The 72,089-nt window shown below is 46.1% G+C and overlaps 1 long non-coding RNA gene across 1 annotated transcript; it reads left to right on the plus strand.

Annotated features, from left to right (window-relative positions):
* The first annotated feature begins 11,595 nt into the window (after window positions 1-11,595).
* LOC138268267 (uncharacterized) lies at window positions 11,596-33,856 on the plus strand. The gene is made up of 3 exons (XR_011199968.1): window positions 11,596-11,643; window positions 32,534-32,643; window positions 33,728-33,856. It is a non-coding gene; the product is annotated as an uncharacterized lncRNA (long non-coding RNA).
* Window positions 33,857-72,089: the final 38,233 nt, after the last annotated feature.

Genomic DNA, 72,089 nt, shown 5'->3' on the forward strand with positions numbered 1-72,089 from the left:
TCAGGTGGGATGCAAAGGGAATGACTGGCATCATGCTGCAGTCACACAGTACAACACTAAAATGCAGTATTGCTTAGTTCAACAGTCTTACCTGAGTGTCATTGGAAGTAATGCTGGATCAAATGTGACCTGTTGTCCTCATCCTCCTCCTCTTTCTCCTCCTCACTGTCCTCAGTGTCCACTGCTGCCACAGATGCATTGTCACCTCCCCTCCTCCTACAGATAGGGTACATGCTGTCTGAGTGCCAAATTGTGCAACATGCAGCACACAACACTCTGTGCCTCGCCTCTGTAGTTGTGCCATCAGCTGTGGGACACTGCTATTCCTCAGGACAAAGGCATCATACACCAACCCTGGATACTTGGCAGTGACATGGGAGATGTACTGGTCAGCCAGGCACACCATCTGGATATTGAGTGAGTGGCAACTTTCCGATTCCTGTACACGTTTTCATTGGCCCTTGGGGGGACTAGGCAATATGTGTCCCGTTGATGGCCCCAATAACATGAGGTATATGTCCCATTACATAGAATACAGTCTTCACAGTGGGTAATGCAACATAGCTGCAGATGTGTTTGAGCAAGGCAGACAAAACCCTTGCAAGCACAATAGAGAACAGTGACCATGACATCCCTGCAGCCAAGCCCACTGTCACCTGGAAAGAGCCTGTTGCCAGGAAATGGAGTACTGAGAGTACCTGCACAAGAGGAGGGATTGCTGTGGTGCTAAGAATAGCAGCCAGCAGACCAGGCTCCAATTGTGCACACAGCTCCTTGATTGTGGCCATGTCCAGACGATAGGTGAGTATGATGTGCCAGTCCTCCAGTGTAGCCAAGTCCACAGGTGCTTGCCTCCTCCTATTCCTCTGCAATTGTTGGTACCTAAGGGACCCAAATGTAAAAAAAGAGTGTCAACAGGAACCATGAACACACTACAGCAGCATGCACAGAGCATGTTTGTATGTTGGACACTGGAACTGTGTAGGTGAATACATTCGACTACAATGACGCACTTATTAATCTGTACATGTGTACCAGCATTAGAAAATGGCAACCGCCTGTCCTATATTCAGGGACCTCACACCGCTGGCGTTGGCGTCATGGCAGAAGGCGGTCCGCACCACCGTGCAATTCCTCATTGGCTAACATGGCCCTCTATGGAGTATGGGAACCAATGATGATCAACATCGGCGGTGATGGTGTTCACTGCCGCGGACGTGACCGCCATTTCCTTTATAACACTTCACTTGATTCCTGACTTTCCACAGAATGACACCTCCACTGTGTGTGCTGCTGTGAACTGTGTCTGGAACCTACCATAGCTCATGCTACAGGAGAAAAGGCCCCAGCCTTCAAGTCAGAGGAGTTGGAGTGCCTAGTGAACAGGGTCCTACCCCAGTATGGCCAGCTGTATGGGCCTCCAGACCAACAGGTGAGTACACCATGGGTACATTGCATGCAACATGACTGCATGGAGATGTGTGTGTGTGCTGGCAGTGTGTCAGGTGTAGGGGCATGGCTGGTGGCAGTGTCAATGCAGGTGTGTGGGTCATGTGTGTGCCTGATGAGGGGAAGTGCTTTTTGTGGGCCATATGTGTGACAGGCTGGATTGTCAAGTTCATGGTGTACCACCTTCTGTGTTTCCTCTGCAGGTCAGCGCCCATCAGAAGAAGGGATTGTGGCGTGCTGTTGCCAAGGACGTGCAGACCCTAGGGGTCTATTGCAGGCAGAGCACCCACTGCAGGAAATGGTGAGAGGACCTGAGACGCTGGGCCCTGTAGACTGCGGAGGCCCAGCTGGGAATGGTCACCTAATGAGGGAGGGGTGCCCATAGGAACCTGACCCCCGATGGCCTGCATACTGGCCGTGGCCTACCCAGAGCTGGATGGGGACTTGAGGGCATCACAGCAGCCACAAGGGGGTGAGTACAGTGTCTATGTAAATCATCTGTGCTGCCTGGCATGGGATTTGGGCGCAGGGTACTAGTCAGTGTATTCCCCAGTATGCCGGTTCAGTTATAACTGCACGGTCCAGTTCAGGATAATAGGGTGTAAAGCATGTATTAGATAGATAGGTAGGTGGCTTCCCATTTCAGACAGGGCTTAGCTCGTCCCAGTTGGTGTGTAGCTGGCAGTGTTTGGCTCCTACCAGCTGTGGTACCTATCCAAAGGTATGCCAGTGTGGTCCATACTGCCCTTTTGCAGTCTCAGTGTGTGACAGTGATGTGTCTTCCATCTGTGCTGTTGGTGCTGAGATTGACCCTGGCCTCACTTTCTCTCTCTCTCCTCTCTTCTTTTGGCATCCTGTCCATGTGTGCATTAGCATCATCTGGGGAAGAAGCAGGGGCACCAGCGAGTGAGGGAGCTGCAGCCCATGGGACCCAGGAGGCAGAGTCCACAGACGCCGAGGGGACCGGAGGATGAGGGGAGCACCACAGCTGGGACAGGAGGTGACACCGATGGGAGCTTCCTGGTGGTAGCGGACCCCTCTGGGACCATCCCAGCTACAGGCTCTACTGCCTCCCCCGTATCAGTACCGCCCTTCCATTAGTCCCCACCCAGTTGCCCGCGCCCACTCAAACAGAAGGGTGGCCATCTCCATCACCCCAGGCACATCAGGGCCTGCCCCAGTCAGCCCTGCTGCCTTCCGTGAGGAGACTATTGACCTCCTGAGATCCATCTCTGTAGGGCAGTCAACCATTCTGAATGCCATCCAGATGCTGGCATCCCAGATGCAGCAATGCACTGCCTTCCTGGAGGGCATCCACAGTGGGTTGGCGACCGTACAGAGATCATTTCAGGCTCTGACCTCTTCACTGATGGCAGCCAGTGTCCCTGTTTCATCCGTCCCCCCTCCAACTACCACTACCCCTCCCAGTCTCTTCACCCCAACCCATCCCACGCATACATTCAGAAAAGCATGCACCCAAAACAACACACAAAACTTGCACACACAAACACAAGCAGCACACTTCAGTCCACAAGCACTTACACAGCCAACAGACAGATGCACACACAACATCATCCACTGCTTTCACTGTCTCCCCCTCCTTCTGCTCCCTCACAGTCACATCCTCACTCACACCGGCATGCACTGCAGCAACAGTCCCAGATCCTGCCACATGCACAGACTTGCCCACAGTCACCACAACTGCAGTCCCGCAGACATGCACCTCATACACCACATGCACAGTCACCACCACCACATGCAGCACACCCACCTCACTTGCAGACACCACCACAACATACATTCACAAGTCATGTTTGTCCTCCCCACCCTGTCTGCTCCCCTCCAATAACACACACACGCTTGCACTTAGACCCACAACAGCCATCCACCTCACACATGCACACTGTCTATGTACCTGTACCCAAGTCCAGCACACCTACTCCTCCTACAACCATTCCCTCTACCTCCAATCTCATCCCTCCTCCCACATCCCGCCCCATTGGCCCTAAGAAGCTTTTCCTTGTCCGGCTTGACCTCTTCCCTCCCCCTCACTCTGCCCGTAAGAGGAAGGCCACACCACCGCAGACCAGTACCTCAAGCACCCAGTCTGTCACAGCTCCATTCCCAAAGTATCCAGCTGCCACTAAGGGGCATATGAGTGAAAAGCCGGACTCCTGCAACATGGACACTCCTCCCCCCCAAACGGACAGCCAAAATGCCGCCTCTCTCCTAAACAGACTGGCAAGACCATGGGACCAACTCCCAAACACAGGGCCAAGGAGGCCCCAACTAAGTCCCTGCCCAAGGAGGCCCCCAAATATCAAAGGCCAAGGAAGCCCCCCAGACATCCAAGGCCAAGAAGGCCTCCCAAAAAATCAAAGGCCAAGGAGGCCCTCAAAAATCAAAGTCCAAGGAGGCCCCCCAGACATCCAAGGCCAAGGAGGCCCCCAGAAATCCCTGTACCAGGAGGCCCCCCAGAAATCCCTGGACAAGGAGCCCCCCAGAAATGCTTGGACTAGGAGGTCCACAATATAGTGTCCAGGGAGCAGCATTCAGAACCTTTTGGCCAAGGGCACCATCAATAACCAGTGGGCAGCCAGCCCCATACTCAACCTGTGGGCAGCCAGCCCCCTCCTCATTGTGTGGGCAGGAAGCCCCCTCCAGAACCAGTGGACAGCCAGTATCATCCTCCACCTGTGGGCAGCTGGCCCCCTCCTCTTCCTGTGGGCAGGAAGCCCCCTCCAAAACCAGTGGGCAGCCAGCCCCATCCACCAGCTGTGGGCAGGAAGCCCCCTCCTCATCTTGTGGGCCAGAAGCCCCCTCCAGAACCAGTGGGCAGCCAGCCCCCCCGTCCTCATTCTGTGGGCAGGAAGGCCCCTCTAGAACCAGTGGGCCAGGTGTCCCCTCACAATGAGTTGCAACACCCACCCGCCCCCCCACCCTCTGAGGTGTCTGCCCATTTCCGACATGATGCCCCTGAACAGTGGAGTCCTGGTGTTGTCAGGAGTCAACTTGGGGCTTGGACTTTGCTCTATGGTCATTAGTGATTTTGGGCTGGCCTTTCGACCTGCATGTATTTATTTCTGCAGTTGTGTATGTTTTTGCATTTTACATATTCATACAAATGGAATACAGTGGTTGGAATTGTGTTTGTGCCCTGTCTTCATTTACTTCGGGGTGCTGTTACCCTTATTTTCTGGTGCATGTGTTTCTGGGTGTGTGCATTGTGTGTGTTGTGCGTGTATGTGTCACTCTCCCCCCTCTCTCCCACCCTTGTGTGCTAGGTGGCTGTACTCACTGTCATCGTCTTCATCTGCATTGGTGCTCCAGGATGACCATGGCGTGGTACAGCGTTGGGAATACTTGCAGTTCAGGTTCCATGGCGGCTTCGGACTCCTGTGTGTCTCTGGAGGTGAGTGGCTCCTTTTAAATTATGTGTCCGCCAGACTTTTGGTGTCATTGCTACCGCCCCGGAAATCGTGGCAGTGTGCTAAGTCATAATGTGTTGGGCGCATCCTTGTCTTCCACCTGCCTGTAGTTGGCTACCGCTGTGCTCAATGTTCATACTGCGCTGGTGGTTGGTGTGGTACATTGGCTGTCTAAGGGAGGGATCGCCACCATGGTCATAATTTGGTAGTCATTACTGCCAGCCTTTTGGCGGTGATACCGCCACGTTAACCCTGGCGGTCAGCTGACCGCCAATGTCATAATCTTTATTTTTAGAAAGTCCTGCACAATGAGGTTGATACAGTGTGTCAAACATTGTACTGTGAAATATCCAACATCTGCCATGGTCTTGACTATATTACTGCCATTATAAGCGGTAACACATTAAATTCTGAGACCTGTAAGTCAAAGCCATTCAAACACCTTGCTGTTAAAGTCTTCCAAGATGTTTGCAGCTGTATGGGATTCATCCATGGTGAACATTGCTACTGTTGCATGCTACCAAACACTGTTAAACCTTTCTTCAGTGCTGAGACATGCAGATAGCTGTTGCCTAACCCCACAAAAGAAATCCAGTATGCAGTGATATGCATGTAATCTGTGGCTTGACAACTGATCCACATGTCTGTCATCAGGTGGATAGTGTGAACAGCACTTTGCTGCAAAGCATAGCTAACCAATTGCAGTGCATCATGATGAAATGCTGCCTCTGGTAGCATATGGTGAACCTGGCTTACCTTGATGAACACTTGCGTGGCAATGGAAGCATATTGTAATGTTATCCTCCTACTTTCTAATTGTAAAGAAGTCAAAAACTGAGGAGAACAACTTTTTTAGTGTGCCACTGCCAATGCTTGAAGAACTGGAGGTAGGTGGGTGTACTGTTTGCATCTTTGCAATGCGTACTTCGTCTGAGGTAGTGATGGATGCAGTTCACGGTGGGTTCCTTACAAATATGGAAGCTGGCGATGGTGATGGTGGAACCATATCCACTCTGAGCAGATTCAATAGGAGGGGTCATCTTCGTGTCCTCTGAGCCTCCCTCTATACTGACAACAGTCACTGGGTCATCATCACTGTGACTTTACATAATTCTAAGGCTTTCAGGAACTTTCCTTTTCCTTTGTCACTAGTGGCGGGTTTCAGACTCAGCTGGTGTCTAATCCATGCCCAGATTATCTGAAGGGGGCCTTGGAGAAGATCGTGGAGTAACCTTTCTTTTGTTAGCGGAAAATCATAAAGTCAATGGTTCAAGAGTTACATCTTGCTCTGCAAGAAGCTCAACCTCCTATTCTACCCCTACTTCAGAAAGAACTGTTGCTTGCTGTGGCTCCTGTTGTCAACTTTGTTCAGTTTCCTGCAATGATTAGGTATTTTGTAGCTGAGACAAATTATTTTCAGATTCACTGCTTGTCACCATGGCTGCAGTGGCTGCCTCACTGAAAGAAATGTGCTTGGGCTTAGGTTGGAGTGGTGTCATTGATGCAGGAGTGTTGCTATCATCTTTTTGCTGCCCAAAGGAAGGTGCAGCAGGCACACCACATTTCTTTAAAAAAAAGTGGGGGGGCAGCACACCAGTGGTGGCAATTCCTTCTTCTTCTTCTTTTCCTCATTGGCCACTTGTCTGGGCAGGAACACCTCTCATTGGGGCCATCTTCAAGTCCTTAACTCTTGAAGCTGGCACTTAGCTGCACAAGCGGAGGCAGAGGAGGAGGACTCAGGTGATGTCACTCAATGTCAGCCTTATGTCTGGCAGTACTCTGTGTGATCTGTGTGATGTCTCTTGTGTACCCTACAGAAAATAAATGAGAAAAACATTCAATAAAAGGTGGCATTTGCAGTTTCAGTCTCCATTCAGACAATAACAATCCATGAGGGCATCATAAATAATTAACAGTCCAGTCAAAACCATTGCATAATATTTCTACATATAGATTTCAAAGTTTACTCTCTGTGTCTCGAATGCCCACAGGGCAGCTGTGGCAGGCAGTGGATGCAGGGAAAATAGAATAATCCATAAAAAAGTGAATGCTGGTGTGTGCCTATGGCAGGCAGGTAATGCAAAGGAAAAGTGAATAATCCTTAAAACAATTTATGTTGTTGTGCTACTATGGATTAGGAGACCTATGGCAGGCAGGGAGTGCAGGGAAAAAATATAAATAATTGTTCTTGTCTCACTAGGGACTACGAGAAGTCCTATCAGAGACAATGAGGTGCAGGGGGGAATTTCAAAAAGGCATATAATAATAAACAATGTGCAGACATACTACAATCATCCTCAAGCTCATTTAACTAATATCAGGAGAAAATAAAAAATTAACAAAAAACAAAAAAGCATAGCCCTCTTCTATTAATGTCTCTAGAAAATGGCTTTGAAAATTGGAAAAAAAGGATTTAATGAACTCACTGGCTACAAAAAATGGCTGCCGGCCAAGCAACAACAAGCACCCATTCACACATACATAGACACACACACACACGTCAGCACCTTTATATTAGGCTTGGGCAGTAGTTTGATTACACCAGAGTAATCAGAGTAATTTCAGCAGTGATTCTTTACTCTTTGGCACAATTACTCCTGCTCACATAAATCCTACAGCAAGAGCACATTTATTGAGCTATTTGTCTTCTGCTGCATTTAATGCTGTTTCTTAGTGCAAAATGCATCCTCACATTCATTTTGGACACAAGGCTACATTTTATGCAAGGACAATAAAGCTAACTGATGGTAGTAAATTGGGGGGAAATCCTAATCCATGAGCATGTTTAGAAAGCACGAGAGGCTGCTTGTACTCGTTATTCAGGTTCTGTTGCATTTAGTGCTATTTCTAAGTGCAAAATGCATCCTTGCATTTGGACCAGGCAAAGAATTACTCTACATGCACAATTCAAGCATAATCTCACTGAATTGTTAAGCAATTCCACTATATGGAGTTGTGTGAGGTATGTCCACCCCTACTTTATTTGAAGCAAACTGCAATACCACTGAAACTCTTCTCACCTCGAACATCTGCTTTTCTAGCACAATTTTTATGCATAAGATTAGTACAATTCCATCCACGCCAAGCTGGAAAAGTGACAAAGCCTTTTGACATTTTTGCAGCAAAGTCTTTAAGCATAGGATTGGCTAGTGCCATCCACACAGAGCTGAAAAATGACAACATAATTTTACCATTCCAGGCACGGTATTACAACCATTGGTGGTTTTATATAAAAAACCTTTTTTTGGTTTGCTTATAACTTCGGCGTAATTTGACAAATCTTTACAGAACTTCAAAAATGTACTCTTTTTTTCCTTAGTTTCCTCATGGTAAGTTTTTGGCTGATCCATTAATCCATCAAGCAGGGGCCAAGAAATAGAGGAAGCCATAAATTGCTAAAATCCCTATGCATTTTCCATAGACTTTTTTGGAATGCTATAATGAGAAAAGGGCTGCTCACAAATGCATCAAATTTGGCCAGAAGATAGATTTTGGTCCAGAAAGTGTGCTTGTTGTGATTTGCTGTAAATCCATTTAGTAGTTTTTGAGAAATTAAGGTTCAAAATTATTTGTATATCTGGAAGGTTGGGTTTGCAAGAGTCTTGCGAGAGTACTTCGGTTGGCAAAGTAATAAATATAGCCATCTAATTGGTTGAGAGATCTTTTTTTCCCATCGCTCATCTCTCTGAACGTGCACTCTGATTGTCTGACTGTTGGAGAAACAGAAATATAATGCCTGCCATTACTGAATATGGGGAAAAATTTCTGGTGTTGTGAAAATTATTATAAAAAGCAATACAAAGGGACAGGATAAAGGTATCCTGTCCTACTAATTCAGAGGAGGTCTATGAGGCATTTGTAGTGTGATGAAGGAAACTGTAAATTCTTTGTTTGTGTATGTATACTATATGGTTTTGAGATTAATCTATGTGATATTAGCTTTATTAATCTGGGGAAATAAACATTATAACTTTTATTAAATGGTCTGGTTATTCATGTCCAATTGGGTCATGGTCCATGAAGATTTCTGACTCCAAAGGTATTTGATGTTGATTATTGATGTCGTTCATGAAATTGCGTGCTATTTGTGATCTGTGGTGGGGAATGGCTCTAAGCGCAGTTTAAAGGTCCATCAACTTATAACGTGTCCCCTTATCTATCAACAAAAAGCATAAATAAGGACTGACGTGCTAACAAGGACACATTGTCATAAAAGTCCATCATTCACTGTGTGTAGAGGTGTAAGAATATAGCCAGTCTTTCATCAACCTCTACTGCAGAGAATTTGAATCCTGTTATATTGTGATATCATAGGGCCTAAAGTACTTTGAAATCCTTCTACAGAGATCATTTATTCTGTACAGAGGTATCAGTAGAGAGGGTCTTCTGAGTGAACCCAATCATACATCATGTTCACACAAAAAAAGGAGTTTCTAGAGGGCTGAGTTCCTCACTACAGCATTTCACACCCAGTCTTCACCCTTTAGAGAGGTCTCAGAAGAGAGGGCAAGTTGTCATAGAACACACACATGCACCCTGTATAGAGTTGTAAGAGGTGGAGCCAGTCTGGTTTCAAATTGTATCATATAGAACTTGCACCCTGTTAATATGTGATAAAACAAGGCCTAGTGTTTCTCTAAAGCCTTCTAATCAGTGCCTTTTCTCTGTATAGAAGTGGAAAATAGAGTGGCTGCCTTTAGCAAACCAGACTATACACCCTGTTCACCCAGAGAAAATATGCTTGCAGAGGGGTAAGTGTCTCCGTAAAGAAGTCCACACCCAACCTTCACTCTGTAGGGAAGTATCAACAGAGAGAGTATGATGTCATGAGACTCAAACATTCATCCTCGTCTAGTCCTTCATTTACAAAAAACTAAATAACATGTTATTAAGAGGTAGTCATTCTGATTTGAGCTCTATTATAGATGTAATTCAGATTCTATACTTTGGGACTGAAAGACCAAGTGAAAAAAAGAGGGGATTATGATGATTAACAATTATATTTCTAATAGTAACAATGTTTTAGAAAACATTTAGAAGGAACTTTTTGTATTGGCTATAAACATCTGCAGAAATTACTGATAAAGTCTGTGTTTATTGTAGGCAAACCCACTACAAAGCAGAACCATAAAATGTATACATTTGTGAGGAAACAGAAGATTTCAATCTAATGCAGTGGTTTAAACTGGCTCTTTAATAATAATCGGAAATTTTATTGACTTGTGAATAAGCCAGAATGTTTGTAAACATCATATAGACTAACCGGGTGACAACAAAATGCCTGCCAGTGGTGTCCATTATAAATTAGACGTTTTTCCCATTTCTTCTGAGCTATAATACGTTAATGTCTATGAGAGCATTCTCAACCAAGCAATTGTTAGAATGCGGACAAAAATATAAAATGACCACATTCTGAATTATTAAATATCTTGAAAGAAAAAGTTGCATATTTGCGTTTGAATATGAATGGGAATATTGAAACTCTAGTTAGTGATCAAGGTGAAGAAGATCCACTTGTGGCTCTAGTAAATGGAGTGTCTACTAAAGTCAGAAAAAATTACAAGAATTTGGAATCATCAACAGGGTTGTCATATGGTTCCTACTATGATATTAAGACTGCATGTTAAGGGTGGCAGCACCACTTAATGGGGTGGCTGAGTCAGTCCCTCTTCACTTCGGAAGTTGTTAGCCTACTTCCTGGCTTGCCCGAAGTGTCTCACCCAACCCTAGAAGGGAGGAGGTAATTTGTGGCAACCTAAACTTGACACTCTGACTCCTCAGGAAAGCAATGGAAACAGATGATACCCCTTTTGCTCAGTTACTCAGTTACTCACACATGCCAAGGCAGGACACAAGGTGCGAACTGGATTTCAATGCATTTATTGAAGCAATTGCACTACTAGTGTTTGTTAGCATTTTACGCACTCTGTATAATGAGTTTGCAAATACATTGAACAGAATTGACATTTGAGCCTACATGAAATTGTAAATAATCGTGTTTGAAAAGTGTATTTTGTTCTTGGGTTTCTGGTGATTATTATATATAATGGTAGGTGGTACACTCCACTCCACCAGCAGGATTCACAGAGTTTTGTCACTTCGCGCTCCACTTGAAGCGCAGTGTTTGGCAAAAACCCGCGTGGCAAAGTTTTCCAGCACCTGGACAACTGTAGTCCAGAGCTGCCTTGCCTGCTTCTTTGGTGCAGCTCAAAAGTGGCAGAAACTTGTCCTTCCTCTGTTTCAGGTGTCTGAAGTCTGCCCCTAGCAGAGGGTGTGCTCCAGTGCCCCTGCTGCACACGTACCACCATCGGTCGATCTGACGGTGTCAATCAGGAGGAAAGGAAAGCACAATTGGCAGCGCTCAATGGAGTAATATGGTACAGTAGCGGACCCCCGCACCCTGCTGCTACCCTACGGAGTGTGGAATATTGGCAGCTGGGCTTGAACGGAAGTAGCACCTCAGGGACAAGAAGGGAGCAGTGAACCGCACTTCCGCGGGTGCTGGGCACTAACAGCCCTGTAGTAGCCTTACCCACTGTCCATCCTTAACCTGTACCATGAAGAAGACGCACAACGACAACTCCTCTGACAGCGACCTGGACGAGAACGTCAAGGTGGAGAAGGAGAGTGTGGACAAGAATGGTTAAGAGGGCTATTGGTCAGTCTTCGTGGGGCATACCTGCAACATGGGGGTGCCTTCCAGCTGGGGGAGTCGCATTGGTGACATATGCCCGGCTGTCAACTCTTGCAGACTGCCGTGTTGTTCGTAAGTAAATTGTGACAAAACCTTGTGTGTTCCATTATTTGCCTGACTGGCTGAGGCTCGAAATACAAACCCTTCAGGGCGGCTGCTGGTTGTTGTGCTGCAAAACGGTGCAACAATAACAAGCATTTACAATGCATCGGGTCTCGCGTTTGCTCATGTTAGAGCTGATCGCTCTGTAAACTCCTAACCCGACTTTTCTCCTATCGGGCAAAAGTGCATTAATGTACATAACCCGAAAAAGTGAAATCAAGTAGGTAAAGCGCTCAACTTCTGCCAAGCGAGATCGGGCTCGTAAATTAGAGAAAAAAAAAGTCCACGAGCCCGATGGAAAACAGCGAGCCTCGCATGTTTTCTGTACTTGGTCGCTGCGCTGGAGGAGGGCTAGCCACCGGAAAAGGCATGCCATATGCTGCCTTCGACTAATGAAAGCAAGCAGATTTTATTAGGGAAGCCCACGAACCAATAAAAAACACTGATGTGAAGTTGACAGGGCTCCGAGCCCTTTTATAAATACACAAGAGTCTCCCTGTGAAACGCATGCGCGAGCGCATGCAACGCAGGCTCGACCCTAAAAACGGGTGTGGGAGGAAGCAACGTGACCCCAGCAGCACTCCCCCCTCTCTCACACGTCCAGGAGTGAGGGGGCGCGCTCTGCCAGCACCCGCAGGATTTGGGCTGCTTCCTACACAACCGAGCATGCCCTGGTGGTGCAACGCATTGTAAATGTATACATCCTTTGTCCAAGCAACATTTCAAAAGATGACAAAAAGTACCCTTGCACGATATAACGCACTACAGCCTCTGTGCCCCATTGAACTGAGCTGACTAGACTGCAGCCTGGTTTCTTTGGCAATTGAAAAGCCACAATGTGGACCCCGTCAGTACAGTTTTGCAGACACATTCCGGTCAAAATATTTACCAGTCTACAGCATTTTGCAGAGAGGATCTGAGCAACTGAGTCAAATTTATTTTTCGAGATATTTAAAGTGCATATCTCTTTTTGAAAAACATGTTTAAGACCTTCTTAAATCAGCCAAAATGCCTGTTACTGCACTGCTACTTCGTATTTGTAAAAGCTATGCATGGGTAGAACTCCACAGAATCTCGTTGAGTCTTTATGTAACTCCGTGGAATTGTATTTGTGGTATTCATTGAGTAATCATGGTCAATTCGGACTTATTAATTAGAAGTTATGTGGAAGACACACATTTGACTGTTATGTATACTTATTTTTGATTACACAAGTATCAAGGTGCTTGACCTTCCAAGGTAAGTGAGCTTGCAAATACATTGTACAGAATTGACATTTGGGTCTACAGTAAACTATAAATAATCATGTATGATAAGTGCATTTTGTTGCTGGTTTTGTAGTGATCATAAATTGTATTGCTTTTCCTTCGTTTCTCAGGACAGCACCCAATGAAGGGGTGTGAATGTTCCGAAACACATTGGGGAATTTAATTTGTACATATATGCATACGGGATGACAAATGCACGTATTTGCATAATTGAGTAACTAGACAATGAAATAAAAAGAACCAAATATTAATGAATGATAGCTTTATTTATTGAATCACCAGTGAACAAACAATATGTTTAAAGAATGTTTAAAGAATTTCGCCTTCAAGTATTAGATTTAGAAGCCCTTGGGGACATTAAACTAGTGCTAGTGGGGACAATCACAGGGTCAGTGCATTGCAGCAATCTAGGTGCACCCACCTGAATTGTCACTTTGACCTGTACATAATATACTTGGATGATCTTCATGACTTTCTCAGGGTAGCTAATGCAAACATTGTAGTCAATAATTTTAAAACTGCTGGAGAACGGTGTACAATTGATTTTGCAAATGTTTGTAGGAACGTTAAGCATTGATTTGATTTGAAGCCATACTCCACTTTATCATTAAGAATCCACCACTAGCTGAGGTTATGGACTTTTTCTATAGGAAAAGATATCTAGCTACAGGTGCACCACATATTCATATATTATTGTGGGTCAAAGATGCACAAAGTTTGGACAAGACATTGATGAATCAGTTTTGTCATTCATTAAGCAGTATGTAATGTGAGATTCCAGAAGAACTTTAAAACAGAACTCTTAGACAACAAGCCTCATGGTTCCAGTCCCATAAATGTGGAAGCATTGCCAACAGCGATACAGGGAAAAAGTGAAATACTATACTAAGAGCCTGATTTTATATTGGCAGAGGCGGTACTCCATCGCAATGACAACAGAGGTCCCTCCCTGCCAATATGGAGGTCCAAATGGCAAATTAAATTGCACATGAACTTTAAAATTGGCCGCGGTGGAGACTACATTGTCTCCTCCATGCCCAAAGTTCTCCAATGGCCCTCTTTGAATGAGGGCCAATAGAGAAGTGGGTACATTTCTACCTACCCTATTTATATGGGCAAACATGTAGTCAGTCTTTACTGTTCTTGGTGGTAAGGACAGTAAAACTAGGAGTCGGCGGTTAATTCAGATCCGCCAGCAGAGTTCATGGAGTTTTGCTACTCCATGCTCTGCTTGGAGCGCCAAGTTTAGCAAAACGTCCCCTCTGCTGGCAAAGCGGAGTTTTCTTCATGCTCTCGCCCTGCACAGTTTACAAATGTCAGATGAACAAATACAATAAATGAAATTGGGCTGTGCTGCCCAGGATTCCACCAATACATTACCTATATGTAGGTGCTCACAACACCCATAGGTCAACAGCCCCTCAAATGGCATTTTGAGAGTCAGAAAAAGGAAAGCCAATGGTGAACAACCATTTCTTAGCTCCAGGTTTACAGATAATCCAATCAGGTACAGCATGGTCCATGCAACAAGGTGTCACCCAATCCAACTGGTGATTGATTTGCGCGATTGTCTGACTGGACACACTACATGAGGCACCACAACCAGCACTGGCAGTACCAGCAGTTGGCAGGCTAAGTGGCCACTGGGTGGAGTGTGTCTCTGACTCCATAGAGTATCATGCTACCTGTTCCCAGAAAATCTTGTGGCTCAGACACCCAGGTGACGGAATGGGAACTGCCACACCCCAGGTGCAGCACACTGGACACCAAGCCCCCTCCAGAACCAGTGGAGAACAGCATCCACTCACCCTATCCTCTGCAGGGTGAAGCACACTGGGCACAAAGCCCCCTCCAGAACCAGTCGAGAACTGCATCAACTCACCCTATCCTTGGCAAGATGAAGCACACTGGGCACCAAGCCCCCTCCAGAACCAGTGGAGAACTGCATCCACTCAACCTATCCTTGGCAGGATGAAGCACACTGGGCACCACGCCCTCCCAGAACCAGTGGAGAACTGCATCCACTAACACAGTCCTTGGCAGGATGAAGCACACTGGGCACCAAGCCCCCTCCAGAACCAGTGGAGAACTGAATCCACTAGAGAGACTGTGACTTTGCACTCCCCAGGACCAATGCATGGGCAAACCACCCACTTGAGAGACTTGAGAGACTGTGGCTTTGCACTCCCCAGGAGCAGGCAGTGGGCAAACCACCCACTTGAAAGACTTGAGAGACTGTGGCTTTGCACTCCCCAGGACCAAGCAGTGGGCAAACCACCCGCTTGAGAGACTGTGGCTTTGCACTCATCAGGAGCAGGCAGTGGTCAAACCACCCACTTGAGAGACTGTGGCTTTGCACTCCCCAGGACCAAGCAATGGGCAAACCACCCATTTGAGGGACTTGAGAGACTGTGGCTTTGCACTCCCCAGGACCAAGCAGTGGGCATGGAGCCCCCTCGTGGAGCAGTGGCGTCATCCCATGATCCGGCTAAGGTGTCCACCCTCCCCTGCCCCATGAGGTGCCTGTTTTTTTTAGACCTGATGCCCCAGCAGTGTTCTCTCCATTTTGAGGCAGGTGTCATGTGTGGGCTTCGCCCATGCTTTTTGGGACCACTGGTCCATGGACATGTAATGGAACAGTATCCAGACTTGTGTACTTGCTGTAAATATTTGTATATATTGATCTTTTAAAGCTATGTTGGCCTATCTGGATTTTCGATGATTACACTTGTTACAATTATTTCATTTGGTCCTTGCGTTCTTCCAGGGGGTTATGGGGAGTAAATGTAATGTTGCTGCATGTGTTTATGTTTGTGTTGTTGGGGGTGGGGGTGTTGCGTGTATGTGTCACTCTCTTTTGCCTTCCCCCCTCCGCTGTGTGCTAGGTGCAGTACTCACCATGGTCGTCGGCGCCGTCTTTGATGTTCCTGGTAGAAGAGGAGGTACACCAACATTGGTAACACCTGTAACTCAGGTTCCATGGCGCCCTGGCTCCTCATTGGGTGTTGAGAGGTGAGTGGTTTCTGTTCCGAGTACTGTTTCCGCCGAGCTTTTGATGGCGTTGGTACCACCCCGGAAAATCTGGCGGATGGGCGGGTTGTAATGGGGTGGATAGTACATTGTCTTCCCTCTTTCTGTTGGCGGTGACCGCTGCGGTGTTTGTTGCTACCACCGTGGAGGACGGAATGTTAAAGTGGATGTCTGTGTTGGTGGTCTCGCCGTGGTTGTGATTCCATTTGTTTTACCGCCGGCCTGTTGCCGGTATTACTGCTGCTTTTGTACCGACCGCCAGGGTTGTAATGAGGGCCTTAGTGCCTTAACCTATTATAAAGCATAAAACAAGATGAGACATTCCTTTCTTGAAAACTGTTTGACCTATATTCATCAAAAGTGCATAATCCTTGAAATTTGTGAATGGTGACAGTATAGGGTAAATACAAAGGAAATATTTGACTTCTGACATGTACGTTTTTCTAACTGAAAGTCATTGCTTTATTGACTAAACACTCCTGAACATTGATTTGTGTCACAATTATTCTGCACTTTCTACAGAGATTTAGGGCCAGATGTACGAAAAGATTTTACCCATTCTGTGTCTATGGGAAACTGTGTTCGTACATATGGCCCTTAGGCCCCTATTAGGCCCCTATTTATACTTTTTTTTGTACCGCATTTGCGTCACTTTTTGGCACAAATGCGGCACAAACTTACAAAATATAACTGTATTTTGTAAGTTTGCACCTCTTTTGCATCAAAAGGTGACGTAAATGTAGTGCTAAAAAAGTATAAATTTGGGCCTTAGAGTCTTCTATATATTAGTGGTATATGAAACTGTTTTCTCAAGGAATTCCAGCTTCTGTACCACTGTTTGACATAGTGACAAGTTCCAAAACTGATGTTCCATTTTATATATACTACTAATCTCTTGTTTTGCCAAATGATACATTTCTGAGTTAAACTGTGCACATTCATGTAATGTAGGCATGAGGCACACAATCTGCATGCAACTTTTCAAGAGATGTCGCCTTACTCAAACAGGAGACTCATTGTGTGAGAAGAGAGTTCTTATCATGCTTCTATAAAGAACTGTCTTCACTTTTTTCTGATTATTCATAGTCTTCTGTCTTTTAATATATCACCATACTCTATATCTGCTATCCCTCTCAAATTTTTGGTTAACTCTACATACTGAAAATACAACCATATATTAACATTTCCAATGCTTCCTAAGGACCTTTTGTTTTGTCATGAAGCAGTTTGTAACAACTGGTTGGCCTTTCAAAGGTGCCAACTGTAGAAGGTCACCAAAAACTAAGGCTTGCTTACCACCAAAGGGAACATCATGGTCAGGTTTCAGATCTCTTGCATGCTCACAGGAATGAAAGCTAGCATTAAAATTGTGTTAGAAATGGGGTTTCTAGTTGGCAGATGTATAAACCTTTGTCCAACTAGGGACCACAATCCTAGTCAGGGTAAGTCACACACAATCCAAATTATCCTGTGCCCACCCTCTGGTAGCTTGGCACTGAGCAGTCAGGCTTAACTTAGAAGGCAATGTGTAAATTATTTGTGCAATAAATCATAGAGTAACACAGTGAAAACACCACAAAAATACACCACACAATTTTAGAAAAATATATCAGGTTTATCTGGTTGAATTACGGTCAAACGATAAAGATTCAATAAGCACAAATCGAAATATCACTCTTGGAAGTTTAAAAAGAGTCTTAAATCTTAGAATTCAACAGTTGTCGCTTGTTAGCAGAAAGTACCTGGTTTGCGTCAAAATTATCACACACGGAGACCGCAGAGGAGGAAATGCTTGGAAAAATAGGGGGTGCATCGGATTATCAACCGCAACACAGACAACGCGTCATTTCTTTCCACTCTGCAAGGGGCTTTGCATCGATTTATGGCACGCAGGCTTTGTTCCTCTCTACAATACGGGATTCTTTTGACGCCCACGGACAATGATGGGAAATCCTGGTTGTGCGGGACGAAGTCACAGGTGTGGTGTCGATCCAGTATGGCGATACATTGCAATTTCTGTTGCACTGCAGGCGCAGCATCGATTCTTCACTTGGAAGTCGGAATGTGTTGTTCCGGTTTGACTGTTTGGTGATTTTCTCATTGCAAGACGTCTCCTGCAGCCTCGGACAACTGCCCTTTGGGGATGATGCTGATGTCGGCTGTGGTGGCTCTGTGTGGTGATGTCGCGGGGCAGGTGGCGGTGGCTGCGGTGGTGTCTCTGGCGGAGATGCTGCCGGTGGTGCAGGTGTCAGCACCTGTGGAGGGAGACAGCAGGACGTCTCCTGCAGCCTCAGATGGCTGCCCACTGGGGATGATGCTGGGGACTGTAGCAGAGACAGCAGACATGCAGGTGGTGGAGCAGGTGGCAGTGGTTGTGACGGTGGCCACCGCCGTACAGGTTGCTGTTCTGTCTTGCCGAAGGGGTGACACCAGTCCCTCACCCGGAGGCTCCGTGCCCTGAGCTGACTTCCCTTTGGCCTTGTATCCATTCCCCAGCTTGGAAATTGCAGCTGGGACCTTGGCACTGTCCTCTTTTGTCTTGGAGGAGTCCTTGCTGGACGGTTGGTGTGGCTTTTCCCTACGGCATTCGGGCCCCTTCTTCACCTTGGCAGGTGGCAGAATAGGTTGATCCTTGGCCTCACTAGGTGGCACACTGGCAGCCCTGATGGGTGCCGCCCGTGATCTTACTGGACTTGCAGAGACCACAGTGCTTGAGGATTTTGTGGCTGAGGTGCTGGGCTGGGATCTGGACATCCTGGCCCTAGGGGAAGGACGGGGGGAGGTGTAGGGAAGAGGTCAATGGAAGCTAGGGAAAGTTTTTTAGACACACTGGGACAGGAAGATGGAGGGGGTTTGGGAGTGGAGGAAGAGGTAGTGGTTGTAGGAGGTGTATATCTGCTGAGTTTGGGTGGAAGTGCATGGGCTGGAGGCTGTTGTGAGGTGGATGGCTGTTGAGTGGGTGTGTGCCTGCGTTTGTGTACTTTGGGAGGAGGGCTCACAGAAACACTGGGAGAGGACACGGGACGTGTGCATGGTAGTGGGGGTGGTGATTGCACGCGAGCGGTGTGTGGTGATGGGCGTGCTGGTGATGGAGGTAGTGGCTGAGTATGTAGTGCATGCAGGTGTGAGTGGAGACGAAACTGGGAGGGAGGTGGATGGCGTGGAGGAGGGGGACACAGTGGAGGAAGTGGATGTTGTTGTGTCTGCATGGGTATGGTGCTTGTGTGAGTGCCTGAAGGATGTGTGGTGCTTATGTTTGCCTGAGCCATTTTTGTGTGTTGATGAGTGTGCATGCTGGTCTGATGGGGTGCTTGGGATAGGCTGAGGTAGAGGGGATTGGGTCTGGGTAGTGGAAGTCGGAGGGGGGAGGCTGGACACAGAGACAATGGCTGCCATCAGTGCTGAGGCCAGAGCCTGAAATGTTCTCTGGGCTGCCACACCAGAATGAATGCCCTCCAGGTATGCATTTGTTGGCTACAAATGCCTCTCGACAACCTGGATGGTATTCAGAATGGTTGACTGCCCAACAGTGAGGGATCTCAGGAAGTCAATAGCCTCCTCACTGACGGCAACAGGGCTGACTGGGGCACGCCCTGACGTACTTGGGGTGAAGGAGATGCCCACCCTCCTGGGTGAGTGGACACGGTAAACACGCTGAGGGGCTGCTGGGAGGGCGGTGCTGGTGGGGGGGGTGGCGGCTGTACCTGTTGTTGTGGAGGGCACCGCAAGGGAGCTCCCATCAGAGGAGGAGTCGCTGTCGCTGTCCCCGTCGTGGAGCTCTCCTCACCCTCCATCCCATTGGTGCCTTCAGACTCCGTACATTCACCCTCCTAGGACATGTGGGTTGCAGCTCCCTCCTGCTCCAGTGCCAATGCTCCTTTACCAGATGATGCTAATGCACACAAGGACAGGGTGACAAAACAAAAAGGGAGGGAAAGACAGAGGAGACACATGGTCAATGTCAGCAGCAACACCACCGTTGGCGGACACAACAAACAGGGAGCAGCCCTATGCACTAGGCCATGCACTAACTGTTCTTGGGAAAATCACCTGTCCATGGAGGACTGTGCCTAAGCCCATTTGATGCACAGATGGAACCCACAGGAGCCTGACTGGGTGTAGATGGCCACTACCACTTTTGGGGTTGGAGTGCCACAGAGCCTGCCTAATAATGGACCTATCCTAGCAAGTTTGCCCTGGCCTAGGGGTACCCACAGCCTACTTCCCCCACCCAGAACCTCATACAGTGCACAGAGTCAGCTGAATGAGACTGTACTCACCCCCTTGTGGCTGCTGTGATGCCCTCAAGCGCCCATCCAACTCAGCATATGCCACCGTCAGGATCCGTTACATCAGAGGGGTCATGGTCCGGCGGGCACCCCTTCCACGTTGGAAGGCCATCCCCAGCTGGGCCTCTGCCATCTTCTTGCTCCAGCGGCGCAGGTCGTCCCATCTTTTGCGGCAGTGGGTTCTCCGTGCATGGTAGATCCCCAGGGTCAGCACTTCCTTGGCGATGGCACGCCAAATACCCTTCTTCTGGTGGGCGCTGACCTAGAGGAAAAGTGAAGTAAGAATGGATTTTACTCACCCGTCCGGTTCTTCTTACTCATTGGCCACAACTTCCCACCCTGGCCCAGAAACACATACACTGATCATCCTCACATGGTAGCCTCAGCCCACCCCATATCTTCCATCCACTCCACGCCATACATTCATGTCCCACCCGTCATGCTCACAGTGTACTGACCTGTTTGTCTGGAGGACCGTAGTGTAGAGTGTACTGGGGGAGGACCCCAGCCACCAGGTTGTCCAACTCCTCCGCAGTGAAGGCAGGGGCCCTTTCCCCAGACACTGTAGCCATTGTCGGTTCCAGACTGAGTTAACAGCAGCACTTGCAGTTTAGGTCCTCTCCTGTTGAAGGTCAAGTATCAAGTGAGTGAACAGATATAAAATGGCAGTTACATCTGCGGTGGTGCGTACCGTCACCACCGGCGTACATTATCTCCTGGAACCCATAGGGCCCAATGATAACCAATGCTGAATTGCACCGCGGTCTTCATCTGCCTACCGCAACGCTGCACAACGACAGCGCATTTACCTCATTTCCCCTTGTCCCTCCTTAAAGGTCAGGCAGCTGCTATTTCAGGGGGCCACATGGCAGGGCAACTAACTGCGTCACAGCACTTTTGGGCAGGGGTACGGACAGACAGCACCACACACCGATTACATCACAATTGTTCCAAACACCCTTGTGCAAGCTATGTGGTGTATGACCCCCTCCTCACCCTTCTCCTCCATAGGGCACATCTGCTGGGGCAGATGATGAGAGGGCGTCATCCTCCGGTATACAGACCTCTGGTGGACCTGTCGACAATGGAAGACAGATACATTATTATCACTTACAGACTTGATCGTGCCACAATCCATGAACTGTGTGCCCAGTTGGAGCCAGACCTGATGTCAGCTATCCGCCATCCCACAGGAATCCCCCCTCTAGTGCAGGTCCTGTCAGTACTCTATTTCCTGGCCAGTGGTTCCTTTCAAACAACAGTGGCCATGGCATCAGGGATGTCACAGCCAGTGTTCTCTAACGTGTTGTCCAGAGTGTTGTCTGCCCTGCTGAAACACATGCACAGCTACATCGTTTTCCGTCAGCTGGAGGATTTGCCCACAGTGAAAGGTGACTTCTATGCCCTGGGATATATCCTCAACATAATTGATGCCATTGATGGTACACATGTGGCATTTGTCCCACCCCGCACAAATGAACAGGTGTACAGAAACCGCAAAAGCTACCATTCCATAAATGTGCAGATGGTGTGTTTGGCAGACTAGTACATTTCCCATGTGAATGCCAGGTACCCTGGCTCCGTTTATGACGCTTACATTTTGAGGAATAGCAGCATCCCTTCTGTGATGGGCCAACTCCAGAGAGACCATGTGTGGCTAATAGGTGAGCCCAAGGTCCCCACACAGTTTGAATAGGTGTCTGGGTATGGAAGAGTCCCTAAGGGTTGGTGTATGTCTAACAGATATCCCTCCATATTTGCAGGTGACTCTGGTTACCCCAAACTGTCACGGCTACTGACCCCAGTGAGGAATCCCAGGACAAGGGCAGAGGAATGCTACAATGAGGCCCATGGGCGAACTAGGAGGATAATAGAGCGGACTTTCGGCCTCCTGAAGGCCAGGCTCCAGTGCCTCCATCTGACAGGTGGCTCCCTATACTACTCACTGAAGAAGGTGTGCCAAACCATCGTGGCATGCTGTATGTTGCACAACCTGGCTTTGCATTGCTAGGTGCCTTTTCTGCAGGAGGATGGGCCTGATGTTGGTCTTGTGGCAGCTTTGGAGGCTGTGGACAGTGAGGAAGAGGAGGAAGAAGAAGAAGATATAGACAAACGAAACAACATCATCATGCAATATTTCTAGTGAGACACAGGTAAGAGACTGGCACTGCTCCTCTCATATCATACTACTGTAGGACATTGCATGATTCTGTCTTTTTACCTCTCTGTATGGACCCTGGCAGTTCACTTTGGCTTTCCATTTCACAGATCTGGGTACCACTTTCTGCCTTCCTCTATGTTTATTGCTGCTCCAACAACTGTCGAACATTGGTATGTGAAAATGAGTATTGACATTGCTATTTGTCAGAGAGGTTGTGATAACACACTTGTGAAAGTACAGACTGACTCCAGATCGTTTTGTGATTCAAGGGTGTTTATGTAAGTGCTATTCAGGGGAAGGGTATGTGCAATGTGCTGGGGTGATGGTGGAGGAATGTCCATGGTGGAGTCCAGTCTATTGGTATCACAGGTGCATTGTCCAAAGGGGCATAGGAGGTGGAGTAATGGCAGTTCAAGGTTGACAGGGTGACACAGTGGGACAGAAGGGTGACAATCAGGAGAGTCTTATTTCTTGGCGGGGGTCAAGGCAATGTTCTCTGTATTGTGCCTGGATCTCAGGGACCGTTTGTGGGGTGGTTCGTCTTCTGCAGGGAGTGGGGAGCTGGTGGCCTTTTGTTCCTGTGGTGGGACTGCCTGTCCACTAGCACTGGTGGATGTGGAGGGCTGTTCATCATTCAGGCTAGTGTCAGGGGCCCGTTGGTGTGCCACTGTGTCCCTCATGGTGTTGCCCATGTCTGCCAGCACCCCTGCAATGGTGACCAGGGTGGTGTTAATGGACTTCAGTTCCTCCCTGATCCTCAGGTACTGTTCCTCCTGCAGCCGCTGGGTCTCCTGAAACTTGGCCAGTACTGTGCCCATGGTGTCCTCGGAATGGTGGTATGCTCCCATGATGTTGGAGAATGCCTCATGGAGATTGGGTTCCCTGGGCCTGTCCTCCTCCTGTCACACAGCAGTCCTCCCAGCTTCCCTGTCATCCTGTGCCCCTGTCCCCTGAACCGTGTGCCCATTGTCACTGACCCCAGGACCCTGATTGTCTTGTGTTAGTGGGGTTGCCTGGGGTCCCTGTAGTGGTGGACACACTGCTGATTGACGTGTCCTGGGGAGAGTGGCATGGGCCAGCTAGGTGGGTGCTGTGGTGGTGTTTCCTGAGGAGGGAGGTTAAGTGGTGGTTTGTGTCTGTGTCAGGGGAACCGACTGTCCCGAGGTCCCAGATGTGCCGGGCTGGTCATCTTGATCCAGGCGTGCAGAGCTGCTGTCGTCACTGTGGGCCTCTTCTGTGGGCCTCTTCTGTGGGATATGGCAAGCCCTCCTGTCTGGTGACGTTGGGTAGGGGTCCTGTTGGGGTGTAAATGCATAGTTATTGTATCTGTGTGTGCAATCTTGTGCAATCGGTGAGTTACCCTCTACTCCTGTGCTTGCATTATTGGCTTGGCCCTTGTGTGATTGGTGGTTTTGTGGCCTGGGTGACTCTCTCTACTGGACATGCTTTGATGATGGGTGTCCATGCATTGGTGTTATCTGCAGGGCTTGGTTTTGGGATGTGTGGGTTGTGATAGTGGGATATATGTGGGGTGTTGGGGTGATGGTGTGAGGGTAGGGGTAGGAGTTTGTGATGGCATTCCGGTAGGGTGTGGGGGATAAAGTAGTAAAGGAATTGACTTACCAGAGTCCAGTCCTCCTGCTACTCCTGCGAGGCCCTCGGGATGCATTATTGCCAAGACTTGCTCCTCCCATGTTGTTAGTTGTGGGGGAGGAGGAGGGGGTCCACCGCCAGTCCTCTGTACGGCTATCTGGATACCACGGAACGTACCTTCCCCTGTAGGTCATTCCACCTCTTCCTGATGTCATCCTGTGTTCTTGGATGCTGTCTCACTGCGTTGACCCTGTTGACAATTCTCTGCCATAGCTCCATCTTCCTTGCAATGGAGGTCTGCTGCACCTGTGATCCAAATAGCTGTGGCTCTACCCGGATGATTTCCTCCACCATAGCCCTGAGCTCCTCCTCAGAAAACCTGGGGTGTCTTTGAGGTGCCATTATGTGGTGTGGGTGATCTGTGAGGTGATGTTTGTTGTGCTGTGTGATGTGTTGTGTTGGTGTGTGCGTGGATGTTGTACGAGTGATGGTGTTGTGTGCCTGTGGATGCTGGTGTTGTGTTTGCTATTCTCTCTCTCTCTGCTTCTTCCAAAAAAGTCATTGTAAGAGGTTGTGGGTGTGTGTTTTATATTGGTGTGAATGTATGGGTGTGGTGTGTGTATGTGTATCAAGTGTGTGGATTTTGAATTGTCCAATGTGGTTGTGTTTTGTAAATATGTGTGCATTTTGAGTGCGGCGGTGTGTACCGCCAATGGATTACCCCGGTTGAATGACCACCATGTTGATTCGTGGGTCATGATAGTGTGAGCGTATTCTTGATGGTGTGACGGTGTGGGTTTTGCTATCGCCAGTTTATCACTGACCTTTGGTGTGGCGAACTTGTGTGGGTGTCTGTATTGTGGCGGATTACGAGATGTGGGTAGTAATACCTGTAGTGGATTTCTGCCGTGGCCACGGTATCTTGACGGTCGTCAGCACGCCGATAGGCAGGATTTACCACCAGGGTTGTAATGAGGGCCTATATCTTCTTCAATTTGATGAAAGCAAAGTGAAGACTGACACATCACGTGTAAACGAATACTGTCTTTTAAGAGGGTTGCATGCACATTAACCAAATTTGCATCCCATTGATGAAAAACACGGAAGTTGTGGGAAGCATAAAATTGCTGAAGACCTAAATAATAGAAAAATTCCAAAAGTCTGTAAAGAATCTAAAGAGGTTCCCATAAAGATGAAAAATGGTCAAATGTAGGATGCTGTGGGTTTTCTGTTTTCTAACAGTTCAGGTGTTATCTGCTACTGTAATGTAGTTGTCAATGTGCTATTCCACTTACCTCCAGCAGTTTAAAGCATTAAACAAAACAAGGGCTACAATTTGGTCAGAATACTGACAACTCTATTCTGTCCAATTCAGGCTCAAAACAATGTGTGTTTTTCAACCACAGATATATGGGACATTGTTGCCTTTTAAACCAATGTTTCACAGTTCTGTGTAAATTAGCAACTGGATGCTTAAGTATTTGTAAAAATAGTGGTAAACTAGGTTAGCAAGGAGGACAGTATGATGCACAAATCAAACCTGTTGTTGTATTTCCTACAGAACCAGTAAAACAAGGTGGCACAGGGGTTTGCCAGTGTGAATGATGATACATATGAGTTGGTTTATTGATGATTACAAAGAACGTAGTCATCCAACATCAGGTGTGTAATCCACAAGCAGCACTAAATACATGTGTAATTCAGATTAACCCTGTTTTGTGGAGGTGCAACATTTCTATACCTCTGCTACCAAAGCTTTTGCATTTTCTCTTCATTGTGGATTTCTTGTACTTCTTTTTTTCCTTAAGGGTATTGAATTGTTTTGACTTGTGTCTAAAATGTATTATGACTGTATTCAATGATGACAGGGACACATTATTGGAAGAATTATTTCAGGATAAAAACTCCACTAACACTGATTCCTTTGGTATGAATAAAAAGGAAGGTTTGAAACAGAAATTCATTTGACTAGAGAAATTGCGAAAGCAAAAGTCATCACGCTGTTGGGATGCCACAATCCTTAAGAAATATATAGAGATGAAAACAAGTACAGAGAGGCCTAAGAAGTGTTATTTTACCATCCTTTGATGACCTTGGGAAGGATTTATTACTGGAGTGGGAACAATTGCTGCATAATTCCTCTTACAGTATGATGTCTATTCTCATTAGCCCTGCAGAGAGAAAAAGAAAGTCCATTTTGTTTAAAATAGCCAAGTTAGAGGAAGAAATTAAGGATTTGAGCTTAGTAGAGGTTACACAAAAAAACTCACAAGATTCTAGAGAAGGTTTTAAACAAATATCGATTATATGTTAAGGACAAGAAGTCACGTAAACTGAAGAGGGACGATAATGACTTTAAGAGTGTAAGAATATTTACTTCTGCATGTAAATTTGACAGTATTCAAGTTAATCGGTCCATGGACAAACCCAAAACTGTGGAGATCTCTAGTGTCACTTTCAATAGCAAATTAGATGGCTCCAGTGTAAGGATTGACCAAAATGATGACCCCAGCTCTAGCTCCAATGCCTTGGGATCACTCAATCAAATCTCTTCTTCAATGTTTTGATGGGAGGTTTAACAGTATCACAAAGGTACCATGGTACCCAGAAGAAAACCAGAAAGGGTAAAGATGGAAGAGGTCCACTAACAAAAGCAGGGGTGACCACGTGATCAGGTTCCAGGACCCAGAAGAACTGACTAGTTCCAATTGTATGATTTATGTCAAAATTACCAACATTGTGACTGCTGAGATGCACTATGATGATATTGGTATTGTTAATTTATCACACCATGATTTAAATTCTGCTCACATAAAATTGCTAAAGAACTGGGTTTCTGTCCTATTCTAAATCAGATTTGACATGCATGCACATTGATACATACAAATTTATACGCAGACAGAATCTTAGGGAAGTTCTGTGCAAACAAACCACAATTTATAACTACTGACCGAGACACACGAAAGGGGCTGTGTCACATAACGATCAAAGACATAGAAGATCTACAAATGCTTTTGTCACTAGACACTACTGACACATCTACACCATCTCCTAAAGAGATTTTAGCTGACATGGATATTTCTCCCAACCTGAGTCTGGAAAGTGAATTGCAACCCAAATCCACTTTTTATCCCACCTTACAAACTGACAACATTAATAGGTCTTACAAACTAGTTATTAATAACCTCTATGCATGGGAGGATCTGGATCAGTAAGAAGCTAGACATAGTTTAATTAATGTGACTATTGAAGAAAGAATGGCTTTAAAGTAGTTGTCATCATTATCTGATATCATGATGAAGTAAGGTGGAAACATATTCCTTATGAATAAGGGTGATTACACTGGGGAAATCGACAGAGAGATCTCAAATGTGACAGCTTACATCAGATTGGACAATAATACTCTTAAACACATTACCAACCTTTTGGAAATGAAACTGAAGGGATGAAGGGACATGTGTCTTATAACAGATTTGGAATACATGTATATGTTCAACCCACAGCCAAGAACATCATGTATCTATATTTTACATCAAAATTCATAAGCAGGGATACTTTCCACTAGGGAGATCTATTATCTCGGCAATAGGTTCTCCTATGAGGTGCATTTCTGAATACATTGGCATCTTTCTTCAACCCTTTGTATGCAATTGTCCCTCCATGGTATGATACACTAAGGATCTCTTAAACCAACTTACGGATTTCACTTGGACTAAAGAATGCTGTTTTTTAACTTTGGGTATTTGTTCCCTCTATACTTCCATTCCTAAGACACTGAACATACAAGTCACACGCCATTTTCTCTCCTTTGTAGATGCTACCATGTTAGAACAGACTAACATGTTAATTGAGATGGCCTCACTTGTATCGGACAACAATGTATTCACACATAATGGTGAATGGTTCCAACAGTATCAGAGTGTGGCAATAGGATCCAAATTTTCCTCTTCCTTTGCCAACCTGTATATGGAATAGGTGGAGACATTTTACATTTGGTCAAATTGCTCACCAGAAATCATAAACAGTGTGGTATACTGGGGGAGGTATATTGACAATATAATATTGACCTGGAGAGGTAGTATACAACTCCTGCTGGACTTCAATACTTTTCTAAATGGAAATTCCTACAATATTTCTTTTACATGCAAATACAGTCGAAAACAGATAGAATACTTGGACTTAATCCTTTATGCTAAGGACTCTAAAATTCTGTCTACCATGATCAGAAAACCCACTGCATGTAACTCCATCCTTCATGCCACCATTTCACACTCCAGGTCTCAGGTACAATCGATCTTAAGGTGAGATGACAAAATTGAAACGCAATTGTAGTGAGGATATAACTTTTATGGTTGAACAAGAAAAGCTTGAGCTTAAAAAGAGATTTCTTTCCAGGGGGCTACTCTGCCACTGTGATTTTTAAAGCCAAACATAGAATCCTACGAGCCAACCGACATTCTCTACTAAAAAACAAGTCCAATAAATCTAAGGGGAAACCCAGGATTTCACTTGTCACTCCATACAACATCTGCAGTCATCTCCTATTTGGAAGTCTCCAGAAACATTGCATGTGTTGAACCTGGATGCCACGCTGAAGAACATCATTCCTAGTACACTGAGTTTCACATATAGCAGGGGCAGGACATTACATAAAATAATATGTCCCAGCTGTTTGGATTGGAGTAGGAGCCAGACTGCACAATGCTGGCTACCCCCACAACCCAAAGGTTTCGTTCAATGTGGTTGTTGTTGTAAGATGTGTCCATTCATCCTTGATAAAATAAAGAGGTTTCATCACAATACTACAACTAAATATAGAATTTGTCAGCTCTAACATAAAATTTGTATTTAATTGTATTGTATGTATATGTCATCAAATTTATATAGGGAGTACGATAAGACCACTCAAGGAAATAATTAACAAACACATCAGTGCTATTAGAAACAAGAACAGCAATTATCCATTGAAACCAAACTTCAACAGGACACACAGAATTACAGATTTAACTCAGCTAATGTTCCACATTTTTTTAATTGTCCCGGAACATCCAAGAGAAGGTGACAGAATTAGGACATTGAGAAAACTAGAGATTCATTGGAATACCAAATTCATGGCTGTTAAACAAGGACTACCTTTGGATCGGGAGCTGTATGTCTTCTTGGATGATTAATAATTACTGTGTTTTCTATCCAGAGTTGTATACTACAACCATCCTTTGCCTCCTTGAATCTATACAAATGGTCACATATTTCCATTGAGTTGTACTATTTTGGACCTATACCCTGCAAGTATGTATAGATGTCATTTCCTCAACACCCATGTTATAAGATGTACAGTTTCAGTCTTGTATATACCTAACATAGTGATGCTGTGTATGGGTTTCTTGAATATATGTATGGTTGTATTACTTTTGCACCCTGTTACAACAATTTGAAACATATTGGGATGGGACTTCCAGGTATTCACTTTGCATGTTTGAGTTGTTCTAATCACTATAGATTTAAATGACTCAGCTGGGATTAACACGACTCCTTTTACTACTGGGTTTATTCTATTCTACTAGGTTCATGGCCCATTTTGGATATACTTCTTACATCATTACTTTATTGTCCCTGGTCACTTTTTTTGTGATGGAAGTTAGGTTGCTCCATCTGCCCTCTTGCTTCTACCACCACTTAGCTTCAGCTTCTTTATACCTTATAGAAATTTACAGCCTAGACTTTTTGACTCTGCTTCCTTTGGCACCTTGCTAATGTGTTTGCATCGCAAATGATTCTTGTTTTTCTAGCCCACATTGGCATCCCTATTTGGAGTATGTTAGTTTCAACAGCTCATATTTCATGACCTGGCCACTTACTGTATTGATAGGCTTTGGATTCCCAAATTGCATATCTGTTATGGTTATCCTTTGCTTTTAATTGACACATGCTCCACCTGCTTTGAATTTGCAGCATCATGTCCACCTTTTATTATTAATAATAGCCCTGTGACCTTGCATTTTCCCTTATGGCTAAGGTTTTTTCTTGACAAGCACTTTTGCCATTACTTTCTGAAACACACATGTATTGCTGATCAAGTCTCACTTCAATTGAAGATGGAGCACTTATTGCCCATTTCTAGCTTGCACTAGTATTGCAAAGTCATACATCTATTTCCTCTTGTACGAGCTATCTGAGTGCCCCAAAAATGGTGCCTGCCACATTACATTGAGGCAAGATGCGACCCGAGCTGATATCAACTGAATCCCAGAGGAAATACGCATCTCCTTTTATGTGATGTTTTTGTGCTTGTTGACGACCCCACCCCCACTTTGATTTTTACTTTTTCTTCCTCTTTTGCTTATTTGTAGTGTCACTTGGGTGTTATCATGGCTTCCATTTCACTTTTCATTTTTGGCCCGAATTTGATGTCTGGCACATTACATTCAGAGCCGTCTACAAATGCATGCATGGCCAGCAAATGCATTTCTGCAATCCTCACAGGATTGGGGTACAATATAGAGAACAGGTATGCATTGTCCAAAGATTTTTAACTTGGACATTATTACTTTTTTTCATCAAACTTTGTCTTCTGGGCACTTACTTATTCTTTTTTCTTGCCCTCTAATTGTGGACGTCACCATGCAGAGGTCCTTATATTTATAATCAGATCTTCCTATACACTGACTGCAAGGTAAATACATCTCAGACACTTTATGGGTACTGGACTTAATTGTCCTTACAGCTACATTTTCAAACGTGCCACCATTTCACTATTTGGTATAGGGTCTTGTCTTGATTATCAATCAACCAATCAAACATTTATAGAGCATGGCATGTCACCCGAGAAGGTCTTGAGGCACTGGAGCTGTATGCTGCTCCGTGGAGGAATGATTATTCGAACATCCAGGTCTTTAGTTCACTTCTGATTTGCTAGAGTGACAGTGCAGTCCTGAGTTGCAGGTAGCCTTCAATCTTCAGAGAGTGTGGTGCTATTGTCTCACAGCAGTCACTATCATCACCATTAACACCAGTAATACAAGCAACACTGACAATAGTAAAATCTGACCCATCTTCTGCAACGTCCTGGTTTCAAGTGGCAGGGCTTAAGTCAAGTGTAGAGATGAAGGCAAGAGATGACGACCAAGTGACAGCATGAATGACCATTCAGTGGATGGTTTATGACTATCTGAATTATCCAAAAGAGGTCTACCTGGGCCAAAACCTATTGGTTTATGATATGGGATGATGTGGCAATGCCATTGATCAGCAGGCTGTCAAAAAGTATCTGGCTTTTCCAATACCCAGCGAACCTTCTGAGTGTGTGTTCAGTGCAGCTCACACAGTTGTTAAAGTCAGAAGGACCAATCTCTCCCTCACCTCAAAACATGGAGAGATTGGTCATGATAATAATGGACCAACTTTGCATACCACATGACTACACTGTTCATGAAACAGCACAGGTGGAGGTTGCGGGTGATTAGTAGAATCAAGTGTGTTAGCTGATCAACGTCTGGGTTAACACCCTGAGTTTGAGGACCAACTCTACTTCCCTGAGTAAGTAGCCCACAGCAGAGTCTTCAAATATTATCATTGAACTGTTCTCCGAGCAAAAAAGGGATATAAAATACATTTTTGGTGTCTGGCTTAAACTCTCCACCATGTATTCACATGTATGAAGTAGAGTTTGATCATTGTGCACAGAAGCAGCTTCCCCATTCCCTTAAAGGACATGATGATAACGGCTCCCATCCCTATCCTTCTTTATTTATTCCATAGCTTCACGGCCAATTAATTTTAATAGTTATACAATTCTGCCATTGTTTGTTTTGTCCATGAGAAAAGAGAAGTTACAATTGACAAATGTGCACCACACTTGGAGAATGTAACTAGTATTGTACCAATGAGTGATATACTGAGTAAATGATGATTCAAGTGGTAGCTGGGAGAGTGTTGTTCAACTAATTTTCAAATTTGATTTGTAATACTTGGGGCCCAATGGATGATGCTGCCTAAATGATTGCCTTGCTTTCATACTTCAATATACTTTTACTTATGTGGTCCACTCCTTTCTTGTACTTCTTTTTTCAGGTTGTTTGGAGACTGGTCAGTTTAGTTAACAAAACTAAATAAAATGCTCAAGGTTTTTTTCTCTTTTTGTTCATCAACACTATAGGTCTATATCGTTCAATCCCATTTGGGTAGGGACTGAGACTCAGGTTTACAGGACTATCCCAACAGCCAGAAGAAGGAATCTGAGGCCTATGTTCTTCAATTTGATGCAACATGATTCAAAGAGGCCTACTCAGTACAGTGGATGGGAGAGAGGCAAATTGATTTGGGAAATCCCAAGTAGGGTGATGGCTCAAATGTCTGACTCTTCCACCTAAGTGGTTGTGTTCTGGGGGGACTGTCACTAGATATATATGTCACATGATGGATGCAATCAGCTATGCCCTGTCCTCTTGGCCCTCATCCACCATAAAACTTACATTCTCCTTGACTCTATAATATTGACATTTACTTTCTTCATTCCACAGACCTTCTCTTCTTCCACATAAATATCCTGCTTACCGGACCGGTTCAACCATGCTCCAAAGAAGAATATTTCAAGTAGAAGAATGCAGATGTTCCTTTCATTGTGGCATTGGTATAGTATCATTTTTCTCTAATTAACAATAACAATTTGTAGAACTGTATGCATCCTCCCTAGTTTGTATTTTTCTAACCTAGGTAACAGAACAATTAGTTAACTTGGGACACTGGAACTCAAAGACTATTTGCAATGCATTTAGTAACTTCACTGTGTCATTCTGTGATTTCCTCTCTCAACAGATGTGATGATAATGTTATGCTCATAGACATGATCAAGGTTGTGTTTGTCTTTGTCTCACTTTTCCCCAACTCCCCATTCCCATCCATTCACCAAACCCCTAACCATCCCCCCCCAGGTTGTAGGAGCTACTGAAGTATGACTTAAGAATTTATGCCGTAAATGGATCACACACTTGGCGGGTGGAAGTGGTGATGTGTTGAAACTAATACCAACCAATGCCAACTCACTGTTACGGGATCTTCTTAACTAAATAATAGCCCATGTCAACCCTCCTTACACGCCCCAGGCATTCAAGGGACATTATCATCACAGTGTAGAGTCTTAATTAGAGCAATGTGTACCCCGGAATAGGTAGAACAGTACTAGTTTGCACTATGTGGACTAATTCACAAAGGTAAATTTACACTTTAGTTGTAAGTTTACTCTTGCAGTGTAACTGTGCTACCACCAATAACTTTATGAATAGTAACTAACTAGTAATGGTTACTCTTTTTAAAGTGATAGGAGTTACTTAATACTCTCAAAGTTACTACTTGTAAAGTTAGTGATGGAAAAGTTACTACTCATAAACTCACACTGCAAGAGCAAACTAAAACCAAAAGTGTAACTTACTTTATATTTGTGAATCTTGCCTTGTGTTGTGTTAGTTACAAAACCCATGCAACACTGAGTAGCCTCACCTTTTCCTAAGTTCTGAATCCTGTTTCCAGTCCTGACTCGAGGTTTTTGTAACTTTAGTTTGCATTTTTTAATAAATATAATAAATATAATACTTAATATTAGCTTCCCAGATTGATCAGAAGTTACTACTGCTAGCTGTTGTTTGTAATATGACTTTTTTGCAATTGTGTTCTGGTCTCAGTCTGTGACAACACAATAACTCTGTGTTTTCTTTCAGTCTAGTTGCCTGTGATGGATAATCCCTATGAATGATCCTATGGTTGGAGTCCACCTCATTTGGAATATATGGGAGTGAAACCTCGCCTTGTGATGTCTCACCTGTCAGCGCTAGCCCGTTCCTACCACCAGCATTAAGAAGGCCCTTTGGAAAACCCTGAAATAAGGCTTGGGAAGACTGAGAGTGGTAACAGACATTACTTAATCTATTCAGCTAAGAAGAACTAGTTAATAACTTACTACTGAATTTGTTCTTTGGAAAGAGAGATAAATAAGATTGAGATCTTTGTGTATGTTGTTGGTAGACCGCATTAGAGGTCAATAGTTACAGCGCGTAGGGCAAGGGCAGTAACTAAACTGCCTAGTATTCTCACAGGATTGGGATACAATATAGAGAACAGGTATGCATGATCCAAAGTTTTTTCACTTCAAAACCTTACCAAGCAACAAAGGGAAACACAATTCAATTAACCAGTTTTCTGTTTCCAGTACCACTCTGGTTGTGAGGTATAATTACTGGACTGCTGGAAGAAGTAAATCACCTACTGAAGAATAAATACTTGGCAAGGGACTTTCGGTAAGGAAAACCTGGGGGGGGTTGATGTACAGTGTAATGTGGGACAATTTTAGAGAACAGCTTCTTGTCTTGGTCCTGTAACAAAATAAGCAACGCTAAGCTACACTAACTAGCACTGCAAAGACAGATAAAGAAAAAGTAGAGACCATTTATATTTTTTATATTCGAATCCCACCCTCTCCACCCACAACAGGACCATCACCTCCCCCCCAAAAAAACAAAAAAAATGTTCCATTTACCCTTTCCCCAACTTTCTTTCATAACTTCTCCTCCCACAACAGGCCCTCCCACCAAACAAAATGTTCAGTAAAAAAGGGCTTTGAGGACACCCAGGTAAAGCTTAAATGTCAGCCACATCCCTGGCCAAGTGCTGCTGCCTGCATCTGAGTAGCATCATCTTGCACCTGAGCAGCGCCAGCTCAACTAAGGTGTGGAGAAGGCAGACAAATGATGATGAGGGGAGTGAGGTGGTGGTGTTCCTGGGTGCAGTGGACCCCAGCTGCAGGTGGCCGAAGCCCACGGAATTGATGTGGCCATGTTAGAGGTAGGCCTTGTCGATTACCTGATGAACTGGGCACCCGTGACTCCTCCTCTTCCTCCTTCAAGGCCATCAGCCATTGAAATTCCATTGCCATTGCCTCCAACTTTTGTCACCACCTCTGGACGGCTATCTCCTGCTGGGATGGTGGTTGCTGGCCAGCTCCAGCAGCAGGACTAGCCATATAAAGAAAGTAAAAAATAAAAAATATGAATTGTGATGCTCTACACAATTATTTGTTCATAGTTGTCTATAGTGGCACAGAATGAGAACATTGCTGGTCCCCTATGGCCATTGGTTTTTCATTCGGAGGTGATAATTAGTTTCATCTTGGGCCAAGTTTTTCCCACCCATGCTTCACATAATGCAATAACACTGGCTGTAATTAATTATTTATGCCTGAACACCAACATAATCAAAAAGTGGTATTAGTTTAAAGTATTTCATAGTGAGACTGAACGGACACTTTACATGTGTTGATAATTGAATTAGCTGACATTAATGAGCAAAGCATATATATGCTGCACTATTAATAATATTTGTCTATGAAAAATAAGTGGAGCCATGCTGGCAGGTCTGCTTACCCTGAAGCCTGCTTTTGGGGGCAGCTGTAGCATGTTATGTTATGAACCTATAATTCTTCTTCGTCTCCCTCCCCAAATCTACTCCGAGTCCAAATTTAGTGGCTGATAGAATGTGGCAGATGAGATACTCTCTCACACATGTGGCAGATAACAAGTATCCCATCCATCGTTTTACAGCAGACAGTGCATAGGACATAAATGATGTACTGTAGTGCAGTAAACATGATATATTTGTCACATTTGTCACAAAGTATCCCATCAGCCAAACTCTAAATTAGGTCCTTAGTCCCACATTTCACCCTGGCCTCCACCACTAATTATTTTCAACAAATACTTTCACTTGACAGTGGGGAAAGGTAGTCTACAGTGAGATAAGCTATAGGGATTGGCCTATGGAGAGGTTTAGTTATGAAATGGATGGGTGTCACTGATCATGTACTACATTTTTGGTTAGTCGCATTGGTTGATAAAAGTTACAAATTGGAACTGCAGATCCATAACAGAAGCCATGAAATATAAGTCACTTGGGCAGAACAATGTGGCACATGCTGAGATAGAATTTTAATTTTTGAGTTGACTGCGACAAAAAGGAAGAATGATGAAGTGAAGTACTTATAGGTGAATGAATGGGCACTGGGAAACACTCCTTGTCTTTGGTTTCTGCATTGCAGGCTTCATCATGACACAGCAGATACACATTTCACTGCCTGTACTGCAGTGCCAAATTAAACTGTGCAGCAAATTTAGGTATGGAAATACATGAGCAGGGATTGGAGGTGATGGGGGATATCTGCCTTGCTTAATACAGTATTGTCAATAATAAAGCAAGGTGACTTACCACTTGTCCCTGCCACCACTGGCCCTTCTCCGCCTCTCAAGACCAGCTAGACCTCATCCGTTCCTGACAGGCTGACACTTGTTTTGGCAATATGGATAGACTGTGAACATAGAAAAAAGAAATGCACCCATTTTAAATACCAGAATAGCCACCAACGTATTTATTTTGCGCAAGGTGCAGCAGAAGCACCTCGGTACAGTTAGGTTAGCTATCAGTGTCTTCTATAGAAAGCATCACTTAGGGAGGTTTACTACATTGTTTATTGGTTGACAACATGTTGAAAAACAAGTAGTCATTGAGTCAACCAACACTGTTTTTCTCCGATAAAGGAAGGGCATAAGGCTATGAAAGGATAAGGGGTGGAAGAGAATGCAAAGGCCATATGATATTGGTTTTGGTAGCTCAGTCCTGTCATGCTGCATTGTCATGGAAACTGCAAGTATAAGACAACATTGAGGGCTCCATGACCAATTCATCTCTGTCCCTGGACTTTTGGACTGTTTGATCAATAAAGCCTTCTCAACCAACATGTTTGGTGAGTAGAATACTTGGGCCTGACTGTGATCCTCTTTAAGCTGGAAGAAAGTAAATAGTATGAACTCACAAGGCCAGAATTCTACTAGTGGGAATAGAAAGTAATAAGTAATAAGTATGACTTACTGGAGACAGAAGAACCATCTGCCACGTCTGCTGTGCTAGTGGTGGTCATCCAATCTACTGTGGTGCTGGTGGTGGTGGCAGGCCCAAGTGCCCTCTTGCTCTTGGTGGTTATGAAAAAAAGAAAGATAAACACAATGATCGGTGGTAATGTGTAAAAAAAAATATTTTGACAGGCATAACATTGTCTTTTTAATGCATTCCAATGAATGATCTTTGCTTTGCTGCCCTCTTTTCATGGGTTAATATGATCTCCCTTTGCATACTGCACATCAGGGAGATTGGAACTATGAGTTACTTAAGGCCACAGAGAAGACTTCTAACACTCTTGACATACTACTATTATAAGAGTGAGTAATATGAGTTGAGATCCCTTAAATCAGCCCAAGCAAATACCTGGTTAGATCACACTGAAACATAATCCTGGTAGTATAATTCCCTTGATGTCCACTCTACTCCTACTTTGCTACACCCTCCCTTTCCAGCTGCCACCATCTACCAGTCCTCTTTCAAGGGTTTGTGTTGCCTTTAAGGATCAAAGTGTACATTTATGTATGTGAGTGGCACACATTAAAACCTCTAACATGAACATTATTCCCCACGTAAATAAAGTGTCCTTTTTGCACTGGAGGGCACATGTGGCCACTGAGCACATCAAAGATATCTATCTATCTATCTATCTATCTATCTATCTATCTATCTATCTATCTCTATATATAGCTATATATAAACAATTAATTTAATACACACATGTAATTCATATCTTATAATAAATTAACACATTGACATAATATATAAATGTACTTCATTACTCACATTGTGAATATTTATAAGTATTATTAACCAGAGTAAAATATATTTATTTATGTATTTATTTTTATACATACAAAAATTAATGCATATAATATATATGCTTGACAAAAAAAAAAATATTCAAATTTTTAGAAAATAAACCTATTACTCCTTGAGGGCCACAACCTCTCAGCCTACTAGGCGGAGCAGGTCTTGTTCCCTCTCTAGGATGTTAGTCCATCAGTAATTCAGCTACTGCTGGGTGTGCTGGGTGCCTGTGCTGTGGCAAACACAGCACAACATGTCCCCAGAGCACTTGATGCTCCTGCATTGCATAACCCTTCCCAGGCCTGCCGCCTGCGGCCAGCTCACAGAGGAGGAGGCGCTGCTCCCAGGCAATGAATGTGTCTCCCTCTGCATTGCTGAATATGGGGCAGGGCTGCACTTCTATCTGCCTATATTGCCCAGAGGGGGTGTGGCGATGCTGGTGCTGCCTGCTTCTTCCATTGGGTCCTGGAAGGGAATTAGACTGGTTGCTGTAAAGAAAGAAACAGGAGAGCAGACAGAGAGACCAGGCCATCAAAGGAAAACAAAACACAAAGTACAAAAACATCACAAAAAGACACATAGAAATGTAAGTGCACACACGGAAAGTCAGACAGTATTAAAGAAAAGATGGTATTCCGAAGTGGGTGACTCAATGGGGTGGATTAGGTTGGAGTGGAGTGGGGTGGGGTGGAATTATAGTAGAGAGAAAGGCAGGCAGGAGCAGGCAAAACAAAATAGCTGTGCAGTTCCACACTGTGTGGTGCCATTTGCACTGATCTTTCATCATCTAATGTGCTACCAGTGCTATATCACAGTGCAAACAGCATGATGTATATTTTCTGCCCATTTACCGAACTTCACAGATTCTTGCCAAGTTTTTTGTAACTCCGCAGATTTCCGTACAGTAAACTTCCATGAGTTCACCCAGGCCTATTGTATATGTCCATCTTGCCTTTAGGGAAAAAAAGCATCAACAATGAAACTGGAAACAATTCTTAGCAACTCGATGATGCATCACAACACACTCTATATAATAATCTCAGGGGATTTCAATTCAAACTTGTTTTAGTTGCAAAATAATGACAAAAAAGTAAAAGCCCAAAAAGCAGTGTGGAACATTCTAGAACAGTCAGCTCTGGCCTCAAGTTGAAAAGACACACAAGGCATTCTACTTGCATCGCTAATAACAACACTAAAAAATTCACAGGGGACAAACCGCCACCCTGGGTCCACATTTCAAAAAAGAAAACCACCATAATAGATTACTCAGCTGCCATTATGCCCCTTTTGAAATATAATGGCAACTTCAGGATACAAGAGAGTGAAGAAAGTGATCACAAGCCACAGATAATATTACTGAACCTTAAGCCAAACCTGCATTCAAAAGCTAACATCTTACTCACAGTTTCAAATACAGAAATTCAGAAGAGGTTATGTGGCAAGCACGGCTTCATGATGCACTTTTACAAAAATGTAAGAACTTGCTGGATGACTATCAAATAATTGCAAATATTTGGGAGCAATATTGCAGGTGTTGTTTGAAAGAAACATGACAAAAAGAGGATCTCCTCATACCTTGTAGCTGTTAAAAGGAATAACTCACCAGGTATGACAAAACAACTCATCTCATTAAAGAAAGCACTAAGCAGAGAGAATCACCAATTAAAAACAAGAATTTCTCCAAGGCACAACAGGAAAGGGTGAGGAAACTACACCGAGAATATGAGGGCAGCCATGATAGCCAAAAAAAACATATGGATAAGTTATGGGTAAAGGTGCTCCTCAACTGAAAAACCAGAAACATCAACGCCTTGTGGAAAATAATAAACAAAGTTGATAAGGATCCCATTGATTTTTATAAAGAAAATATAGCTGAAGAGTCCTGGGTATAGCATCTGAGGAAACACTATTCTATCACACCAGAGTATTCTTCAGAAAATGTGACTCAAAGCTTACAAATCCTTCACTTGACACCAAAAAAACGTCACCAGCATCAATTAAGTCCTCATGGTCAAGTGGAAGTAAAGATGATTAGGTGAAGGTGAAAACTAGTAGAATACACATTCTCAGCAACATAATTCAACTGCTGGAGTCATCAAATTCACCCTCTCCAAAGAACCACAAAGAGCAACAAGTTTGGATAAATTATCGCAGAATGATATTGGCCCTCACCAAGAAAGGGCAGGTGATAAAAAGAGGACATCAGAGATCAGAAGATCAAAAAGATGTCCTATAGAAAGCATCTTAGGAAGAACAGAGCAAATAGGGCCTTTGGGCCAAATGGCTTATCGCCAGCTCTCTTTAAGTCGAACATAGAATTCTGGGCAAGAAAACTCAATATCCTGTATAGTGCAGTGAGCCTACAACAGGTTGTACATTATTCTTGATGTGGGTCCGTAATTCACTGAATCATCAAAGGAGCCATCTACTGACTGTTCACTTTGCTCAGTACTGAATCCAACTACTTTGCAAGTTTACTACTATAAGATCTTTTAGCATAAGTAAAGAGCCGGGAGCTTATGCCATGGAATCAAACAGGATTTTGTGCAAAGCAGGGACATTATCAAACCTAGCAGCCCTTGCAATTTGCGTGGAAAATGCCCTAAGCACCAAATCAACACAATATGTATAGTTCTTCTTCTTTGACGTCATTTGTTATGAAAATTGTTTTTGTTTTTATAGTTCTTCTTCTTTGACGTCATTTGTTATGAAAATTGTTTTTTGTTTTTTTTGTTTTTTGTAATATTACAAGGTGAATTGATGGCCGTATGAACTTTTTCAATTAAAAAAAAAATTACAACAAGATGTGTCACAAATTTAGAAAGGCCAAAGAAAACTCATGAGCTGCCTGCATCTGGCTATAAATGAACAAGCAGAAACAAGTTCTACATTTAGATACTCACTAGAAGACACATTACAGTTACTCCTTTAACTACAATTACATTACAGTTACTCCAAGTCATTAGTTTTTGGCACACAAAGGAATTATCCAGCAAATTAAGAAAACAACACAACGTCATGACTAAATCCCTCTCTTTGCAAGACGGCAAAGCAACCCTGGTAAAAAGGGCTCTTGCTTGGCAAGTCATCAACACGTATAGGTCCCTAATAACCCAGCCATACCTTGATCATGGACATGTATATCAGGCAACTCTTAAGTATTATGTGACTCTGGCTGGGTGTTCAACCAATGGCACGAACAGTAGACTTTTTGACTGGGAAAGGAAAACATGGTACATGTCATCTGTATCTGCCCATATACCTCAAGGAAGAAAGATACTGCTGGGGCTTTTAATCAGCCATGACACGAGCCCAGGGGAGTGGCTTTGGCGGGCGAGAGGCTGTTACACCCCCTAATAATTGCATTTTCTGATGAATAGTTGGGTATGGGTACTTTCAGTTGGGTATGATGAGGTGTCTGTCAGTTTTCACCTGGGATTTTTGCATGCACACATGACAAACACACACACATTCTCATCTCTGTTTTGAAAGTCCTCAAAATGTTGGTTATTTTATAAAATGTGTTTCACTCAATACTCCTACCAATAAGCATTCCTCTCCCTTTCCACTGACTGTTAAGTCCCTCTCGTACACCCTGATTTTCGTATAATGTTTGATAACATTATACGCCAACATGATTGTTGGGAAATCTGAAGATCATGCCGCCCACCCCCAATGTTAATGACCAAGCTACGCCCCTGCACAAACCTGTAGAGAAGACCTTATCACAGCACCCAGCCTAGAGTTCACCCTATTAAGTCCAAAACCACTGAGTCATTGTATACAAAGATAAACTACGTCACAGTAGCCAGTTCCTCGGCTCCCATTCTCCTATGTGCGACTGAAAACAGAATCCAGCCCACAGTGGGACACAGGGCACTCTGCTTCCAAGGGAGGATACACCCGAGCACTGCCACTTTAGCAAAGTTTGCACAAGGTTGGCTAAATAATTTCCTCGTAAAAGCCCTTTGATAATCCGTGCTTTCTATGACTTTCAAAGTCACAAATTAATTTTATATTGACCAAAATCTTTTATGGTACTGGCTCATTATTATAAGTGTAAAGATACTTGTTATGGTTCTTTTTTATTCTACATGGTGTACTGTGGGAAAGTGTCATGAATTTAACTAACTATGGCCCTCATTACGACATTGGTGGTAAATCCCGCTTACCGCCGCAGTGACATCCGCCAACATACCACTGCGGTGACGGATATCTGTTCTCTATATTATGACACACACACATCGATCCGACACAATACTGCCAAATACACAAATCTGTCAGCCCAAAGATCAGTGCTAAAGTGGCAATACTAACACCCATACCTTTACGCCAACAGACAATCTCCCACCACATCATGACCCAAGAATCACCACAGTGGACATTCAATGGCGGTAAACCATTAGCGGTACACACTGGTGCGCTTAGAATAACACCCCAATACCAAACTACACAACATTGCCCAATACCAAATACGCACACCTGACACTGATACACCCACCACACCCACCCACCCACAGCACTATAAAACACACACTCACAATACCCACAACCCTTTACGAATACAAATTATTGCCACCAGACTGACACCAAGACAACTGCGACAACTAGACACATACACCACATACACCCATATATGCCTTATGTACCCCACTTCACACACCCAACCACAGTACCCAACACCCACACACTTACACACACCACACAACACTCATGTCCCCACAAAGGCACCCCTGTTTCACATATGAAGAGTTGTGGGTCATGGTGGAGGAAATAGTCAGGGTAGAGCCACAGCTGTATGGAGTAAAGGTACAACAAATATCGATTTCCAGGAAGAAGGAGCTATGGCGGAGAATCGTGGACAGGGTGAACGCTGTGGGACAGCATCCAAGAACAGGGGACAACATCAGGAAGAGGTGGAACAACCTACGGGGAAGGTACGTTCCGTGCAGCAAGGCACCAGCTCACCATACAGAGGACTGGCTGTGGACCCCCACCTCCTCCCCCACAGCTGACAGCATGGGAGGAGCAAGTCTTAGCACTACTGCATCCTGAAGGACTCGCTGGAGTTGCCGGAGGACTGGACACTGGTGAGTCAACATTTACTACTTATCAACCCCCATACATGCATGCCATCTCTCACTCTCACCCTCACCCTCACCCTCACTCCCATCACTCCACTCCATCCCACACACTGTACCTACACATAAGACTAACTCCAATGCCAAGCCCTGCATGCCATACCAATGCATGGACAGCCCTCCCAGGCCGCCATGGATGCCCATCACAAAAGCATGCACAGCATGAAGAACTTACAATCCCCCAATACATCTCCATACACAAACAAATGTGGTAGGGCAACAGCAACAATAGAGGGGAAGCTAAGAATAAACAATATGGACCTCATTACAACATTAGCAGTAAGTGCCGCTTACCGCCATGCTGACTGCCACCAACATACCGCGACCACTGCACTATACTGCTACCCGTATTATGTCCCACACATAGAAATCCGCCACTATACAGACACACACACAAGTCCGCCAGCCCAAAGGTCCGTGATAAACTGGCAGTACCAAAGCCCACGCCGTACGCCAACAGAAACACACCCACAGCATCATGATCCACGAATCACCGCAGCGGTCGTTCAACCACGGTAAACCAATGGCGGTACAGACCGCAGTGCTCAAAATACACACACATACAAAACTACACCACAATGGACAATTCAAGCTACACACACCTGACACACATACACACACCACACCAACACACCCACACCAATATAAAACACACACACACACTACCCACAACCCTTTACGACCCAAAGATTTTGGCAAGTGAGAGAGAGACAAGTCAGGAGCACCCACTGAATCTGAGCCACAAAACACCATCACCCATGCACCATCCGCGCACCTCATAACACACACCCCAACACATCACCCCACACACCCTCACACACACCACTCACACTACATCCATGGCACCACAAAGACACTTCAGGTTCACAGAGGAGGAGCTAAGGGTCATGGTGGAGGAAATCATCAGGGTAGAGCCACAGCTATTCAGATCACAGGTACAGCAGACATCCATTGCAAGGAAGATGGAGCTATGGCAGAGAGTCGTTGACAGGGTCCATGCCGTGGGACAGCACCCAAGAATCAGGGATGACATCAGGAAAAGGTGGAACGACCTACAGGGGAAGGTACGTTCCGTGGTTGCAAGACACCAGATAGCTGTACAGAGGACTGGCGGTGGACCCCCACCTCCTCCCCCACAACTAACAACATGGGAGGAGCAAGTCTTGGCGATCATGCATCCTGAGGGCCTTGCAGGAGTAGCAGGAGGACTGGACTCTGGTAAGTCAAATCTTTACTACTTTATCCCCCACCCTACCTGCATGCCATCACAAACAACAACCCCTACCCTACCCCCATCACCCCACCACCTCACATATACCCCACCATCACAACCCACCCATCCTAATACCAAGCCCTGCATGCAACACCAATGCATGGACCCCCATCACAGACCTGCATGGACACCCAGCACCACAGCATGCACACTAGTGACAATCACTTAGTCAAATAAAGGACAACTCACACAAGCCAAAGCTGCCTTGCTAATAACAGCCATAGAGGGAAACATACCCATGCACAAAATCGCACATGCATAAACAATAACACTGCATTTACATCCCCACAGGAACCCCACTCAACGTCACCGGAGAGGAGGTGCCAGCCACATCCAGTCCCCCCCCCCCAGAAGAGGCCCACAGTGCACGCCTGGATCATGATAACCAACCTGGCCCATGAGGGACCTCTGGACAGTCGGTGACCCAGCCACAGTCCCAACCCACCACAGAGCCTCCCCTTCAGGAAACACCACCACAGCACCCACCTAGCGGGATCAGACTTCTGTCCTCAGGACAAGTCAATCAGCCGTGTGTCCACCACTACAGGGAACCCAGGCAACCCCACAAACACAGGCTGATCAGGGACCAGGGGTCAGTGGGCACACGGTTCAAGGGAGAGAGGCACAGGACAACTTGGCAGCTGGGAGGACTGCTGTGCGACAGGGGGAGGACAGGCCCAGGGAACCGACTCTCCACAAGGCACTCACCAACATCCTGGGAACATACCACCATTCCCAGGAGACCATGGGCCAGATACTGGCCAAGTTGCAGGAGACCCAGCGGCTGCAGGAGGGACAGTACCTGAGGATCAGGGAGGACCTGAGGGACATCCACACCACCCTGGTCACCATTGCAGGGGTGCTGGCAGACATGGCCAACACTATGAGGGAGGCAGAGGCACACCAACGGGCCCCTGACACTAGCCCCACAGAAGAACCGCCCTCCACCTCTGCCAATAATAGTGGACAGGAGGCCCCGCCACAGGAACAACATGTCACCAGCACTCCACTCCCTGCAGGAGGAGAACCACTCCACAAACGGTCCCTGCAATCCAGGCAGAAGCCAGAGAACATTGCCAAGACCCCCGCCAGGAAATGAGTCTCTCCTGATTGTCCCCCTTGTGTCCCACCCTGTCACATTGTCCACTTTGAACTGCTTTTGCTCCCCTTGGACACTGAACCTGTGCTACAAACAGAGTGGAACAATACCCTGGACTTTCCTTTACCATCACCCTATTCCATTGCACCTTTCAGTCAATTATTTGCAAAGCAATAAACACCCCTGAACACAATTTAAGTGACACCATTTTATGTGTTGAAAATGTGCATTTAGGGAAACAGTCACATCTAGTGCAAATTATCTGAACACTGTGATAGCATACAAATAATGACCTGCAGCTGTCTGCAGTAAACACATCAGGACACTGTTGTCATATCACCAACATTTGTAAAAGGACAAGCCATAGGTGACAGTAAGTTGATATGCAAAGGACGTGAATGCCTTCATGCTACAGCCACATAGAAAACAGCAACAGTCAGCGTAATGGTCAGTTGCACTGTTTTACCTGTGTGTCATTGGAAGTATTGACGTATAACTGATGTTCTGTTGTCCACATCCTCATCCTCTGCCTCCTCATCCTCACTGTCCTCAGAGTCCACTGCTGCCACCGGGTCATCTCCAGTCCCCTCCTCCTGCAGAAAAGGCACATGTCATCTGAGGGCCAGGTTGTGCAACATGCAACATGCCACTATTATCTGGCAGACCTTTTCGGGTGAGTAGCACAGGAATCCACCTGTCAGATGCAGGCATCTGAACCTGGCCTTCAGGAGGCCGAAGGTCAGTGTTTAATTTGTAAATAACAAGGTGCCGGTGCCCAAAGCCCTCATCGTAAACACGCTGCTGCTGCAATTAAATGTGAGAACACGGAATACTGAGGGAGCGTTATCCTGAAGTCATGTCGGGCCTCCTCAATCCATTTAAAGCCACTTCCTGCCTCTTCAGCTCACCCCTGCAGCTTCCTACTTTCTCTCATTGAGACGCTTTTTTTGTTTTTCTCTTCCTCCATCTTTTCTAAATGTTTCTCTTGCTCGCAGCAAATGCTTGAGGCAGAAGACTAAGCGCCGGCCCTCAAAAATAAGTGCCGGTGCTCAGCACCGGAAACAACAAGCACAATTTAAGCACTGCCGAAGGTCCTCTAGATTATACTCCTGGATCGCCCATGTGCATCATTATAACGGTCCTCATCCCCTGTCCTGGCATTCCTCACAGGGGTCAGGAGCCACAATAGGTGTGGGTAGCAAGAGTCACCTGCAAATATTGAGGGACAAAATTTTGCCTTACACAATCCTATGGGGATAATACTTGAAGGCATACACTGATGTACAGTGGGTGGGGACTGTGGCTCACCTATTAGCCACACCCTGTGCCTCTGTAGTTGGGCCATCATATTTGGGGTGCTGCTATTCCCCAGAACAAAGGTGTAATACACCAACCTAGGATACTTGGCAGTGACGTTGGAGATGTACTGGTCTGCCAGGCACATCATTTGCACATTCAGTGAGTAGAAACTCTTCTGATTCCTGATCACCTGTTTATTCTGGCAAGGGGGGACAAACGCAATATGTGTACCGTCAATGGCCCCAAAAATATTGGGTATATGTCCCATTGCATAGAATCCGGCCTTCACAGTGGCCAAATCTTCCACCTGGAGGTAAGAAATGTAGCTTCACATGTGTTTCACCAAGGCAGACAATACCTTTGCCAGCAGAATTGAGAACATTGGCCCTCATTACAACCCTGGCGGTCGGTGTTAAAGCAGCAGTAATACCGCCAACAGGCCGGCGGCAAAAGAATTGGATTATAACCATGGCTGAAACCACCAACATATACAGCCACTTTAACACTCTGACCGCCACGGCGGTAGAAACAAACACCGCGGCGGTAACTGCCAACAGACAGGCGGAGGACAAAGTACCGCCCACTATATTTCAAGACGCCTATCTGCCACCTTTTCCAGGGCGGAACCTCGCGATCAAAAGCACGGTGGTAACAGTACACAGAAGGGGAAACACTCACCTCTCGACACCCAACAAGGAACCAGGACACCATGGAGCCCGAGTTACAGGTCCTGCCCATGTTGGTGTATCTTCTCATCTACCAGGAGTACGAACGGCGGCGGCAACGACAACGGTGAGTACTGCACCTACAACACAGGGGAGAGGGGGAAAGAGAGTGACACACACATGCAACACGCAATACCCCCACCCTCACCCACAGCAACATACACACAAATACATGCAGCAACATCACATATTCACCCCCCATCCCCTGGAAGAACGCAAGGACAAAAGGAAATGGTTGTAATCAGTGTAGTCATGAAAAATCTGATAGTCAAAATTAAAAATTCAGTATATACTAATATGTACACCAACTACAAAAGTCCGGATAGTGTACCAATCATTGTCTGTGGACCACTGGGCCCAAAATGCATGGGCGAAGCCCAAACTAGATACCTGACTGGAAATGGAGAGAACACTGCTGGGGCATCAGATCGAAAATATACAGGCACCTCAGGGGGAAGGGGAGGGGGGCACCTCAGCCAGATGAACGCACAATGCCACTGCTGCACGAGGGGGCTCCATGCCCATTGCTGTATCCTGGGGAGTGCAAAGCCACAGTCTCTCAAGTCTCCCCAATGGGTGATTTGCCCACTGCATTATCCTGGGGAGTGCAAAGCCGCAGTCTCTCAAGTCTCTCCAGTGGGAGGTTTGCCCACTGCATTATCCTGGGGAGTTCAAAGCCACAGTCTCTCAAGTCTCTCCAGTGGGTGGTTTGCCCACTGCTTTATCCTGGGGAGTGCAAAGCCACAGTCTCTCAAGTCTCTCTAGTGGGTGGTTTGCCCACTGCATTATCCTGGGGAGTGCAAAGCCGCAGTCTCTCAAGTCTCTCCAGTGGGTGGGTTGCCCACTGCATTAACCTGGGGAGTGCAAAGCCACAGTCTCTCAAGTCTCTCCAGTGGGTGGTTTGCCCACTGCTTTATCCTGGGGAGTTAAAAGCCACATTCTCTCAAGTCTCTCCAGTGGGTAGTTTGCCCACTGCATTATCCTGGGGAGTGCAAAGCCACAGTCTCTCAAGTCTCTCCAGTGGGTGGTTTGCCCACTGCTGTATCCTGGGGAATGCAAAGCCACAGTCTCTCAAGTGGATGTCATTCTCCACTGGTTCTGGAGGGGGCCTTGTGCCCACAGTGCTTCATCCTGCCAAGGACTGAGGTAGTGGATGTCATTCGCCACTGGTTCTGGAGGGGGCATAGTGCCCAGAGTGTTTCATCCTGCCAAGGACTGAGGTAGTGGATATCATTCTCCACTGGTTCTGGAGGGGGCATGGTGCCCAGAGTGCTCCACGTGCAGTATGTCTGGTACAATTCCCTCACCTGGGTGTGCGTGCCATGAGATTGGCGAGGTACAGGTAGCATGATACGCCATGGAGGCAGCTACATACCCCGCACTGCTGCGGCTTCGCCTTCCACCTGCTGGTGCAAACAGTGATGGAAGTCATGCCTCATGGAAGCTGCCCAGGGTCCAGGAACTCTCCTCCAGCCTTGGACGACTGACCACTGGGGATGGTAGCCATGTCAGCGGTGGTGCCACTGTCCGATTACGTCACTGGGTCAGTGGCGGTGCTTGCGGCGGTGTCTGTGTTGGCGGTGCTTGCGGAGGTGTTTGAGGCGGTGGTGCTGGTGGCGGTGCATGGGTCAGCACCTGCTGAGGGACACAGCAGGACGTCTCCTGCAGCCTCGGACAGCTGCCCACTGGGGAAGAGGCTGGGGACTGTCGCTGAGGCTGTAGACGTTCCGGTGGCGGTGCAGGTGGTGGGGCAGCTAGAGGTGTTCGCCGCTGTACAGGTTGGTGTGGTCATGAACAGAAGGTGTGACACTGGTCCCTCAGTCAGTGCCACCATGCCCTCTCCTGGCCTGCCCTTCTGCTTTTGGCCCTCCCCACCTTTGATGGTGCCGCAGTTGTCTTGCCACTATTCCTTTTTGTTTTTGCTGAGCCCTTGGTGGCTGGTAGTTTCGCCTTCTCCCTCTGGGATGTGGGCACCTTTTTCACCTTGGCAGGTGGCGTAATGTCCTTGCCCTCGCTACGTGGCACACTGGCAGCCATGATGGGTGGCGCACTCGATGAGCCCGCAGTTGCTGGCACCACTGTGCCTGGGGATTTGGTGGCTGAGGTGCTGGGCTGGCTCCTGGAAAGCCTGGCCCTAGGGGAAGGATGGTGGGGAGGTGAAGGGAAGAGGTCAAGGGTTGCCAGGAAAAGGTTTTTAGACACATTGGGACGGGAAGATGGAGAGAATTTGGGAGTGGAGGAAGAGGTAATGGTTGTAGGAGGTGTAGGTCTGCTGAATTTGGGTGAAGGTGCATGGGCCGGAGGCTGTTGTGCGGTGGATGGCTGTTGGGTGGGTGTGTGCCTGTGTTTGTGCACTTTGGGAGGAGGGCTCACAGACACACTGGGAGAGGACACAGGGGATGTGTGAATGGTAGAGGGGGTGGTGATTGCACATGAGTAGTGTGTGGTGATGGGGTGCTGGTGATGGAGGTAGTGGCTGAGGATGTAGTGCATGCAGGTGTGAGTGGAGACGAGAGAGGGAGGGAGGAGGAGGACGTGGAGGAGGGGGACACAGTGGAGGCAGTGGATGTTGCTGTGTCTGCATGGGGATGGTGCTTGTGTGAGTACCTGTGGGATGTGTGGTGCTTATGTTTGCCTGAGCCACTCTTGTGTGTTGTTGTGTGTGCATGCTGGTCTGATGGTGTGCTTGGGAGAGGCTGAGGTACAGGGGATTGGGTCTGGGTGGAGCAAGTTGGAGGAGGGAGGCTGGACACAAGGACAATGGTTGCGATCAGTGCTGAGGCCAGAGCCTCAAATGCTCTCTGTTGGGCCACCTGCCCAGAATGAATGGCGTCCAGGTATGCATTTGTTTGTTGCAAATGCCTCTCAACACCTTGGATGGCATTTTAAAATGGTAGATTGCCCAACTGTGAGGGATCTCAGGAGGTCAATAGCCTCCTCACTGAGGGCAGCAGGGCTGACTGGGGCAGGGCCTGAGGTGACTGGGGCAAAGGAGATTCCCACCCTCCTGGGTGAGTGGGCATGGGACACATGATGAGGGGCTGCTGAGTGGGCGGTGCTGGTAGGGGGAGTGGCTGCTGTACCTGTTAATGCAGTGGGCACAGAGGGGCCCACAGCCGCAAGGGAGCTCCCATCAGAGGATGAGTCACTGTCGCTGGCGTCTGCTCCTGTCCCCGCCATGGAGCTCCCCTTGCCCTCCATCCCACTGGTGGCTTCAGACTCTGTTGCTTCACCCTCCAGGGCCAAGTGGGTTGCAGCTCCCTCCTGCTCCGGTGCCAATGCTCCTCCACCTGGTGATGCTATTGCACACAAGAACAGGGAGACCACAAAAAGTGTGTGGGGGGGGAGAAAAACATGTTCAGTGCATGCAACACCACTACCGTTGGCCGACACAACACACATGGAGCAGCCCTCTGCACTACGCCATGCACTAACAGTTCCTAGAAATTTCACCTGATCATGGGGTACGAGGTCTAAGCCCAATTGCTGCACACCTGGAAGTCACAGGAGCCTGACTAGGTGTAGATGGCTCCTACCACTAGTGGGGTTGAGGTGCCACATAGCCTGCCTCACAAGGGACCTTGCCTACCAAGTTCGCACTGGCCTAGGGGAAGCCACTGCCCACCTCCCCACCCAGACACCTTGTTATGCGCACAGAGTTAGCTGAATGAGGGTGTACTCCCCCCCTTGTGGCTGCTGTGATGCCCTCAAGCGCCCATCCAACTCCAGATACGCCACCACAAGGATCCGGGACATCAGGGGGTCATGGTGCGATGGGCACCCCTTCCACGTTGGGAGGCCATACCCAGCTGGGCCTCCGCCGTCTTCTTGCTCCAGTGGCGCAGGTCCTCCCATCTTTTACAGCAGTGGGTGCTCCGTCTGTGGTAGACCCCGAGGGTCCGGACGTCCTTGGCCATGGCACGCCAAATACCCTTCTTCTGGTGGGCGCTGACCTAGAGGAATGGTACAGGGGGAAATGAAATTACTCAACCGTCCGGACTGTCATACTCATTGCCCGCCAGTTCCCACCCATGCCCTGACGCATATACACTCAGCATCCGCACATGCAGGCCTCAGCCCTCCCCCCATGTATCTTCCAACCACACCACTCAAAGCAGGCATTGCACATGCAGCATGCTCACAGTGTACTCACCTGTTTGTCTGGAGGACCATACAGTTGCGTGTACTGGGGAAGGACCCCATCCACTAGTTTCTCCAACTCCTCAGAAGTGAAGGCAGGGGCCCTTTCCCCAGACACTGTAGCCATCGTCGCTTCCAGACACAGGTCACAGCAGCACTTGCAGTGTAGGTCCTCTCCTGTTGAAGGTCAGGTATCAAGTGAGTGAACAGACAGAAAATGGTGGTCACGTCCATGGCGGTGCATACCGCCACCGCCGGCGTACATCGTCATTGGCTCCTGGGACCCATAGGGCCCAATGTTAACCAATGCAGAATTGCACCGCGGTCTTCCACCTCCCACCGCGATGGTGTACAACGCAGTTACCTCATATCCCCTTGTCCCACTTTACTGGTCAGGCAGCCGCCATTTCAGGTGGCCACATGGGATGGATAATAACTGCGTCACACCTATCTAGTCCGGGTATACAGACAGATACCGGGAAATTGCGGATTAATAACGTTTCTGCAAAAAACACATTGTGATACCTCAGTGTTGGATGACTCTCTGCTTGCTGTTCTCCTCCATAGGGCACGTCTGCTGGGGCAGGTGATGAGATGGCGGCATCCTCCGGTGTACAGACCCCTTGTGGACCTGTCGACAATGGAAGAGAAACACATCATAATCACATACAGACTTGATCGTGCAACAATCCTGGAACTGTGTGCCCAGTTGGAGCCAGACCTGATGTCAGCTATCCGCCATCCCACAGAGATACCCCCTCTAGTGCAGGTCCTGTCAGTACTCCATTTCCTGGCCAATGGGTCTTTGCAAACAACAGTGGCCATGGCATCAGGTATGTCCCAGCCAATGTTCTCTAACCTGTTGTCCAGAGTGTTGTCTGCCCTGCTGAAACACATGCCCAGCTACATCGTTTTCCCTAAGGTGGAGGATTTGCCCACAGTGAAAGGTGACTTCTATGCCCTGGGACATATCCCCAACATCATTTGTGCCATTGATGGGACACATGTGTCATTTGCCCCCCCGCAAGAATGAACAGGTGTACAGAAACCGGAAGAGCTACCATTCGATGAATGTGCATATGGTGTGTTTGGCAGACCAGTACATCTCCCACGTCAATGCCAAGTATCCTGGCTCTGTGCATGACGCTTACATTTTGAAAAATAGCAGCATCCCTTATGTGATGGGGCAACTCTTGAGGCACTGTGTGTGGCTAATAGGTGAGGCTAAGGTCCCAATACAGTTGACATAGGTGTCTGGGTATGGGGTTGTCCCTAAGGGTTAGTGTGTGTCTAACAGTTGTCCCTCGACATTTGCAGGTGAACCTGTCATGGCTACTGACCCCAGTGAGGAATCCCAGGATAAGGTCAGGGGAACACTACAATGAGGCACATGGGCGAACTAGCAGGATAATCGAACTCACCTTCAGCGTCCTGAAGGCCAGATTCCGGTGCCTCCCTCTGACAAGTGGTTCCCTATACTACTCACGAAGAAGGTGTGCCAGATAATTGTGGCCTGCTGTATGCTGCACAACCTGGCTATGCGACGCCAGGTGCCTTTTCTGCAGTAGGATGGGCCAGATGGTGGTCTTGTGGCAGCTGTGGAGCCTGTGGAAAGTGAAGAAGAGGAGGCAGAAGAAGAGGATATTGACAACTGAAACAACATCATCATGCAATACATCCAGTGAGACACAGGTAAGAAGATGTCACTGCTTCCCACATCTCATACTATTGTTGGAGCTAGCATAAGTCTGTCATTTTCACTCAGTGTATGGACACTGACTTGTCACTTTGACCTTCCATTTCACAGATCTGGGTCCCATTTTGTGCCCTCTGCTATGTTTTCTCCTGGCCTACAGCTGTGTAACATTGGTATGTGCACAAGTACATTGACATTGCTATATTTAAGATATGTTGCAATTACACATTAGTGAAAGCACAGACTGACTCCACATTGTTTTGTGACTGAAGTGTGTTTATTCCTGTGCAAATAAGTGAAGGGGGTTGCAAAATGGGCTGGGGTGATGGTGGAAGTATGTCCATGGCAGAGTCCAGTCTATTTGTTTCACAGGTGCATTGTCCAAAGGGTCATAGGAAGTGCAGCAATGGCAGTTTAAGGATGGACAGGGTGACATAGTGGAACAGAAGGGTGACATTCAGGGGGGTCTTATTTCCTGGCAGGGGTCTTGTCAATGTTCTAGGTCTAGTTCCTGGATCTCAGGGACCGTTTGCCGGATAGTTCTCCATCTGCAGGGTGTGGGGTGCTGGTGTCCTGTTGTTACTGTGGCGGTGCCTCCTGTCCACTAGCGCCTGCGGAGGTGAAGGGCTGTTCATCATCCAGGCTAGTGTCAGGGGCCTGTTGGTGTGCCACTGTGTCCCTCCTGGTGTTGAGAAGGTCTGCCAGCACCCCTGCAATGGTGACCAGGGTGGTGTTGATGGACTGCAAGTCCTCCCTGATCCCCAGGTAGTGTTCCTCCTTCAGCCACTGGGTTTCCTGAAACTTGGCCAGTACCGTGTCCATGGTCTCCTGGGAATGGTGGTAAACTCCCATGATGTTGGAGAGTGCCTTATGGAGAGTGGGTTCTCTGGGCCTGTCCTCCCCCGTCGCACAGCAGTCCTCCCAGCTTCCCTGTTATCCTGTGCCTCTGTCCCCTGAACCGTGTGCCCACTGCCCCCAGGTCCCTGATCATCCTTTGTTAGTGGGGTTGCCTGGGTTCCCTGTAGTGGTGGACACACTGCTGATTGATGTGACCTGGGGACAGAGGGATGGGACCGCTGGGTGGGTGCTGTGCTGGTGTTTCCTGAGGGGGACGGCTCTGTGGTGGTTTGTGACTGTGTCAGGGGAACCCACCGTCCTGAGGTCCCTGATGGGCCGGGCTGGTCATCTTGATCCAGGCGTGCAGAGCTGCAGTCATCACTGTGGGTCTCTTCTGTGGGGGGCTGGATATGTCTGGCACCTCCTGTCCGGTGACATTGGGTATGGGTCCTGTTGGGGTGTAAATGCAAAATTATTGTATCTGTGTGTGCCATCTTGTGCAATGGGTGAGTGACCCTCTACTCCTGTGCTTGCATTATTGGCTTGCTCCTTGTGTGATTGGTGATTTTGGGGCATGAGTGAGTCTCTGTACTGGACATGCTTTGGTGATGGGTGTCCATGCATTGGTGTTACATGCAGGGCTTGGTTTTGGGATGTGTGGGTTGTGTTAGTGGGGTATCTGTGGGTTGTTGGGATGATGGGTGTCAGGGTAAGGGTGGGGATATTTGATGGCATGCAGGTGGGGTGTGGGGGATAGAGTAGTAAAGATATGTCTTACCAGAGTCCAGTCCTCCTGCTACTCCTGCGAGGCCCTCAGGATGCATATTTGCCAAGACTTGCTCCTCCCATGTTGTTAGTTGTGGGGGAGGAGGTGGGGGTCCACCGCCAGTCCTCTGTACAGCAATCTGGTGTCTTGATACCACGGAACGTACCTTCCCCTGTAGGTCGTTCCACCTCTTCCTGATGTCATCCCTTGTTCTTGGATGCTGTCCCATTGTGTTAACCCTGTCCATGATTCTCCACCATAGATGTCTGCTGCACCTGTGATCCGAATAGCTGTGGCTCTACCTGGGCGATTTCCTCCACCATGACCCTGAGCTCCTCCTCAGAGAACCTGGGGTGTCTTTGAGGTGCCATGATGTGGTGTGGGTGATGTGTGAGGTGGTGTCTGTTGTGATGTGTGAGGGGATGTGTTGGTGTGTGTTGTTTGAGGAGCACGGATGTTGTGTAAGTGATGGTGTTGTGTGTCTGTGGATTCTGGTGTTTTAGGTAGTCTCTCTCTCTGGCCTTCTTTCAAAATGTTGGTAGTAAGGGTTTGTGGGTGATGTGGGTGTGTGCTTTATATTGGATTGGGTGTGTGGGTGTGGTCTGTGTATGTGTATCAGGTTAGTGTATTTCAAATAGTCCAATGTGGTTGTGTTTTGTAAATGTGTGTGTATTTTAAGCGCTGCGGTGTGTACCGTCAATGGAATACCGCGGTTGAAAGACCACTGCGTTGATTCGTGGGACGTGATACTGTGGGTGTATTCCTGTTGGCGTGACAGTTTCGGTTTTGGTATCGCCAGTTTATCACTGACCTTTGGTGTGGCAGACTTGTGTGGGTGTCTGTATTGTGGTGGATTCCGAGCTGCGGGTCGCAATACCTGTAGCGGAATTCCGCAGCCGCAGCGGTATGTTGGCGGTCTTCTGCATGGCGGAAAGTGGGATTTACCGCCAGGGTTGTAATGAGGGCCATTGGCTGTGATATTCTTGCTGCCAAGCCCACTGTCACTTGGAAAGAACCAGTTGCCAGGAAATGGAGCACAGATAGAACTTGCACAAGAGGGGGGATCCCTGTGGGATGATGGATAGCTGACATCAGGTCAGCCTCCAATTAGGCACACAGCTCTGTGATTGTGGCCCTGTCCTGTCTATAGGTGAGTATAATGTGTCTGTCCTCCAATGTAGCCAAGTCCACAAGAGGTCTATACACGGTGGTTTGTCTCCTATTTCTATTCATCCGCAGTGGTAGGTATCTAAGGGACACAAATGTGAGTAAGTTGTCACAATTTGAACGATGGAATCACCACCCCAGTGTGCATACAGTATTAATGTGATGGGACAGATGGGAATGGCAATGTATGTGCAATTTTCGGCAATGACGCAGTTATGGAAGATCTTTATGTAGTCCACCACCATGAAATGGCGACCGCCAGTCCTGTATCTAGGGACAGGTGGAAGTGCGGAAACTCCGTCGACATTGGGTGTTGTGGCAAAAGGTGGTCTTGCACCACAATGCAATTCCTCATTGGCTAATATGGGGCTCTATGGATTACAGTGGCCAATGGGGATTAGTGGTGGCAGTGACGGTGTACACCGCCGTAGACGTGACCGCCATTTTCTGTCAATAACCTTACTTGATTCCTGACTTTCTACAGGAGAACACCTACACCATGTCTGCTGCTGTATCTGGAACCTACCATGGCCCGTGTGACCGGGAAAGAGGCCCCTGCCTTCACTTTGGAGGAGTTGGAGCGCTTGGCGGATGGGGTCCTACCCCTGTATGGACAGCTGTATGTGCCTCCAGACCAACAGGTGAGTGCACCTTGGGCACGATGCATGTGGGAAGGTTGCAAGGAGATGTGTGTGCAGGCATTGTGTCATTTGGGGGGGATGTCTGTTGGTAGTGTACATGGTGGGTGACGGGTGATGTGTGTGCCAATGGAGTTGGAAACGGGATTTGTGGGCCAGTTTCCCACTTCAGGGACTGTGACCTTGCACTCTATAGCATTGGGAAATGAGCATGGAGGCCCCTCTAGGATCAGTGGGCAAGTTCCCCAACTCAGAGACTGTGACCTTGCACTCCCCATTGGCATACTGGAACACTCTTATAATTCCCTAGTATATGGTACTGAGGTACCCAGGGTATTGTGGTTCCAGGAGATCCCTATGGGCTGCAGCATTTATTTTGCCACCCATAGGGAGCCCTGACAATTCTTACACAGGCCTGCCACTGCAGCCTGAGTGAAATAACGTCCACGTTATTTCACAGCCATTTACCACTGCACTTAAGTAACTTATAAGTCACCTATATGTCTCACCTTTACCTGGTAAAGGTTGGGTGCTAAGTTACTTAGTGTGTGGGCACCCTGGCACTAGCCAAGGTGCCCCTACATTGTTCAGGGCAAATTCCCCAGACTTTGTGAGTGCAGGGACACCATTACACGCGTGCACTATACATAGGTCACTACCTATGTATAGCGTCACAATGGTAACTCCTAACATGGCCATGTAACATGTCTAAGATCATGGAATTGTCACCCCAATGCCATTCTGGCATTGGGGAGACAATTCCACGATCCCCCGAGTCTCTAGCACAGACCCGGGTACTGCCAAACTACCTTTCCCGGGGTTTCACTGCAGCTGCTGCTGCTGCTGCCAACCCCTCAGACAGGTTTCTGCCCTCCTGGGGTCCAGCCAGGCTTGGCCCAAGAAGGCAGAACAAAGGACTTCCTCAGAGAGAGGGTGTTACACCCTCTCCCTTTGGAAAAAGGTGTCAGGGCTGGGGAGGAGTAGCCTCCCCCAGCCTCTGGAAATGCTTTGATGGGCACAGATGGTGCCCATCTCTGCATAAGCCAGTCTACACCGGTTCAGGGATCCCCCAGCCCTGCTCTTGCGCGAAACTGGACAAAGGAAAGGGGAGTGACCACTCCCCTGACCTGCACCTCCCCTGGGAGGTGCCCAGAGCTCCTCCAGTGTGCTCCAGACCTCTGCCATCTTGGAAACAGAGGTGCTTCTGGCACACTGGACTGCTCTTTGTGGCCAGGGCCAGCAGGTGACATCAGAGACTCCTTCTGATAGGCTCTTACCTGTGTTGCTAGCCTATCCTCCTTCCTAAGTAGCCAAACCTCCTTTTCTGGCTATTTAGGATCTCTGCTTTTTGGAATTCTTTAGATAACGAATGCAAGAACTCATCAGAGTTCCTCTGCATCTCTCTCTTCAACTTCTGCCAAGGAATCGACCGCTGACTGCTCTGGACGCCTGCAAAACCGCAACAAAGTAGCAAAGACGACTACTGCAACCTTGTATCGCTGATCCTGCGGCTTACTCGACTGTTTTCCTGGTGGTGCATGCTCTGGGGGTAGTCTGCCTCCTCTCTGCACTAGAAGCTCCGAAGAAATCTCCTGTGGGTCGACGGAATCGTCCCCCTGCAACCACAGGCACCAAAAGACTGCATCACCGGACCTAGGGGTTCCCTTTCAGCACGACGAGCGTGGTCCCTGGAACTCAGCAACTCTGTCCAGGTGACTCCCACAGTCCAGTGACTCTTCAGTCCAAGTTTGGTGGAGGTAAGTCCTTGCCTCCCCACGCTAGACTGCATTGCTGGGTACCGCGTGATTTGCAGCTGCTACGGCTCCTATGCACTCTTCCAGGATTTCCTTTGTGCATATCCAAGCCTGTGTCCCTGACACTCTAACCTGCAGTGCACGACCTCCTGAGTTGTCCTCCGGCGTCGTGGGACCTTCTTTTGTGACTTCGGGTGAGCTCCAGTTCACTCTTCTTTGTAGTGCCTGTTCCGGCACTTCTGTGGGTGCTGCTTGCTTCAGAGTGGGCTCCTTGTCTTGCTGGGCGCCCCCTCTGTCTCCTCACGCAATTGGCGACATCCTGGTCCCTCCTGGGCCACAGCAGCATCCAAAAACCCTAACCGCAACCCTTGCAGCTAGCAAGGCTTGTTTGTGGTCTTTCTGCACGGAAACACATCTGCAAGCTTCTCCCCAACGTGGGACAATTATCCTCCAAAGGGGAAGTTCCTACTCCTCTTTGTTCTTGCAGAATCCACAGCTTCTACCATCCAGTGGCAGCTTCTTTGCACCCACAGCTGGCATTTCCTGGGCATCTGCCCACTCCCAACTTGAATGTGACTCTTGGACTTGGTCCCCTTGTTCCACAGGTACTCTCGTCTGGAAATCCATTGTTGTTGCATTGCTGGTGTTGGTCTTCCTTGCAGAATTCCGCTATCACGACTTCTGTGCTCTCTGGGGAACTTAGGTGCACTTTACACCTACTTTTCAGGGACTTGGGGTGGGCTATTTTTCTAACCCTCACTGTTTTCTTACAGTCCCAGCGACCCTCTACAAGCTCACATAGGTTTGGGGTCCATTCGTGGTTCGCATTCCACTCCTAGAGGATATGGTTTGTGTTGCCCCTATACCTATGTGCTCTCATTGCAATCTATTTTGACTGTACATTGCTTGCATTGCTTTCTATTGCTATTACTGCAAATTTTTGGTATTGTGTACATGTTTCTTGTGTATTTTCGCTATCCTCATACTGAGGGTACTCACTGAGATACTTTTGGCATATTGTCATAAAAATAAAGTACCTTTATTTTTTTAGTATATCTGTGTATTGTGTTTTCTTATGATATTGTGCATATGACACCAGTGGTATAGTAGGAGCTTTACACGTCTCCTAGTTCAGCCTAAGCTGCTCTGCTAAGCTACCTTTTCTATCAGCCTAAGCTACTAGACACCTCTTCTACACTAATAATGGATAACTGGACCTGGTGCAGAGTGTAAGTACCCCTTGGTACCACTACAAACCAGGCCAGCCTCCTACAACCCCCTCCCCCTGAGGTGCCTGTCCACTTCCGTAATGTTGGCCCTGCACAGTTTTGTGCTTAGTTAGTCAGGATCAAGTTGGGGCTTGGACTGTGCCCTGTGGCCATGTTGTCATTATGGACTGTGAACTGGCTATTGTCCCTTTCTGGACAATTGTTTATGTATACTTCTTCTAAAATTGGTTCATAGTGTGGATTTTGCCTTGCAATTACAATTTCAGTACTGCCGACCTGTAGTCCTTGTATTACTATGCTGTGTGTCCTGTGCCATTGATTTTCGTCTGCTGGTGGTTGTGTGTATGGTGTGTGTGTGTGAATGGTGTATGTCATGCGTGTGGGTTTCACCCTCCTTTTCCTCCCTCCCTCGTGTGCTAAGTGGCTGTACTCACCGTCGTCGTCTTCATCGGCATTGGTGTTCCAGGTGGAGCATGGCGTAGAAGAGCTTCGGGAAGACTTGAAGTTCCGGTTCCATGGCGGCATTGATCTTCTCTGTGTCTCTGTTAGTGAGTCTTTGGTCTTCTGTGATGTGTTTCTGTCAGGCTTTTGATGGCGTTGGTACCGCCCCGGAAATCATGGCAGATTGCAGTGTCATGATATGGTGTGCAGTACCTTGTCTTCCGCCTGGCTGTTGATGGCTACGTGGTGTTAACGCCCTGGTGGATGGTGTGGTACATTGACTGTCTATGGGAGTTATCACTGCCATGGTCTTACTTTGGCTGTAATTACTGCCAGCTTGTTGGCGGTATTACTGTCACTTTGTCACCACCAATGTCCTAATGACCACCTAGATCTTTTGCAATAAAATTTGAACTTATCAGATTACTTTAGTTAAGAAAAAGGCTCATCCCTGGGTGGGCCCAAACCACCAACCTTTAAGTTAACAGCCAAATGCACTAACCGATTGCCACACAGCAGCCTTTACATGTAACGCTAATATTTATCATAGGGATAGACTGTGTGTGCATATATAAGTTGAAATTTACATTACCATGTGAGTCAAGGGGAGTAGTCCTATTTCTCTTCCTTTCCCGTGTTTCAGTGCCCCCTTTCCTCTGCTCACTCGTTGCTGTGCTCTCCCTCGCGCTGCTCATCTCACCATCTATTCGCTTGGAGGCATAGCTTCCTCTGGTGCAGCAGGTGCAGTGGCACTAGATCCAGAGGCGCCCACTGAGGTCTGAAAATTGCTGAATTTCATAGTTCAAACAGCCACCCGGGGGCCCTTCTTCTTTGCATTAGAGCACGTGACACACGGGCTGTGTCAGTGTATGTGCTCTCTTTAGCAATACAAATCTGCAAAGGTCTATTGGCGTTCAAGGACCAGACTTGTACAAGGGACTCCTGAAACGGTGTCACGAGACCAAACTTCAACAACGTGTCAGGACAAAGAGAACTGCAACAGCATCTCAGACAAGAGGAGACGAAACTGCAACAAAGTGTCAGGATCAAGAGAACGGCAACATCATCTCAGACAAGAGGAGACAAAACTGCAACAAAGTGTCAGGATAAAGAGAACTGCAACAGCATCTCAGACAAGAGGAGACAAAACTGCAACAAAGTGTCAGGATAAAGAGAACTGCAACAGCATCTCAGACAAGAGGAGACGAAACTGCAACAAAGTGTCAGGATCAAGAGAACGGCAACATCATCTCAGACAAGAGGAGACAAAACTGCAACAAAGTGTCAGGATAAAGAGAACTGCAACAGCATCTCAGACAAGAGGAGACGAAACTGCAACAAAGTGTCAGGATAAAGAGAACTGCAACAGCATCTCAGACAAGAGGAGACGAAACTGCAACAAAGTGTCAGGATAAAGAGAACTGCAACAGCATCTCAGACAAGAGGAGACAAAACTGCAACAAAGTGTCAGGATAAAGAGAACTGCAACAGCATCTCAGACAAGAGCAGACGAAACTGCAACAAAGTGTCAGGATAAAGAGAACTGCAACAGCATCTCAGACAAGAGCAGACGAAACTGCAACAAAGTGCGGAAGATCGAAAATTGCAACAATGTCACACGAACGTCACATATACCGGCAGCAACGTCTCAGACAAGATGAAAGTGTAACAAAGACTCACACAAGCCACGACATCTCAGCCAACAGGAAACGCCAACCACGCCGCAGAAAAGAGGACACTGCGAGGATGTTTAAAACAAGCTGCACTGCAAGAAATAATCTGCATAGTTGCAGAGATTTCTGTCTCCGTTTTGCATTTTCCCTGACATTGAAAACAGTGCTTCTCTGTAGGCAGCAGTTGGGGTGTAGCGTTATACACCAATCCACCCAGGAGTAAACAGACACTCAGAGAATTCTGAAGGGCGCTGGGAAGGGTATTAGTCCAAGGTATCATTGTTCTGCTTTTTTGCTGAACAATTACGGGCACAAGATACAGTCTTACAATTTATAATTAACTAATGATAATAAAAAAGTAATCTCATTGAAAGGTTACATACAAACTTTAAGAAGAAATGGAGCCCCGTTGACAAGTGTCTTTAGAACCCTATGAAAAGTACAGCAGCCCTGCTAGGAGGTTTAGAAATGCCATCGATGTCCCATTAAAAGAACTTCAGCCTGTCAGAGCATTGCCACCTCTACTGCTGTGGAATAGCCCAAGATGACACAAGATGCGAGCAAACTCCGGCGCTACGGTCTGAGTGGATCTTTGGGTCAGAGAACTCAGTTGGCTCAGGCTCCTGCAACAGAGCACAAATTATCAGTCCAGTTAGGGTTATTGGCTGGGAAATCTATTAAAAGTATGGGGCTGTGCTTTTTGTAATGTCTGTTGAAGAATACGTCTGTGATTTTTCTCAGTGTCCCAGAGCTTCCTGTGGTTTGTGGCAATGATAGTGGGCTACCAGGACATACTCAAGGGCCAGCATCTCTCACCCAGGGGATTGTGGATGGAATTAATTATTTTGATGTCACCAAGTTAACGATTCTTCATAGGATCTGGGAATCTATATGGGATGGTAAGAAAGTCTTCAGGGCCTGGGAGTATCATCAGAACCAGGGATTATTAGAGTTTTAGGTAACCACGGTGCCCCTTTTACTTCCTAGACAACTTTGAAGCCTAAAAGGACATAAATATCAGAGCTCTTGATGCTCTAGTCTCACACTGGTGCAGAGGGACATTAAAGAGTATCTAGTCACTTTGCCACCCATGACCAGACAACAGTTCCTGTTACCCTTGCCCTCCTGCCTTTACAATGATATAAACTCTTTTACACTCTTCTCCTGTCTCTGCTCTTTTACTCTGTCTCACTCACCAACAACTGAGGTATCTTAATCATTCACCACAACATCAAAAGCTGCTCCGTCACAATACATTCAGTGATTAACCTCACCTCACCATTGCAAACAAATACACTTAACTTTATTCTCTACTTTTGTAAGTGTGGACTGACTCCTCATGCTATATCCTAAACTACTGTTCCCACTTGATTTGATGGTACAACACAATGTATTGTTTATTTTCATTTATGTTATTTAACTTTCCTATTGTATAAAATCCGAATAAAACACTCTAGAATAAAAAAAAAAAACTCTCTTTGAATGGGTTATATTTCCAGCAATCTAGATAGTCACTGCTGAAAGAGGATGATTCCGGATTCAGCCTCGTTGTGCAATGCATATTTGTGGATCAGTAATGTCAACAAATACTGGACATGCTTTACATCCATCATTCCCTTACTGCGAGTCTATCCTGATAGCATCAGCGGACCTGAGTGTTTAGTACCAGACTAAAAAATTCACTCACTTTTAGCCTAATTTAACACAGGAATAAAACATATGTACTTTATTCTTAATTTAACACAGGAATAAAACATTTGGACTTTATTCCTAATTTAACACAGGAATAAAGCACATGTACTATCTCTGCCTTAGTGTTTCCTCACTGCGGGCAGTTTGAATCCGATCTTTTACCCCAGCTACACAGTTCTAAGGGAGTATAATATAACAGAGCAATATATTCTGATTGTGTCAAACGTCTTGGAGTGATAGTGCAAGCCAGCAGAATATTTCCTAAAGTGGAAAAACGGAAAAGAGTGTGTGAATCCATCTTTCACACTCATGAATTCACACACATTGCCTGAGAGGATGAAGTGAGCAGATATATCAGGGTAGCAGTTCGAGCTGCACAACTCTGCCCTCAGCTTGTCCAGAGCGGCAATGAACAACTCTCTTCGCCAACTGACTTGTTGTGAACAGTTGCTGATGTCTGGTATCCTGTGGCATGTCCTATTAGCCATGGCAGCAGAGTGGCGCAGTGGAAGCGTGCTGGGCCCATAACCCAGAGGCTGATGAATGGAAATCATCTTTTTATAAGGTGTGTTCTACTTTATGTTTAGTCATTTTATTTAATCAGTGTTTAAGGATTTGTGCTCTTTATTTGCCTTTTGTTCTTCGAGTATACTTTTAATTGCTTTTATCTTACCCTAATACAAGAATCATTTCTAAACTAACAACTTGTTGTTGAAATATTAGGGACCCTAGAGCAGTGGTCTTATACTTTTTAATGCAGTGGGCCCTCAGTGAAATAAATAAATCATCAGGGCCCCCCTCCGAATTTTTCACATTAAATCTATTAACCCTTTCGCTGCCAGGCCTTTTCCCCCTCCTGTGCCAAGCCTTTTTTTGGCTATTTGGAGCAGTTCGCGCTTAGGCCCTCATAACTTTTTGTTCTCATAAGCTACCCACGCCAAATTTGCGTCCTTTTTTTCCAACATCCTAGGGATTCTAGAGGTACCCAGACTTTGTGGGTTCCCCAGAAGGAGGCCAAGAAATTAGCCAAAAAACAGTGAAGATTTCGTTTTTTTCAAAAAAATTGGAAAAATGGGCTGCAGAAGAAGGCTTGTGGTTTTTCCCCTGAAAAGGGCATCAACAAATGATTTGCGGAGGTAAAATCACCAGCTTCCCAGCTTTCAGGAACAGGCAGACTTGAATCAGAAAACCCAATTTTTCAACACAATTTTGGCATTTTACGGGGACATACCCCATTTTTACGATTTTTTGTGCTTTCAGCCTCCTTCCAGTCAGTGACAGAAATGGGCATGAAACCAACGCTAGATCCCAGAAACCGCAACATGTTTGAAAACTAGACAAAAATCTGAATTCAGCAAGGGGTAATTTGTGTAGATCCTACAAGGGTTTCCTACAGAAAATAACAACTGAAAAAGAAAAATATTGAAATTGAGGTGAAAAAAACATCAATTTTTCTCTACGTTTTACTCTGTAACTTTTTCCAGCAATGTCAGATTTTCGAAAGCAATATACCGTTACGTCTGCTGGACTCTTCTGGTTGCGGGGATATATAGGGCTTATAGGTTCATCAAGAACTCTAGGTACCCAGAGCCAATAAATGACTTGCACCCTGCAGTGGGTTTTCAATCTATGCCGGGTATACAGCAATTCATTTGCTGAAATATAAAGAGTAAAAAATAGCTATCAAGGAAACCTTTGTATTTCCTAAATGGGCACAAGATAAGGTGTTGAGAAGCAGTGGTTATTTGCACATCTCTGAATTCCGGGGTGCCCTTACTAGCATGTGAATTACAGGGCATTTCTCAAATAGATGTCTTTTTTACACACTGTCTTACATTGGGAAGGAAAAAATGTAGAGAAAGACAAGGGGCAATAACACTTGTTTCGCTATTCTATGTTCCCCCAAGTCTCCCGATAAAAATGATACCTCACTTGTGTGGGTAGGCCTAGCGCCCGCGACAGGATATGCCCCAAAACACAACGTGGACACATCACAGAAAACAGAGCTGTTTTTAGCAAAGTGACTACCTGTAGATTTTGGCCTGTAGCTCAGTCACCACCTAGGGAAACCTACCAAACCTGTGCATTTCTGAAAACTAGAGACCTAGGGGAATCCAAGATGGGGTGGCTTGTGTGGCTCGGACCAGGTTCTGTTACCCAGAATCCTTTGCAAACCTCAAAATTTGGCAAAAAAAACACATGTTCCTCATATTTCTGTGGCTGAAAGTTCTGGAATCTGAGAGGAGCCACAAATTTCCTTCCACTCAGCGTTCCCCCACGTCTCCCGATAAAAATGATACCTCACATGTGTGGGTAGGCCTAGCGCCGGCGACAGAAAACGCCCCAAAGCGCAACGTGGACACATCCAAATTTGTGAAGGAAAACAGAGGTGTTTTTTGCAAAGCGCCTACCTGTAGATTTTGACTTGTAGCTCAGCCGCCACCTAGGGAAACCTACCAGACCTGTGCATTTCTGAAAACTAGAGACCTAGGGGAATCCAAGATGGGGTGACTTGTGTGGCTCGGACCAGGTTCTGTTACCCAGAATCCTTTGCAAACCTCAAAATTTGGCTAAAAAAACTCATGTTCCTCACATTTCTGTGGCAGAACGTTCTGGAATCTGAGAGGAGCCACGAATTTCCTTCCACCCAGCATTCCCCCATGTCTCACGATAAAAATGATACCTCACATGTGTGGGTAGGCCTAGCGCCCGCGACAGGAAACGCCCCAAAGCGCAACGTGGACACATCCAAATTTGTGAAGGAAAACAGAGGTGTTTTTTGCAAAGTGCCTACCTGTAGATTTTGGCCTGTAGCTCAGCCGCCACCTAGGGAAACCTACCAAACCTGTGCATTTCTGAAAACTAGAGACCTAGGGGAATCCAAGATGGGCTGACTTGTGTGGCTCGGACCAGGTTCTGTTACCCAGAATCCTTTGCAAACCTCAAAATTTGGCTAAAAAAACACATGTTCTTAACATTTCTGTGGCAGAACGTTCTGGAATCTGAGAGGAGCCACGAATTTCCTTCCACCCAGCGTTCCCCCACGTCTCCCGATAAAAATGATACCTCACTTGTGTGGGTAGGCCTAGTGCCCGTGACAGGAAATGCCCCAAAGCGCAACGTGGACACAGCCAAATTGGTGAAGGAAAACAGAGGTGTTTTTTGCAAAGTGCCTACCTGTAGATTTTGGCCTGTAGCTCAGCCGCCACCTAGGGAAACCTACCAAACCTGTGCATTTCTGAAAACTAGAGACCTAGGGGAATCCAAGATGGGGTGACTTGTGTGGCTCGGACCAGGTTCTGTTACCCAGAATCCTTTGCAAACCTCAAGATTTGGCTAAAAAAAACACATGTTCCTAACATTTCTGTGGCAGAAAGTTCTGGAATCTGAGAGGAGCCACGAATTTCCTTCCACCCAGCGTTCCCCCACGTCTCCCGATAAAAATGATACCTCACTTGTGTGGGTAGGCCTAGCGCCCGCGACAGAAATTGACCCAAACCGCAACGTGGACACATCCAAATTTGTGAAGGAAAACAGAGGTGTTTTTTGCAAAGTGCCTACCTGTAGATTTTGGCTTGTAGCTCAGCCGCCACCTAGGGAAACCTACCAAACCTGTGCATTTCTGAAAACTAGAGACCTAGGGGAATCCAAGATGGGGTGACTTGTGTGGCACGGACCAGGTTCTGTTACACAGAATCCTTTGCAAACCTCAAAATTTGGCTAAAAAAACTCATGTTCCTCACATTTCTGTGGCAGAACATTCTGGAATCTGAGAGGAGCCACGAATTTCCTTCCACCCAGCATTCCCCCACGTCTCACGATAAAAATGATACCTCACATGTGTGGGTAGGCCTAGCGCACGCGACAGGAAACGCCCCAAAGCGCAACGTGGACACATCCAAATTTGTGAAGGAAAACTGAGGTGTTTTTTGCAAAGTGCCTACCTGTAGATTTTGGCCTGTAGCTCAGCCGCCACCTAGGGAAACCTACCAAACCTGTGCATTTCTGAAAACTAGAGACCTAGGGGAATCCAAGATGGGGTGACTTGTGTGGCTCGGACCAGGTTCTGTTACCCAGAATCCTTTGCAAACCTCAAATTCTGTCTAAAAAAACACATTTTCCACACATTTCGGTGACAGAAAGTTCTGGAATCTGAGTGGAGCCACAAATTTCCTTCCACCCAGCGTTCCCCCAAGTCTCCCGATAAAAATGATACCTCACTTGTGTGGGTGGGCCAGGTGCCTGCAACAGAATAAGGCCCAAAACTTGTAGAGATAGAGGGGATAGCACAGCAAGTTTATAAGGACATATTCTTTTATACATCTTTAGACTGACTCTGCTTTGGGGACTGTAGTGCTTTCCTCTTATTTAGTTTCTAAGCACTAACATAACACAACAGAAATGCACTTCTGAGGTCAAAGAAGACTTTTATTGTTATTTTATTCTTCCCCAACCACAATGTTTATGAATGAATGAGTTAGTAGCTTAGAAACTAAATAAGAGGAAAGCACTACAATTGGTACCTGGAGTCGTGGGGTCGGTCATTAAGAGGTGATTAAGAAGGGGTTTGACGAGTTAGTAGATTTCTAAGTGCACACTTTAGAAAGTGTAATTGTTTTTTTGTTGTTTGGAGAATTACAGAAATTGTTTTCTGTTTGGGGAATCACAGTAGCACGGCAGACCATGTCTGAGAATACATGTGTTGATGAACTGCCTGATGGTGCTAAGAAAAACTGTGAATTGTTTTCTGTTTGGGGAATTACAGAAGAAAATACATGTGTAGCTAAAAAGCCTGATAATGTTTTGAGAAATAATTCCCGTTGTATATATGTAGAAAAAGTGTGTTTTGGAAGTAATGATGACAGAAAGGTCTGGATACCTTTATCTGCTTACAGAGAAATGCAGGAGAAATGTAGGCAGTTGGAACATGAAAATAGGAATTTACGTGAGCAAATTAGCCCGACTGAAAGTTATAAAAAGGCTGTTTTTGAAGAATCGTTCTTGTCCCATTCCAGTAATGAGGGGGTTAAGACAGCTCCGAGCTGCACTGAGTTTCCGTGTGAGCCAGGGTTTTTGGCAGCCAAAATGCATTCCTTAACTGATAACACGGACGAGAGAGCTCAGAATGTGATTTACGAGTTACCGTTGCAAAATGCACAAGTAAAACGAAGGATTTTAGAGCAAGACACCCCGAGTTTCATTAGCTTGTTTGATTTTTGGAAAAAGAATAGCCCTCATTTGAGAGAAATCCTAACACTTTTGTATATGGTCACTGTGAAAAATTATATGCAGCTGCGCGCTTGTGATTTGGCAAATGAAATAATGCAGACTTCAGGTTTCTGCGCAGTGCAAGAAGGAAAAACTGATGTACATTTAAATCATGAACAAGGAAAGAAAATAGTGCCCCTAGCTAGAATCATACAATGGATCTGGTACTTGCAAGACAGGGCTAGAGTACCACAGATAAAAGAATTATCAATGAAGTTGTGTGCACCATTTGAATTCGTGTCCACTGAAGATAAAAAGCATGTTTGTTTTACTAATGATTCATTGACTGAAATGTTGCTTTCTGGCACAGTAGAAGGAACAGAGTTGTATAATGTGTGTCAGATTTTAAAGCAAGAGCTACGTGAGATGTGTCATTTTTATGCTGATTTTTGGTTCTTTGATAATGTTTTAGCACCTAACTGGTTCAATTACCTTGCAGATGTTAATGAGAAAAATGCAGAGAGAGAAGTGTTCACCCAGAATTCTGCCTTAGTGGGGATGGCTATGTGGGTGCCCCAGAAATGTGAAAAGGCCACTTACAGGTGGGCAGAGATGAGAGAGATGCACATTCCCCTAGATTTGATAAAAACTGTGCAGCACGCACAAAAGCAATCTGTCATGCAAGCAGTCACAGAGCAGTTGGGGAGAGGAAAGTTACCAGAACAGAAATGGCAAATTTATCAGGTTTTAGGGAAAGTGATTGCTGCAAATTACCAAGGAAAAATCGAAATTATGCTGATACCTAGAAAAGAATCTGATTCATTCATACAAATTGGAGACAGAATGGCCCAAATTGACAAAAGTGCAGTGAATGGAGGTTTGGTAAAGAATGAGTCTGCCCCAGCCCTTCTGACAGTGCAAGAAAAAGGAAGCTGTGGCGCAGCAGATAAAAACCTCAGTACTGATGTGTGGGCTGAAGCCCCAAGTGACCCTCCAGAACCTGCAGAAAATATAACAAAGGGCCCCAAAAACGTCCTGCTGATTATAAAACAGGGAAAGAAAGAGGAAGGGTGCAGTTTAAATGAAAAATGTTATTTGCAAGAAAAGTCATACTTGTTTCTTTTGCAGATCCGACCACGTTTCGCCACTGTCCCTGAGTGCGCTGTGTGGTCCCCCTTCCGGTGTGTGCGTGTGGGGTCGGGGAAGGGACCGAATCCCCAACCTGAACCTGGCTGAGTAAAGTGCCAGCACCATGGATCCATTTTGCGCAAACAGCGCCTTCAGTTCAAGTTCAACTTGTTTGCTGTGTTTTTTTTTTCCCTCTCGAATGGAACTCTGACTTTTGCTTACCTTCCAGAAAACCTTTCAGGTGGACCGTGCACCTTTACATGAGCAGAACTCATGCCACATCAAATTGCTAACACTGTTGAATTAGAGACTCATTCAGAGAAAAAAAAATTTGCCCAGTCTTTTCTATGTAGATGTATCTGATGTGAAAGGTTATGAGATCAATGTGTTAATTCACTTCTATTGCTTTACAGGGATTGCTTTGATCATAATGTTTTTTTTTGTGCTGATGTTTTTTTTTTGTTTGTTTGAAATATGAGATATGTGAAACAAAAATTCATTGGTCAAAGGGCGGAATGTCCTGCCATTTGATAAAGTTTGTTTTGACCAATGACTTTGTGTTTCACCACTGCGCATATTAGTTGCTCAATGTTCACCAGTAGCACATGGTATGTTTTGTTCAGTTGAGCCGCCTATTGGCTTTGACATGGCATTAGCCATTACTTTCTGTATTCAGTTTAGCCGTCTATGGGCTTTGACATTGCATTAGTCTTACATTCTGTATTGTGCCTATTGGCTTTGACATGGCATTAGCCATTACTTTCTGTATTCAGTTGAGCCGCCTATGGGCTTTGACATTGCATTAGCCATTACATTCTGTATTCTGCCTATTGGCTTTGACATGCTGTATCCAGTCTAGCCGCCTATTGGCTTTGACATTGCATGCCTATTGACTTTGACATGATGTATTCAATTTAGCTGCCTATTGACTTTGACATGCTATTAGATATTCTGCCTATGGGCTTTGACATGATATTATATATTGCATTTTGTATTCAGCTTAACTGCCTATTGGCTTTGACATGATATTCAGCTCCGCTGCCTATTGGCTTTGACATGATATTATACATTGCATTTTGTATTCAGCTCAGCTGCCTATGGGCTTTGACATGATATTATACATTGCATTTTATATTCAGCTCAGCTGCCTATTGGCTTTGACATGATATCATATATTACATTCAGCTCCGCTGCCTATTGACTTTGACATGATATCATATATTACATTTTGTATTCAGCTCCGCTGCCTATTGACTTTGACATGATATTATATATTGCATTTTGTATTCAGCTTAGATGCCTATTGGCTTTGACATGACACTAGACATTGCATTTGATATTTAGGTTAGCTGCCTATTGCCTTTAACATGACATTGCATTTGATATTTAGGTTAGCTGCCCATTGCCTTTAACGTGGAGTTCTGTATTTTTCCAAGCTGTGTTTTTGCACCAGAGAACCAAGATGTTTTGCTCTCACAGTAGACTAGACCTGATAAGAGAGAGTACATGGGCGTCGTTTCTCTTCCCTTGAGCTTGGGAACAGGAGTAGTCTTGGAGACCTGGCCAGTCTCCAAAAGGCTTGCTCAGTTTCCCGGGTCTGAGAGGAGGGGGCACACCTTTGTAACGAATGTAACAGGCTGCAGAGAGTGAGATTCGAATCTGCCGGACCTCGTGCTGGAGCTTGGCGCAGGCTGCCAGCAATCCCGTGTGGGTAGATGAATCTCTCTTTCTCGCGGTTGACAGGGGTCCTCAGCTTGCAGACCTTAGAAAGATGAAGCTGTGAATAGTTCCCACACGGTGAAGTATTTGTTTTGCTTTGCATTCAATATCTTATAAATATAACCTGCTGTGTATATTGCAAACTGATATATTTTGTTTGATTAACGCGGACTTGAAAGCTACTAATTCGTCATTCATTCATAAACATTGTGGTTGGGGAAGAATAAAATAACAATAAAAGTCTTCTTTGACCTCACAAGTGCATTTCTGTTGTGTTATGTTAGTGCTTAGAAACTAAATAAGAGGAAAGCACTACAGGGACCCACGTAAGTGAGGTGTCATTTTACTTGGGAGGCTGAGGGGAACACTGGGGAGTAGGAATTTTGTGCTGGAGTGGTGATCCTACGAAGAAAAGTAAGGAAAATATGCTTTTTTAAGCACATTTTGAGGTTTACAGAGGAGTCTGGGTAAGAAAATGTTGGGGGATCCACGCAAGCCACACCTCCCTGGACTCCTTGGGGTGTCTAGTTTTATAAAATGTCTGGGTTTGGTAGGTTTCCCTAGATGAAGGCCGCACACAGGACCAAAAACATAGGTGCCCTCTCCCCCCCAAACACAGGTAGTTTTGTAATATATCGTTTTGATGTGCCCACATACGTCCGTGATGTGCCAAACACTAAAATTTTGAAAAGAAACACAGTTAG

Source organism: Pleurodeles waltl, chromosome 12, assembly GCF_031143425.1.
Source record: "Pleurodeles waltl isolate 20211129_DDA chromosome 12, aPleWal1.hap1.20221129, whole genome shotgun sequence".
NCBI lineage: Eukaryota > Metazoa > Chordata > Amphibia > Caudata > Salamandridae > Pleurodeles > Pleurodeles waltl.